Source organism: Globicephala melas, chromosome 2 (genome assembly GCF_963455315.2).
Source record: "Globicephala melas chromosome 2, mGloMel1.2, whole genome shotgun sequence".
Classification (NCBI taxonomy): Eukaryota; Metazoa; Chordata; class Mammalia; order Artiodactyla; family Delphinidae; genus Globicephala; species Globicephala melas.
This window is the reverse complement of record NC_083315.2, coordinates 173331603-173392857: the sequence shown is the minus strand read 5'-3', so window position 1 is coordinate 173392857 and position 61255 is coordinate 173331603. Positions and strand designations below refer to the sequence as shown.

Here is a 61255-nt window from a genome sequence, read left to right as displayed (position 1 = left end):
CCCACCAGTATTCAGAATTGAAATACCATTTCATTCAACTGCTGACATGCTTTGTCCAAAGTAAAATAAGGCTAGATTTCTTTTCTTTCATCTAAAATGGTGTAATCATTATCTTTGTTTCATGACGCCTGCTCCTCACTGACCCACGTACTACCTTCTTTTAAATAATTGAGCAAATGTGAACTCATTCATTTATTCACTTTTAACAACACATCCGAAATGAATGCAAGCCAAGACCCTGAACGAGAATACTGACAAATACTAGTTTCTGTCCATACACTCATTGTCCACAGATATAACTTGTTAGATCCTTTCTTGTTTTTTAAAATAATAGTCAGTGAATAGAATTGATTTCATCACATATACTGTCATATTCCCAATATTAGTCCATGCTTGGCCTTCTTTCAATTAGGCACTTATTTAAACAATTATTTTTAATGTAAATGACTTGTTCCTTTTCTAAATAAACTAACAACCAGCTACCCAACACCAACCCCAAAACAACATGGACTCCTGGAATAGAATATATCCCATATGTAGAACAGTTAAGAGAGACTTGATCTATTTAGGTTATGAAACTCAGTGCTTCAGGAAATAATATATTTAAATAACAATCCTTGTTTCATTGCAGACTTGAATCATTGGTCATCATTCATTTACACTTCTTCATTTATTCTTGCATTGCTTCACTTACAATACATTTCACAGGCATTAAGAACTAAACCTCAAGAACCACATCTTTGCCTACTCCTGACTTTCGCTGTAAGCCCCTGTTCCACAAAGGAAATAAACAAGGTTTCTTTTTTCTAATAAATCTCAAAGTTACAGAGCTTAATCAAAATCTTCGATTGATACATCTCAGAATACTCATCGTTGGTCTATATCGGGCATCTTTTTCTTCCTTTTTTATGCATTGTTTATTCCTTTATTCATTGATTCACTAATAATAATATAATCAATTCTCATGAATCAAAAAGCCCAAGAACAACATCCTTGAATATCACTAATAACTGTCTATATGCCTACTTCCCACAGTGCTAACAGACATTTTTTGCAATATATATATGTGCTTTTTGCACATATAAATTAATCAGCATCCTTGCTTCATATCAGTCCCATTGGTCCACGCTTGGCCCTTTTCATTTAAAGATGACGCAGTGAATAACTAAGGGACCCATAATCTCACTCCACAACTAGAACAATTTTTTCCATCTTCTTATGTGCTCCTCCCTCAAAAAATTAATAGCTTAAATCTTTATCAATGGAACCATACTTAAATGAATTGCACTACAAAAATAAAACACAATGTGAAGCAGCCCTGAAAGTGAAGGAAACACCTGCATCTTTTTTTATTGGACTTTAAGAGTACTAAATCGGGGTTTCCGTGTGGCACAGTGCTTAAGAATCCACCTGCCAATGCAGGGCACACGGGTTTGAGCCCTGGTCCGGGAAGATGCCACATGCCGCGGAGCAACTAAGCCCGTGCGCCACAACTACTGAGCCTGTGCTCTAGACGTCGCAAGCCACAACTTCTGAGCCTGCGTGCCTAGAGTCCGTGCTCTGCAACAAGCCCGTGCTCCACAACAAGAGAAGCCACCGCAATGAGAAGCCTGCGCACCGCAAGGAAGAGTAGCCCCCGCTCGCCGCAGCTAGAGAAAGCCCGCGCACAGCAACGAAGACCCCAACGCAGCCAAAAATAAATAAATAAATAAATTTATTTTTTAAAAAGAGTACTAAATCAGATTAATCAATCATAAATCCCAGTTCTGGTCTAAGTTGGTGCTATTTGGTTTTATTTATTAATATACCCAATTATTACTTCGAAAACTTTAAGCAACACCCATAAACCAACCGCCCAACCCAAGAACATAAACTCTGTTACTTACATCACTCTCTTCCGTCCTTACCCACCAAATTTGTAAAAGCCAAGATCTTTAGCATTAGATAATGATTAAATCATCTGTAGTACGTTCACTTGGTGAAAACACAGACTTTCCAAAAAAAGAAAGAGCCTATAGTTAGATTTTCTTTAATGGGAGTTAGTTTTTCAGTATTTGATTAATTAGAAACTTGGGTCATTTAATAATCTCATCATTGCCCAAGAATGGCACTCTTTACTCGTTGATTCATTTAATTTTTATTTTTAAATAATACAGTGAATACCAATATGAGAATAAGAAGCTTCATCTGTCATAAATTGTCTACACACTCCCTATTCATAAAGGTAACAGCTTGGTGAGTGCTTTTAATGTATCTCACTTGTGCAAAATTGGATACGTGTAAATCTTTGTTTTGTGGTATAGTCTCACCAATTCACACAATTTTTTCTGATTTATATATCTAGTAATTCATTTATTGATTCACGTATATAATTAGGCATGAAATAAATTACCCATTTTTCTAAAGAATTTCTCCATGTGAATTTCTATATCAGTCCCATTGGTCCGTGCTTGACCACTTTTAGCCAAAGTGGGGAGAAACCCAGAATTCTCGTTCTTTATCTGGACAACATTTGGGTATAACTGGAGTAATCATTACCTCTGGTTCATAACACATGTTCCTCACTGGCCCTTCCTTGGCCTTCTTTTGAGTAACTATATATAAAATACATTCCTTCATTCTCTTATAACAACATATCAATATCAGTGAAAAGCAAGGCACTGCATAAGACCACTGAATATCCTGCTTAGTGCTCCATGGACATAACTGACTAAATCCTCTTGATTTTTTTAAAAATAAGACTCAGCGAATAGAGTTAGATTAATCCTAACTCTGATCATATGACACAGTCTCAGTATTGGTTCATGTTTGGCCCTCTCTCAATAAGACAATTATTTAAGCAACTCTTTACGTAAACTTTTTTTTTCTCCTTTTCTAATTAAAACAACCAAACCAGCAATGAAAGCAGCAACCTGGACTCTGAGGTATCTCTGTCTATACTGTCCCTACGGAAGGGTTCAGAGCTTTGATCTCTTCATCTATGGAACCCCGTGTTTCAAACAGGCGCTAATAATAACCTTTATTACATAATTTCATAATTGGTCTCTGTGTGGCCCTCCTTATCTTCGTTCATTTACATATTTCTTTATCCGTTCATGAGTTCATTTCCCAGGGAGTTTACCTTCTGCTTTTTACTCAATAGACCACAGATTTTGAGATAGGAATTAATTACAATTTTGGATTCAGACCTAACCCCCACTCTAGGAGTCATCATTGGTCCAAGCTCAGCACTCTTTTTCTTCAATCCTTTATCCCTTTGTTTATTGTTTCATTCACTAGTCCAATAATAACACAATCACTACATATAAATTACAGAATCTTGAGAATAAGATCCTTGAATGTTACTATGATCTATCTATATGCTCATTTCCTATAGAGCCAATAACACTAGATCTCTTTGCAATGACCCTCAATGTAGGGCATATGTCCTTCCTCTCACTGAGATCTTTTGAAGGGAAAAATGTTGATATCAACTGGCATGTAAATATAAAAGAGAATAGCAAACATCTCTGAAAATGTGTGAAACACTTCCATCTTTTTGTAGGAGTCATTAGTTGTGCAGAAGTGAATTAAACATCATTACCTATGGTTCATAAGCTATTCTTGTCATTGGTAATGTACAGCCTTCTTTAATTTTATACTTTTATCTAGCCACGTATTTTTTTTAATATTTCAGTGAGCACAAATGAACAACTTCCCCTAACCAAGAGCATAAACTTTGAATGTTACCCACCTTGGTATGTATGCTTCTTAAACAGAGAAGTATTAGCCAAATGCTTCTTCATTAGATATGATTAAATCAATTACGGTGTGTTAATTCTGAGGTGAAAAGCAGGCTTTAATGAAAAATCATGAATTTCGGTGTGTTTAGAGGATACTAACTGTAGAGTTCTAGATTAGACCTAAAACTTGTTTCATTTCTTTGACCCAAGAATATCACTATTTTTTATTTACTCAATTATTTAATTTTCATTTTAAGCAATATAATGAACACCACTGAATCCACAATCTAACCCACAAGTCAGAACTTTAACTCAGATTTCCTTTTTAATGAATCTTTCTTGTGCAAATTGGACAAATTTTAATCCTTGTTTTTCATGGCCCAAGCTTGACTCTTCTTTATGTATTCATTCACTCACTCACTCATTCATTCATTCAGTTAATTACTCATGGAGTAAGTTCACCAGCTGCTCATTATATAAAGAAAACAGAAAATGCTAAATTGGGCAGCAACCCAGAAACAAAATACTATTATGTGCATCTGTCTATGTGCACATTATGCAAAATAGGAAAAGCCTAGAGTTTTTTTAAAGTATGGAAATCAACTGTGTAAAACAGGATAATCACTATGCTTATTTCATAATAGAGCTCCTCATTGGTGTGTGATTTGCATCTTTTAAGGAAAATATGAATCCATTCATTCAGAAACAGCAATATGTAATTATAATATGTCACTATTATAATTATAACCCACCGGACAAAAACTTTCCAATAATATTAACATGTGATCATATACTCACAGTCAACCATCTTAAATTAATCATAACTCTCGTTATAGGACATATTCTCATCACTGGTCCATGATTTTTTTCCATTAGATATTTAATTATTTGTGCAAACAGTTTGCCCTTTTCTTAACAAAATAAACGATCAGTAACCCACCATCAATCTGTAATAACAACATTCAATCTTGGGCAGGCTTGTCTGTTTGCTCCCTGCTGAAAGAGGTAAAACCTTGATATATTTATTTTCCTAGACCTCAGTGCTTCAGAAATATTTGAAAACATACTCTCGTAATTGAACAGTGTATGGCTTTCCTTGTCTTTCTTCATTCCTTCATGTCTTTCTTTATTCATGCATTGTTTCATTTATAATAAAAAAAAATCCATAGGGAAGGTGGGAGGGAGACGCAAGAGGGAGGAGAAATGGGGATGTATGTATATGTATAGCTGATGCACTTTGTTATACAGCAGAAACTAACACACCATTGTAAAGCAATTATACTCCAAAAGAGATGTTAAAAAAAAAAATCCATACCCAAGGAACACGTAGCCCAAGAACAGGATCCTGAATATTCCTTTCTTATGCCACAAGCACCCTTACCATAGAGTGAATAACTAGATCTCTTTTTATAACGACCTCAGAGCTATAGAGTTTAATCAGAATCCTTAATTCCGACACCCCAAGATACTCATCATGGACCCAGACTTTGCATTTTTTGTCTTCTTCATTCATATCTTCCTTTCTGGATCATTTTTACATGCATAAATTATAATACAATCAATATCCATGAATTATAAATGCCAAGAACAAGATGAGTGATTGTTACTAAGGAAGGTCTGTTCACACTTGTCCCACAGAACTAATACATTTAATGTCTTCTTTCAATGCACCTCTGTGTTGCATGTACAGATTGATCAACAGTTGTGCTTCATAGCAATGCCATATTGATAAAAGGTTTTTGCTTGTCTCTTTACCTAATTTGTCCGTATTGTAAAGATGGTAGAATAAAAACTATGAACCACCATCTTCCCTCACAACTAAAACAATGTAATTTTCTTCCTATGTTCTCCGTCCTCAACAGGTAAATGACCTTGATCTTGATCAAGGAATGGATTTCTAAATATATTTGGGGGTCAAACTAAAATGGGATATAATGTGGCCCTAAAAATGATTAATCATGAACCTTGGTTCATAACATTCCCATTCTTGGTCGATGTTTGGTGTTCTTTAATTTTATTTATATATGTAAAACCAGTTTTTAAAAAATAACTCCTTAAAAATCCATGAACAAACTCCCCAAATTAAGAACATGAACTTTAACAGTTATTTATATTGGTCTCTGTGCTCTTTACTGACAAAGGCAACAGCTAAAATATTCGCCATTAGAAAATGATTGAGTTGGCTGTGGTATATTCATTCAGTGAAGGAAAAAGCCAATTCTAAATAGTCTATATTAGATGTTTTTAAATGGATGTGAGCTCTGCACTGCCAGATTAATCATCAACTTGGATCATATCACATTCTCATTATTGGTGCAAAAGCTGCAATCCTTTTTAATTTATCAACTTATTCTATTTTTAATTTTAAGCTATGTAGCAACAAGCATCATTGAATCCAACACCTAACTCAAGAATAAGGCTTTTAAACATTACGGTGCATGGCTGTATACTCCCTGCTCTTAGTTAATAGCCTACTAATTATTTTCACGAACTTTGTGCAGAATTGGATAAATTTTAAATCTAGCATCATGGCACATTCTCACAAATAATCCTAGCTTTATCTTACTTTATGACTGTACAAATCCTTTCATTTATTTATTTAATTTTCAATGGAATAATCTGACCAGGATTAGTCATTAACCTTACTTCACATCACATGCTCCATATTTGTTCATAGTCTGCCCTTTTTTAAATAATCATTTGAGATACAATCATATTAATTCAATAACTTATAACCATAAATAATTACCTGAGAATCTATACTTGAACACCAAAAATGCTAACAATTGCCCACAGGCTGATTACCCACAGAAATACATGACTAGATCATCCTCCCACCAACCCAGAATGCCAACATGGACACTCATGTGTAACCTGTTTTGTCTTCATTCACTTACACATTTATTCATTTATTCATTCATGCACTCACTGATTCATTTACATCAATACACGCCATAACCAGGAACAACTAAGACCTAAGAACAGATCCCCAATTGGCTCTGAACTCTATTCCCCTAGAGGGAAAAACTAAGTCTTTTTCTAATGGACCTCAGAGTTAGGGTTTAATCAAAATTCTTGATTCATATACCCCAGAACTCTCATCATTGATCCAAGCTCTTGTTTATGGATTGTTTATGCATTCATTATTTACTGATTATTTCATTCATGGTTTCATTGAGTTAAAAAAAAATGATTCCCGTGAATCACAAAAACCCAAGAGCAAGATCTTTGAATATTGCAGAGAGCTGTTACAGCTATTTATTCCCCACAGAGCTAGCAAATGAGGTCTATTTTCAATTGGCTCTCAGTGTTTCACATATAGATTAATCAATAACCTTGCATCATGCCCATCCCATGGGCATGTAGTTTTACTACTCCCTGTTTACTCATCTTTCATCTAATTTCTTCATATTTTAAAAGTACTACAATGAACCTACTATCTTACCCCACAACTAGAGCACTGACAATACTTTCTATCTTTCTAGGTGCCCCCTCCTCCATGATTTAACAATCTAGACTGTTATCAGCTGAAAAATATTCTTTAAATGTTGTGCAAAAATAAAACGGAGTATTAAGCAACTGTGAAAATGAATGCAAAATCCCCCAACTTTATTTTTAAAGGATCTCAGTTTCACTAAAATGGATCAGTCTTAACCCATGGTTCATTACACTTTCTCAGCAGTGGTCCATATGTGACATCTTTTGATTTTATGTCTGCAGTGGCCACTCATTCCTTTGAAACAATTCCATGGACCACATGAATTACCTTCAAACCAAGAACACAAACTTTTTTACTTACATGAGTCCCTTTGCTTTTCATCCACAGAAGTGACAGCCAAGATCTTCATCATTGGTAATGAATAAATCAGATTGGGGTATATTGAATCTGTGCAGTAAAAAACAGATTTTAGAAAACTGAAGAGGCAGTGTCGATTTTTTTTAAGAGACCTTAGTCTTACTGTAACAGATGTATCATAAAACCCTGTTTTCATCACACTCAATTAGCCCAAAAATGGCCCTCTTTTTATTTATTTTTTAATTATTAATGTACATAATATGACGACAACTGCTAAATTTACATCCTAGTAAAATAATTAAGAACTATGCCTGTTCCAAATTCTTTCTATTAAACCTTACTCACATAGGTAAGAGCCCATATTACCTTCTTTACAGGTCTTCCTTGATGAGAATGAGGTGAATTTACAACATTGTTTCTTGATATATTCTCACCATGTTTGACCCTACTTTATGACTTTATTCATATATTTGTTTATTTTTTATTTATTTACTCATGGAATAACTTGTTCATTTTTTCAAAGCAAATGCAAAATGGTCTAAAATACTATTATAGGTAACTATCTCTATGGCTCTTTACCCAAAGTGGGCATAGCTCAGTCCCCTTTTATTTATACGCATGGCAGAAGAGTACAGTGAGATTAATAAACCATTTTTAATGACACAATATACTCATTGGTCCATGTTTGCCTTCTTTTAAATAACCTCTTCCTTCATTCACTAACAATAATATCACTTACATACCCCAGGTAAGGATCCTAAATAACACTAACATCTGCCCATAAACTCAATACCCACGGACTTCCCCGGTGGCGCAGTGGTTAAAAATCCACCTGCCAATGCAGGGGGCACAGGTTCGAGCCCTGGTCCGGGAAGATCCCACATGCTGCAGAGCAACTAAGCCCGTGCACCACAAATACTGAGCTCACGTGCCACAACTACTGAAGCTCACGCACCTAGAGTCCATGTTCCACAACAAGAGAAGCCAACGCAATGAGAAGCGCACGCACTGCAACGAAGAGTAGCCCCGCTCGCCACAACTAGAGAAAGCCGGCACGCAGCAATGAAGACCCAATGCAGTCATAAATAAATAAGTTTATAAAAACTCAATACCCACAGAATAACAACTAGATGTGTTTTTCAAAAATGATACTGGTTGAGACAAACTGATTTAATCATAACTCCTCTCATGTCATGAATTCTTAATATTGGCCCATGCTTGATCTTCTTTAATTAAGTAGTTCTGTAATCGATTATTACATTTCCCTTTTCCCCCCTTTCTTAATAAAATTAACAACCACCAACCCAGAAACAACACTGACTCTTACATAGAGTTGCCCATAGGTTCCTGATCAACATGTTAAATGCCTTGGACCCTTCATTTATTAGAACTCAACTCCTCACAAATGTTTTAAGAATAATCTGTTTTTCATCAGATACTCTCATTGTTGGTGGTTATCTTGCCCTCTTTGCCTTCATTAAATAATACATTTATGTATTTACTCATTACTGATACACTAATAAAAGGATCTATACCTAAGATCTATCAAAGCTAAGAGCAAGATGCCTGCATTCCTAACTTCAGCTACAAGTTCATGTCCCGCCACGGCAGGAAATTAGGTTTGTTTTTATAATGGACCTCAGAGTTATGGGGTTTAATCAAAATCCTTGGTTTGGACACCTCAGAGTACTCATCAGTTATCTAGGCTTGGGCCTTTTTTCTTTATTCATTTATACATTTGTGTATTAATTCATTCATTGATTGACTAATCATTAATCAATATCCATTAATCACCACAAGGCAAGAATAAGATCTAAGAACATTACCACCTTCTGGTTTTTGCTCATTTCTCTCAGAATTAATACACTCTTTCTACAATGGACCCCATTATAGCACATATGGATCAATCAACCGTCTTCATGCAAACCCAAACTCATCAGGGCCATTCTTGGTCCTTTAATCTTTCTTTAATTTGTTCAAATTTTAAATGTGCAACAAAACAAGCCAGGAACATCTCATTTTACTTCACTAACAATTTTCCACCTTTCCTTGTGTTTTGCCTCTCGATAGATTAGAAACCTAAATCTTTATCCCTGATGGAATGTGTAAATCAACAGTGGTAAATAAATAAATAAAGCAAAATAGTAAACAACTGTAAAATGAATGAAGCAACCTCTTTTATCTTTTTTTTTTTTTAAGTGGACCTCACTTGTTCAATCTTAGGTTAATCTGGGACTTCCCTGGCGGGCCAGTGGTTAAGACTCCGAGCTTCCAACGCAGGGGGCATGGGTTCGATCCCCGGTCAGATAACTAAGATGCCACATGCCACAGGGCATGGCCAATTAATTAATTAATTAATTTTAAAAATTGAAGAAGAAACAAAGTTGGGTTAATCTAAAATTTTGTTTCATGGCACATTTTGCCAGTGCTCATTTTTGACCCTTATTATGTATTTATCTATTTGCTTATCTATCATTTAATTTGATTAGTCATGGATTAATTTAATCATATGGCTATCATTAATTAACAAGAGTAAATCCAAGCTCATATAACTCAATATCATAAAAACAAACAACCCAATCAAAAAATGGGCAGAAGGGGCTTCCCTGGTGGCGCAGTGGTTGAGAGTCCGCCTGCCGATGCAGGGGACACGGGTTCGTGCCCCGGTCCGGGAAGATCCCCTATGCTGCGGAGCAGCTGGGCCCGTGAGCCATGGCCGCTGAGCCTGTGTGTCCGGAGCCTGTGCTCCTCAACGGGAGAGGCCACAACAGTAAGAGGCCCGCGTGCCGCAAAAAAAAAAAAAAAAAATTGGGCAGAAGACATCAATAGACATGTTTCCAATGAAAACATACAGATGGCCAACAGGCATATGAAAAGATGCTCATAACGCTATTAGAGAAATGCAAATCAAAACCACAATGAGGTATCACCTGTCAGAATAGCTATTATCAAAAAGTCTACAAAAACAAATGTTAGAGAGGAGGTGATGAGAATGCAAACTGGTGCAGCCACTATGGAAAACAGTATGAAGATTCCTTAAAAAACTAAAAATAGAACTACCATATCATCCAACAATTCCACTCCTGAGATATATCTGGAAAAAATGAAAACACTAACTGAAAAAGATATATGCACCCCAATGTTCATAGCGGCCCTATTTACAATGGCCAAGACATGGAAGCAACCCAGAATGAATTTCTGCCATTTGTAGCAACGTGGATGGACCTAGAGAATATTATGCTTAGTGAAATATGTCAGACATAGAAAGACAAATACTATATAACTTACGTGTGGAATCTAAAAAATAATACAAATGAATGCATATGCAAAACAGAAACAGATAATAGAAAACAAACTTGTGGATATATTGTATAGCACAGGGAATTATACCCATTATCTTGTAATAATTTATAATGGAGTATAATCTGCAAAAAATACTGAATCACTACGCTGTAGAGCTGAAAATAATATAGTAAATCAACTATACTTAACTTAAAAAATAGTAAGCCCACAAGCAGCCCAAACTGAAACATTATAACATGAATTTATCTGTGAACCTTAAACAAACAGGTTGGAGCCTAGACTTCATATTCTTTACATGGACACCAGCAGCGAAGGATGTACTTGCTTTATAACTTAAAAGTGTTCATCACTGGTCCATGATTTGCCCCCTTTTAAATAACTGACTGTGACATAAATGTATTCATTCATTCCCTTACAATCCATAGCTTGGAATCCAAGGAAACTGATCAAAAACTCTGAAAAAAAAAAAAAAAAGAAAAAAAAAAACCACTCTGAAAAAAAGAAACGAAATTGAGTTATTTGTAGTGAGGTGGATGGACCTAGAGTCTGTCATACAGAGTGAAGTAAGTCAGAAAGAGAAAAACAAATACCATATGCTAACACATGTATATGTAATTTAAGAAAAAAAAAAAAAAGGTCATGAAGAACCTAGGGGTAAGACGGGAATAAAGACACAGACCAAAAACAAAAAAACAAAGACACAGACCTACTAGAGAATGGACTTGAGGATATGGGGAGGGGGAAGGGTAAGCTGTGACAAAGTGAGAGAGTAGCATGGACATATATACACTACCAAAGATAAAATAGATAGCTAGTGGGAAGCAGCCGCATAGCACAGGGAGATCAGCTCGGTGCTTTGTGACCACCTAGAGGGGTGGGATAGGGAGGGTGGGAGGGAGGGAGACGCAAGAGGGAAGAGATATGGGAACATATGTATATGTACAACTGATTCACTTTGTTATAAAGCAGAAACTAACACACCATTGTAGAGCAATTATACTCCAATAAAGATGTTAAAAAAAAAAAACTAATATCTGTCAACCTGTTCATTTCCTACAGAGATAACAAACTAGATCTTTGTTGTTGTTTAATGAACTCAATGAATAAACTGGATTAATCATAATTCTTATCATCTGACACAATCTCAACACTGGCCCTCTTTAATTTTCTTATTTATGTAAATATCTTCCCTTTTTTAAAAAAGGAATGTCGGTGCCTTTTTTAATGGACTTTAGTGCTTCACAAACATATTAGTAATAGTTCTTGCATCATTGGTCCATGCTTTGCCCTCTTTTTTCATTCATTTATACACTTGTTTAATTTATGCATTGATTCACTTAAACAGTAATAACATAATCAATACTCGGGAGACTCAAAGTCTAAGATTAAGACCTGGCGAACTTCCTAATCACTGACTAGAGGCTCATTTCCCACAGAGCTGAGACTGCATTTTTTTTGCCGTGGATATCAGTGGTGCCAAAAGGATTGACCAATACCATTATCACTATGCTGCCTTCATTTGACACTTGCCATGCTCGACCCTCTTCTGTTTAGTTGGTTATTTAATCAGCTATTTGTCCATGTCATTTTCTTTAAAAAAAATAATAAATTAATTTAAAAATTTAAGACTAGCAACACACCACCAATCCAATCCAACAGCACTGATTACTACACACATCTGTTCATATGTTCATTACCCAGACGGATTAACCACTTTACATTGTTTTTATGGGCTTTAGTGCTTTATTTAAAATAATCCTTGTGTCAATATACACTTTAATATTTAGTGTGTGCTTTTTCCCATTTTTCTCATTCATTTATCCACTTTTCATTAATTGGTCCATTACTTGACTAATAATAATACAATCAATACCCATGGGTCAGAAAAACATAAAGGAAAAGATCCTTGAGTATCCCTCTCATTAGTCTATAGCAGTGCTGGCCAATAAAAATATAATGCAAGCCTCCCATATATTTTAAGTTTTCTAGAATCTGTATTTTTAAAAAGAAACAGGTGAAATCAATTATAACTGTATATTTTATTTAACCCAATAGATCTAAAATACTATCATTTCAACAAGTAATCAGTATAAATAACTTATTAAAGAAATATTTTATGGGCTTCCCTGGTGGCACAGTGGTTAAGAATCCACCTGCCAATGCAGGGGACACGGGTTTGTGCCCTGGTCCGGGAAGATCCCCCATGCCGCGGAGCGGCTAAGCCCGTGCACCACAACTACTGAGCTTGAGCTGTAGAGCCCGCGAGCCACAACTACTGAAGCCCACACGCCTAGACAACTAGACAAAGCCCACACACAGCAACAAAGACCCAACACAGCCAAAAATAATAAATAAATATATTTTTAAAATATTTAAAAAAAAGAAGTATTTTACACTTTTTGGTACTGACTTTTCTGAATTTGGTGTGTATTTTCCACATAGGTCACATCTCAGTTCAGCCTAGCCATGTGCTCAGTACCCAACTGTGGCTAGTGGTCATTGTATTGAACAGCACTTGTCCATAGGCTAACTTCCCACAGAAACAGTACACTAGATGTCTTTCTATAATGATCAAGAACATGAATCAATCAACATTCTTGCTACATAGCAATCCCCCACTCATCACTGGCCTGTTCTTAGCCCTCTTACTATTAATTTGTCTATATTTCAAAGATGACACAGTGAACTCTTCTGAGCCTACCATCTTCTTCCACAATAGAACACTGATAATATCTCTCCACCTTCCTACGTGCTACCGTCTCAACCAGTTATCAGCATAGATCTTTGTCAGTGGGGAATGTCTAAGTCAAAGTCACAGTGGATATAACATGAGTATGGAATAGTCAAATGCCAATAACATAAATTAAATGGCCTTGGTGTGTTTTTAATGGAATTAAGCTGTGTTGAATTAGATTCATCACAATTCTTGGTTCATATCACACTCTAAACACTGGTTCATGCGTGGTCTACCATTATATTAACAAGTGATGAATGAAGCCATTTGTTTCTTTTAAGTAATACAGTCAACGTCCATGAGCAAACCATCCAAACCAAGAACAAGGACTCTGACTGTCACTTACATCGGCCTCCATGCTCCTTACCCACAGAGGTAAGCCCTTCATCAGCTAAGGATGGGTGATCAGCTCTAGTGCGTTCATTCTGTAGAACAGAAATCAGGCATTAAAAAAAAGTGAACAGTATTTGATGTAAACTTTTTAAATGAATGTTAGTTGTGAAATACTGAATTAACCATAATCCTTGCCTCGTGCTTGGCCCTCCTTCTCCCCTTTGACCACAAACAACACTCCATTTTTTAACTTAATTAATGACTCTCAACGTTTATATCAATGAACATCATTGAACTGATCGCCTACAAGAAGGATACGAATGGTGGCCATTACCAACATCCACCTTTGTTCTCCCTCCTATACAGGTGACAGCTGCAGGTAGGAAAGCTCATATCTTCGGCCCAGCAGAGTTGGAATGAACTGCTTTGTGCCTCCCATTTTCTCCCTTTGCAAGTGGGGCTGTTTCCAACACAGTGTGTTTACCACGTGGGGACAGATAACCCATCTCTTATTTATAAGTCTCTGAATAAAGAAGAGTCACATCCAAACCAGAAGTGAATCAAGATGCTCTGGATTACAAATTAAAGCACTGGTTTCATGGACTCCTGGGATGTTTTGAAGAGAGAATGATTGTATTTCATGTAGGAACATGAAGTAAACATTTCTCACCAGTTGGGAGAAATGGGGTAAGTTATGTCATCTTTCAGCAAATATTCCCTCTCCCTTCCCTATCCTCTATAGGAAGACTGTCCTTCCCCACACCATTGATGCTGTGCCGTATGACTTGCATTGCCCAATGGAGTATGAGTGGATATGACTTAAACCATGTCAAAGCAAAGTCTTTAAATGTGCGGGGGTGGTTTTGCTTGTGCTCTGGAGCTTCCAGCTTTCAATGTGAGAAGAGCATGGCCCAGACACTACAACTCCTTTATCTAAGAACCTTGAAAAAGAAGGCAAGTTGGGCAGATGTGAACCCAACCCACAGCCTGGAGCACAACTGCTGCAAGATACCCACAGATCCATATGTGAGAAATAAATATTGTAATGGTTGTAATAATTGCTGTTTTTTAAGTCAATGAAATTGTGGGTTACTTGTTATGCAGCACTGCCACAACAATGACTAACTCATACATTTCCTTCCTCTTATTTTTAAGAATTTATTCATGTATTGGTTTTCTTATAATATAGTCAATGAAATCACCATGAATGTACCATCAAACCTAAGAAAAACTATAATTTGTATCCATATCTATAATATATGTATATATAATATGTATGGATATAAAGGATAGGTAGATAAATCTTTGTAATTCTTACCCATAAATGGAGAGAAACAAAGACCTTTATAAAATGAGTTTCAGTTGTTCAGAAATGTATTAATATAAAAATTTGGTTCGTGATATACTTTCTTCATTGGTCCTTGCTTAGTCCTATATGTATATTGACAATTAGGTACATGTGTCTCTATGTTCTTCACCAAAAAATGTAAAAGAGATGTTTTATTTATGGACCACAGTTATTATTTATGTATTAATCACAAATGTTGGTACATGTCATACTGTCTTCCTTGCACCACACATGAACTCTCTATTATTTATTATTCATTTTTTGAAATAAATAGTAATATAATGAGTATCTGCAAAACCACTATTCAACTCACCAGCTATAACTTTGACAATAAATTTTTGATCGTCTCTCACCAAAATACATAGATCTTCAATATTAGAGAAATGTTCACATAAACTATGGGGCACACATTCAAAGTAATACTTCATAGTTGATAAAATAAATGAATAAGCCTATGTCTATTTTTCATGAACCAAAGACTTTTTGCCAGTGAATCTCAGTTGTGCAGAACTGGATTAATTATAATCTTTTTCTCATGGTATATTCTCATCTCTGGCCCATAATCAACCCTCTTTATTAATTTATATATTTAATTATTCATACCTCATAGTCAAGAAACTCTCATTAACCAACCATCCAATGCAACTAATAGAGTAGCCATTATCCACAAATGACTATTTAAATTCAAGTTAATAAAAATAAAGTAAAATTAAAAATTCAGGTCCCACGGACACTGGCCACATCTTAAGTGCTCAGTAGTCGCGTGTAACTAATGGCTACCATATTGAACAGAACAAATTACAGACCATGTCCATCAGTGCAGAAATTTCTATTGGACAGCACTAACGTACATTCTTTACCCTTAGGTAACAGTCTAGAACTGTTTCTAATGAAGCTAGAGGGAATTAATTATAATTCCTAATCATTGGTCTATGCTGATTCTCTCTGGTTTGAGTCGATCATTTCTAAAGGAGTTTTAATTAGCAACCATAAACCCAGTCTCATACTCCACAGGTAGAACACTGATGTTATCTTTCATCTCCTTTTGTGCTCCTTGCTCAGTGAGTTAATAAGCTAGATCTTTCTCCATGGAAGGATGTTTAAATAAACTAGGTACATATACACCGTGAAATACAAGATATCTGGTAAAAGGAATGAAACATACTATTTTTATGGCAGTCAAGAGCACAGAACTAAATTAACTGTAATCCTCTAATCTTTGGGTCATTCTCATCACCAGTCTCCCTTGTGGCTTCTTTGTACTTTATACATTTACTGATTTTTTTTAGCACTGAAATTAACATGCAACACACCACCATGCAAAAACAGGAATAATGAATATCTGCTCCTTAACCAACACATACTTTAAATGGACCTGGAATGTACACAATTAGAATAATTTTAATTCTGGAATAATGAATCATTATCGGCCCATGTATGCCCTCTTGTTTTATTCATTAATTTGTTCATTCGTTCATTTACTTACTTATCAACACCCTTAAACCACTTTCCAGCTGAAGATTTAAGAATGTCAACTATTACTTACATTTTCTTTACCTTATCCACCCAAATAAGAATCAAAATTCTCATAAATGTTGTATGATTATATAAACTATGGTGTGTCCATTTCATGCAACAGAAAGGAACCGTTTAAAAGAATGAACAGCCTGGATCATTTTTAATGAGTCTCACTTGTGTAGAATTGAATTAATCAGCCTTAGTGTATGAAACATGATCCTCATTGGTCTGTGCTTTGCCTTTTTTAATTTTATTTATCCCTTTTAAAAAAATCCTAAAAGAACACCCATGAATCTTCCCCAAAATATAATAAACTACCAATTCTCTTCATTTCTATGTGCATCTCTCACTGAGTTAACAGTCTAAACTTCACCAACAGGAAAGTGTTTCTATAAACCGTAGTGTATAAATTAATAGTAGAATGCTATTAAAATACATGAAATAGTATAGAATTTTTTTTGTTTTAACGTCCCTCAAATTTGCAGAATTGTGTAATCATAAGTCTTGGGTCGTGATACATTGTCTTCATTAGTCCATGCTTGACCTCTTTGATTTTATTTATGCATGCATCCTTTACTTTTTAATAAATCAGTAAAGGTACATGGGCATACCATTCACCCCAAGAATAAGAAAAAGTAACAATTATATTTATATAAACATACATTATTAATGTATAACGTAATTATACATATACATATATAAATTTAACATAATGATTCATATATAATCATTTGTTTTTATCTGCTCATTTACTACACAGAGAACAGCCCAGTTATATTATTTTTTAATTTGCTGACAGTTATGCCAAAGGAGATTCATCACCCGGGTTCATGACAGAGTCTCGTCGTTGGTCTATGCTTGGACACCTTTGATTTTACTTGTGTCCATTCATGTTTAATAGCGCATACACACCCATCAACCAACCACCCAACCGTAAAACAACACTAACCATCACTCACGTCGGTTGGTCCATGGCTCATTTCCCACAGAAGTCACAGCCAAGATCTTCATCGACAGAGGGTCATTAGACCCACTCTGGGGCCTCCATTCTGTGGAACACAAGGCAGATATTCAAAAGGATGAAACAACCTAGATATTTTCTAACGGCCGTCAGGTGAGCAGCATAGTATAATCACATGACACAGTCTCATCATTGGCCCAAGCATAGCTCTCATTGTACATATTTCTCCATTTAATAACTGCATTTATTACAATAAACATGTATGAATTCACCACCCTAATCGAAAACAAGAATAATGGCTATTACAAGCACCTGTCTCTATGCTTCTAACTCAGAAGAACCAGCCCAGATCTTCTTCCTAATGGACTCGGCTATGCAGAATTGAAGTAATAATCATCTTTGATTCCAGATATAATCTCATCCTTGTTTCCTACTTGTCCTTTTTATTGTTTTTACTTATTTTTTTGAAACACAATAACCACACAGGAGCTCAGCACTAACCCACAACAAAAACATCGATTAGTCCTTATAGACCAATGCTTCTTATCCAGAGAGGTAAGAGCTTTGGTTTTGTTGTTTTAAGTCGTCCACCATTGTCCATAAATGGATTAACCTTAAGCCATAAGCCATAAAACATGATCTTTGGTGGTCTGCTCTTGGCTGTCTTTCATTTCCTCATGTATTTTATTGTCATCTAATTCATTCCTAACAATATATCAAGAACACCTGAAGCCACCATTCAGCCCAAGACCAATGACTGTTCTATCTACCTGTTAATATGCTTCCTACCCACAGTTCCAACAGCCTAGAACCTACTGGGTGTTCGTACTATTATTTTTAATAACTACTGTTGGGTAGAACTAGCTTACTCATAACACTTGTCTGAAAACACATTCTCATCAGTGGTGTAAGCTTGGCTCTCTTTAATTGGATCTGTGCATTCATTCATTTGTAACTATGCAGCGAACACCCATGAATCCCCGCTTATACCCGTCTAGAGTGTCTTTCCCCAGAGCCAAGATCCTGTCGCGCGGAGAAACCCCAGTGCGCCCATTCTATGGAACACAAATCCCATGAAAAGGAAGAAAATCGCCCAGACCTTCTTTGCTCGTCAATGTCAGGTTAGCAGACCTGGATTCATCATCACCTTCTATGCAGAACACATTTTCACCCTTGAGCTCCTCAAGGCCATTATGACAGTATTTCTTGATTCTTTTATACTTTTTAATAATAAAATGAAGGACCACAAACCACTCTGATCTCTTTTTTCACAGCCCTCGGGTGTGGAGAATTAATCTCAATCCTTGGTTCGCAGCCCACTCTCATTCCTGCTCCTGACATGCCTCTCTTATTTTACTGATTATTAAAAGCCGTACAATAGCCATGCACTGCCCCCACCTCCTGTTCTCCACCCCGTGGTCCCCTGCTGCCCTCTACCTTAAATAATCCCTCTCAAATCTCCTGTGTACCCTCCCCTTCCCCTTTCATATATGTAAAATTTTATCACATATGTATTCTTAAAAAATATTTTCCATGGTTCAGTGGCTGGCTGGGCCTCTGCAGGGCCTTGTCAAGAGGGAGGATTAAATACATATGATTGACTTACAAGCACACCCAGCAGGGGGGTGGTAGAAGGACTCGAACCCAGATCCTTGAACTCCACGTGCCCTCTTAATCTGTGCTCACTGCCATGAGGCACTGTGGGCCAATGGTTAAAGCACATATGTTGGCATCACACTGCCTGCCTCAAATCCAGCCTCAGATCCTGACTAGCTGGGCCACATCAGGAAAGTTAACCAATCTCTCTGTGCCTGTTTTCCCACCTGCAGTCACAGCCCTAGTCCTTAAGCAGAATCAGCTATTATTTTCATGCCAAAGTCAGCCAGGTGACACCCCCCCACCCACTCCCAGCCCAGGCTCTGAGCCCATCCCCCAAATCTTTCTTTCCTCTGCAGCAGCTGTGGTGCTAGACAGACAGACAGACCAGGTTCCACCCCAGCAGGCACTCGTGAGCTGTGTAACTGCAGAGACGTGACCTGGCTTCTCTGCCTTGTGCCCCGACTTGTGCGACTGGTCGACTGAGGACAGCGACAGCCTCGAGGGTCCAACGTGAGGGTGCGTACCGACCGTTCCTCAAGCAGCTCCCACCCTCACTCACCCTGCCCTTCCCCCGCCCCACGCCGCCCACTCTGCGGTCCCAACAGCCCCCCATCTGATTAGAGAAACGAATGATCTCGATGCTCAGGCCAAGCTGAGTGTTTCGGAAAGGATGGGCCTCGGGCAGGAAATTGTTGGGATCTGTTCTTTTTGGACCCGGCATCAAAGCTTAAATAAGTGCCCTGGAAAACAGAAATCCAACTAAGGGATGCGCTTTGGAAAACTAAAATTCATTTCATGAAATGGGGCTGCCTTCGGAGGAGTCCATGCCATGAGATTCTTGATGTTCACGTTGCTTCCCAGAAACCAAAAAACTGTGACCCTTACTGACAAGACACAGCCAGCTTCCCTCCTACCCTCCCAGAATGTCCTGGTGGGTGCCCAGCATGCTGGCCTCAGAGCAACTCTGAGGCACGAAAAATAAAAAATAAATGACAAGTTAAAACATCCTTCCATTATGTAGATGTATATATAATGTAATATGTACTTAAATATACCCACGTGGGGACTTAACATAAGGGAGACGTAGAAAGACCCCTAGGCTGGGGAGCCCAACGCAGGCTCCTGCCTCTGCCTTGAACCCACTGTGGGCCTCCAGCAGGGCCCTTCCCCGTGCTGAGCCTCAGGGGGCAGTGATCTCTCGGGCTTCCCTCCTTCCCAGGTGGTGTGAAAATGAAAAGCATAAAGTTGAAGTGTAAGTCCCCTCAAAGTAACAGAGCATCATTAATGCTGTACCTCCTGCCCTGGGCACGCAGAATTCACAGCATGCCTTCGCATACATTATCTCGTTTGATCCCCACAACAGTCCTGTGAAGAAGACATAATAATCAAAATTAGCCAATATTCACTGAATGAACACTCCACCGGGCACCATGCTGCCTGCTTTGCAGGCACTGACAATACTCTGGGATGGAAACAATTCAACAGCATCTCTTTCTTTTTTATCCCCCAAAAAGTTTTGAGCATGCATTTTGTGCCAGGTACAGGCCAGGGGAGACAGCAATGAATGAAAAAGACAAAATCTGAGAGCTAACTTCCTTGTGGGTGGAGACAGGAACAGACAATATTCAAATTAAACAAGTACTATATACAGGATATAAGATGGTGATGAGAACTATGGAGAAAAAGAACGCGGAAAAAAGGAGTGATAGAAAGCAACAAGAAGGCGAAAGTGTCACTGAGAAGGTGATATTTGAGCAAAGACATGGTTAGCCCCATTTTACACATGAGGAAATGGAGCCTCAGAGAAGTTAAGCGACTTACAAGTGGTCACACAGCTAGGAAGATGCTGAGCAAGGTAGCCAGTGTGGGAAGTCTGGCCCCAGGGTCTCTTCCCCAGTTTGCCCCAATGCCTCATTTTTGGGGCATTTCTTGCTCTCTGATACCTGACTCTCAGCCTACAAGGTGAGCGTGTGAATGCACGTGTGGGCAAACAGGAGGGCTTGTCTCACCTCCCACACAGGTACCCCCAGGAGCACAGGGCATCTCCAGGATGTACCGATAATCCTGAATGAATAAGTAAACTTTCTCGGAGGAGATGCAGTGGTGTCAGTTCCCACAGGACTTGCACGGATTCTGGGATCAGATCATGCTGGGATCATCCGCCCAACGTGGCCCAGCAAGTCAGCAGAGATGCTAAACCCATCTCCTGTCACCGGGCTGTTAGGGCGTCCAAATGCCCTCACCCCCCACCCCCGGTGCCACCCTTACGCACAGTCACACGCCACCTAGGCTTAAGTTGCAAATGTTCTGCCCAGGAATGGGAGCGGGTCACCCAATCCTCGTGCCCCACATGGTGTGAGACTCAACTAGAACTATGCTTTGTTCCAACTGGCCACCCTCAAAAGACCAAACAAGAAACATGTCTGATGTGGCTATTTTCTACCCCCCACCCCCATCCTCCCCAAAAATGTAGGGAAACAAGTTTGGTCAGAGCACATATGGGAAACTTGCCCACTGCTTCTAGAAGCCATGAAGTTGAACCAAGAGAATTGTAATTCTTCATCTTGCCCTTCACCTACTCAGCTTCTTCTCAACTCCCATCCAACCTCATTAAAGCTCTCAACACCCTCAAGTAAATCCCTTCAGAGGAGTTTCACCTATTCCAGGGCTTAATCTTTTATAAGACGGATCATGTCCAATTGGTGCGTATAGCTATTGTTTCTACAACGAGAACTGAAACTGTCTAGTCTTAAATTTATATTTCTACTTCACTGACTCCCCTCTCCAAAGGCAAAGGCTCATACGCCTCTACGGGCACCTACTCAGCTGTCTGTAAAAAGTGAGTAATGATTCTTACCAGTCAGAGATATTAAATACCATCTCAAGGAAAACAGTGATAACAATTATAATTTTAATTATAATGAAATATTTATTGCATCTCACCAAATGGGAAACATTGTTTCAAGCACTTTAAATGTTTGACTCATTTAATCTTCAAGTACCCATTAATAAGGTACTATTGGTATTTCCATATTACAACTGAGGAAACTGAGGCAGAGATTAAACACTTTGTCCAAACTCACGAAACTAGTAAATGGCAGAGCTGGGATTGAAATCTGAGCATCTTGGATGTGTGTAACATGGCTCAGCCCATAAGCAGATTATCGAAACATATCTGCTGAATTTAAGCCAGGTCTTTGGGGACACTAGCTGAATTGCCCTTCAGCCCTCTGTCTGACTCCCTCTCTCCTTGCCTTGCAGCCTTCCGGGCTCTAGAGTCTATATCTGCTTCTCTGAGCATTCAGTCCTAATCTGAGCTACCAGAAATTTAAGTTGTAACTTGATCATTGTACTGCAGGAGGTCAGTGATACGTTTGATCGCTGCGTGTGTGATGTAGCAGCTACACGTAGGATAAACTAGAGAAGGGGTTACTTGAGAAATAAATTTAAAGTCTGGGGGGTAGAAGGCCAGCTCCCTGACAGGCCAGGAAGGTGAGTCTGACGTGGGTGAACCCCAAGGAGTGCAGACTTTTTCAGGTACGGTCACAGAGAAAAGCAAATGGGAAAAGGGTATGAGTTTGTTAGAAGAGTAGACTAGGGTTCAAATCCTGGTTCTGCACTTGGTCCCTACACGATGTGCAGCAAGGCACTCACCACTTCTAAACCTCAGTTTCCTTTTATTTTGATTGAGGATGGTAACTGCGATCATGGAGGGTGGTTCTGATGATTTAGAGGTCAGAAACCTATGCCGAGGAACTAGAGAAAGACTGAGCATGGGGTTGGGCTTAGGGCTTAGTCACCCAGGAGAGTCAGTGGAAAGGAGGCTGTCTTCTATTTCTCAGTGAGCGTGAAAGCAGCTGGGACTGAGAGCTGCAACTGAGCTGCTCTAGCACCAGAACTGGAACTGGGTCCCTATCAGCTGGCAGCCCACCTGTTGTCCCAGAGCCCCCTGAGCCAGTGCGTATGCTCAGAGGCAGCACAGCTCCACCAGCAAGCTCCACTCGGAGGAAACCTCTCTCCACACATCAAGTGAGCCTTCGATCTTGGTGAGAAACTGACTATTCTCTCCCATCCATCCATCCATCCACCGTCTGCACTTTCATTCATTCACCCATCTCACCAGTCTTCATCAGCCAGCCAGCCATCTCTCTACTGCATCCTGATGCAGGGTTCCATCCATCCGACAGACCTAACATCCGTCCTCTGCCTTTCCATTATGCGGAGGAAACAGACAAACCTGGATTGGAATCCTGGGTCCTGCTTCCTAACTGACCTTGGACAAGTCACTAACCTCTCAAAGTCCTCTCATCTGTAAAATAAAGGGAAATCAGACGTAGCTGGGGCGAGGATTTAAAGAGAGGGTGGATATACCAGTGCCTGACCTGAGCAAATATGATCATGAAATGTTCATTCCCTCTGCGTGTACAATCAGGCTGGGATTTACGCAGAGAGAAAACGGCTGTATCTTGCATGACATATTGAGAAATGCTTTTCAGAAATTATCTGCAGTGTTTCAGTGGCAGGCCACCCCCTGCGGCACCCAGAGCAGGTTGGGGTAGGGGTCCCTCCCGGACTCACAGCAGACAGTGCCATCTAGTGGATTGGCAACCTGTGGGATCCCCAGTGGGTCCCCAGTTGCAGCAGCTGGTGTCTGCTGTTGGGCAGCTGAGTTGCGAGCCAGCTGGGAGGTCCCAGCCCCCTGGGCTGCAGGCTGCCATGTTGGGATGTGGTGCACGTACTGTCTTAATCACTCGGGGGGCCTGGCCTGCCAGGAGCCTTTTGTTTTGTGGACGATTGCCAACTCTGATTCGTCTACCCCGGCCCAAGTGCCCTTTAGAAGTCTCCAGAAAAAAAAGGATAATCCTAGCGGCTACAGCTTGCTGAGTGTCTGTTATGTATTAGACACAGGGCTGGGGGCTTAATATGCATTATCTCTAATCCTCTAAAGGACCCTAGCAGAGACCCAGAATTTGCCCCATGTTCTGTGAGAAAACTGAAGTTTGCCGAGGTTGAGTTACTCACTTAAGGAGAGAGACTAGATAGTCAAACCCCTGGATCTGTAACTGCATTTACCTTCTATAATCCCAGTGCCCGCTGAAAGTGCAGGAAAGAACTTGGACACTGATTTGAACAAGCCAACTGTAAAGGAAATTTATGAGTCCACTGGGGCCTATTTGAATATGCTGAATAGCTATTGGATGACATTAAGAAAATGCTGTTAATTCTTTAACTGTGATAATGGCATTGTGGTTATGTTTTCAAAACAGAAAAGAGTCCTTCTTTTTTAGAGATACACACTGGAGAATGCTGGAGGAAAGGGTACGGTGTCTGGAATTTGCTTCAGAGCGGTCTGGGGGCAGGTGGGGGTAGTAGAAGGACAGTATGAGGTTTGGATAGAATGAGAGGGGCTGAGAGTTGACGGCGGCAGCAGTATGAAAAGTGTGTTAATTGCGATGAAAATAGATACCGTTTTCTCTACTTTTGTGCTGTTTGAAATTTCTCATAATTAAAGGTTTCTGAAATCATCGTGTAAAACTAAAGTGCAGGAGCTGAGGAGGTCGGAGAGGGGAAGCCTTTTCAAAGAGCAAAGGGGCCCAGGGTCTCAGCTAAATCCTGGAGGCTGTTAGGGAGCCGATCCAAAGGCAATAAAAATGCCTCAAAGTGGAAAGGGCGCGAGAAAGGGGCCTGGGTCAGTGGAAGGAAACCATTCTAAGTTGGGGAGATGAGGGAGAAAGTGCAAGGCACTGCAGAGCAAGGCCCCCAACTGCTACCCCAGCCCCCACCTTCCAGACGGTCCTGCCCCCCCAGACCCTCCAGACCCTTCCCAGGCCCTCCTGTCTCCCCCGGGGCCTGCTGGTCGCGTTCCTCGGCCCTGCTGCCCCTCCCCGGCCCCTCTACCCCGCTCCACAGGTCCTCCTGGCCCCATGCAACCCCTTCTGGCTCTGAAAGGGCCTGCAGAAGCCTCCCTTCTCCAAGGCGGAGCTGGCCACCTAAGACTCCTTCCCTGGGAGCAGCTCAGCCAGGCTGGGAAGGATTCAGCTGTCTAGCTTGTCAGATGCTTTTATTTACTTATTTATTTATTTTTTGGCTCGTTCTGGGAGGACAAGAGGTGGCGGTTTTTGTCCTAAAACTGTGTGCCAAGCTGGCCTTACCATCCTCGGTCCCTCTCTGCCCCACCTAAGCCTCCCTCTTTTCTGTCAGTCACATCACTGGAAACTGACTCACGCTCCAGCCCAGGTCCACACCAATCTCCCCAAACCCCCGGGGCCCCTCACCCCTGCCCCCCGCCTCTTCCCTCTCCAGCCCTCCTGCAGCTGCCAGACTCTCTGCGCAGTCTGCTTCCTGGGCGCCACTCCACCCTCTGCCCCTCCAGGAAATGCTCCCTCCCGCAGCCTTCCTTTCCCACTTTGGAAAGCCGGCCACCGGACAGCTCCCCGGACCCTCCCGGCAGCCTGCTGCATTGCAGCTCGGCCCTCGGTGAGGGAGGGGCGCAGCCTGCAGTCACCCCCAAGGTAGGGTGGGCCACCCCCTCCTGGCTGCCCCCAGCCCAGGGCAGGGCCCGGCCCCCGCACGCATGCACGCATCGGGGCTGCAGTGGAAATCAAAATCGCCGCTGCAAAAGCAAAAAGCGCCGATCCCCACTGTCTGTCTCCCCCTCCTCACTTTCCGGGCTTAAAAATGTGGCCCAGGCAGCCCCCTTGTGGCACTTGGGGGCTCCACAGACGCTTGGCTGGTGTCTGAAGAATTCAGACTGTCTGATTCCACTGCATCGTGAGTTGGCACAAATCTGAAGTAGCCCAACTCCTGCCCAACGCAGAGCAGCCTCTCTGAGTTGGGGACATCAGCCCCCTCTCCTTTCTCCCTTCCACGTCTCTCCCTGTGGCTCCCTCCCTGCCCCCCGGATCTGGAACTCTCCTGTTGAGTACTTCTAAGACAGGCAGACAGGTGTCCGGGGACTGTCACCATGGTAGGGGGCTGGAGGGAAGGTGTGGGACCGGAGCTCTCCCTGCAGTGACGATGGTTTTCATCTCCATCTCACACGGATGGGGAAACTGAGGTGCAAGGGGGCCCATCGTCCTAGCCTGTGTCGGAGAAGGGGCAGGGGATCCTGCCCTGGAGAGGGGGCTCCAGCTCGGGCATTATCCTGAGTGAGAGGGCTGCCCCTCTCAGCCAGCAGGCCCTCATCCTCGCCAAAGCTAGTCCTCCCCAGGAGGCAGCCCTGGTGGGCCCCCCCGATGTGCTCCCTCCCCTCCAACTCCCTGTCCACACAAACAAGCCCCAGCCCCCTCTATCTGCAAGCTGCCTGGAGGTGGGCAGGGCCCCCCCTGCATCACGTTAATAATGCCATTTTCATAAGCCTCTGCCCGTAGGTGCTACCACCTAATTTTGAATCTGCCCTTCAAACGGATTGGGCCACAGAGGAGCTGGGAGCTCAAGCACCGCTGGGAGGTGCTTGTAACTAATCAATCCATCCCCTGCCCACCCACACCCCCCAGCACTCAGCACAGCCTCGCTGAGCTGTCTTCAGCAGCAGGGTGTGGTGGGGAGCCTCGGAGGGACTGGGGTTCCATCCCAGCCCGGCCTCACACCAGTTGAGAGACAGTGAGTATGGGCCTCTGTCTTTCCCTGCCTCAGTTTCTTCATCAATCAAATGGGGATTTTGAGGTTGGTGCTCAGAGCTCCTGCTGGGGTAAGTCCTAGGTAGACAGCCCGGCTCAGGGCTTGTCCCCTAGAACCCAGGACTCCGTGATCTCAGCTGCTTCATCCCCCCTTCATCCCTTGATTTACAGTGACTTATTCCCTGTCTCTTTCCCCCCACCCCAGACTGAGCTTCGAGGACAAGAAGCCGGCCGATCGGCACTGCTCCGTGTCCAGCCTTCCAGTCGGGTCTGGGCCCAGGAAGGTAGGTGCTCTGCGTTGGTTTGGAGAATGAGTGCCCAGAAGGATGACTGCACCCCACAGTCTGTGGGGTGCCTGGACCCCACTGGGCTTCTCATCCCCAGACGCTGCCGTCTAAGCTGACCCTTCTAGGGAGCAGCCGGGAAAAATGTGCCTTTCTGCCTTACCCCAGGGTCCCCTCGTGCTGCTGCAGAAGTGCGAATTCTTGCTCTATTAAAGGCAGATGTGGGCTCGCACGTCTTTGCTGCCGCCTTCTGCATCTACTGTGAGCTCACAGGCCAGAGGCTTCCTCTGGCTGACGTGATGTGTGCGGTGGAGCCGGCAGAGGGGTCTCTGCCTGGTGAGGTTCCTGTTTGTATTCGGAGAGGGGTCTCCAAAGGCCAGACTGTCTTCTTTCCTGCGACACTTTACACGCGTGCATCCTCTCCGGGTCTACGCCACGAGCACTGATGAACTCTCTGATGTGTGTTGGGCTACTCTTATCTCATTTAGCCTCCCTTCGAGCCGGTGTGGGGGCCCCTCTCATCTCCACTTCACAGAGGAAAAACCCAGGCTCTGAAAAGAAAGGGGAATTGTGTGGTCTCCCAGCTAGAGAGCGGGGAGCGGAGCCTGGGAGCCCCCAACCCCGCCGCGGGTGCCTGCCGCCACTGTTGCCGCCGCTGCGGGCTGACCAGGGCCGGCCCGGCCGCCAGTGGCTCCTGCGGAAAAGGCAGGGGGTTTGCATAGAGAGCGTTCTCCCTGGCAACTGGCAAAGGGGCCATAAAACACCGAGAGGGCTCAGAAGCCACTTAACAGATAGCTACAGAGCAGCTGGACCCGGGAGGGGAGACCCGCGCCCTCCCCTGGGCTCTGTGCAGAACAGCAGGGCAAAGGGCTCCGTCCCCGGATGCGGGCGGGCAGGGGCAGAGGCGCCCCGGGACAGGTGTGGACGGGGCCAGGGGACCCCAAGCCTGATCCCACGGTGGATGGAGGGCTCGCTACCGAGCACGGAAAAGAGAGGACTGACAAGGAGCTTACTGCCCGCAAAGAGACGAGGGCAGAGGGGGCGAGGGGGCTGCGTCGGAGCCGCGGAGGCAGATGCAGAAAGCAGGAGGGCTCGGCAAAGCGAGCCCCACGCGGGCTGCTTGGGGAGAGAGGGAGCTCCCTGTTACGGGAGGCATCCGAGCAGAGAGAGGCAGGCCGGTACTTGGCCAGGAGGCTGCAGCACGGCTCCCTGCCCGGGCTGGCAGCCCGCACGTCTAGGCCTTCGAGACGTTCCTGCAGCAGTAGGTCCCGAGCAGGGCTCTGGCCACGGAGAAGGCAGGCTGGGGTCAGAGCAAGGATGGGCAGACACTCCCATGCCCCTTGCCCCGAGCTCAGTGGCAAAGGCACCGAGATGGCCGGTGGAGTGCTTCTGTGTGGATGAGGCAGTGAGGGGAGAGGAGCGGAGAATGGGGGTGAGTGCGGGGCGGACGGGGGAGGGGGGAGCTGTCCTGCGGCCAACTCCCTGTCTCAAGGGCCAGCCCACCTGGAGTGGCCAAGCCCCCTCCCCGCTCCCAGGTCCGGAAAGGCTGGCCCGGGTCCTCTCTGGGGCAACAGACTGGTGCACAGGGCTGGGGGGAGCCTTTCTGGCTGGGGTGGGGAGGACAGAAGTAATGGGGGTCTGGTGAGTAGAGGGGCTGGCCCGGTCATGGGAAATCCAGGGCCCTTTTCTGGAGGCTGGGCCGCAGCCCCGGACTCGGCCGGCTGCTGGACCGTAACTTAGATGCTCTGGGGACTCGTGAAAGCCCCCTCACCCGGCGCCGGGGCCGAGGGGCCTGCATGTTGATGAATGCGGCCCACGCTGATGTCGGGCGCTGGCCCTCCAGGGCCATTCATGGGGGCTCAGTTCCCAGGAACTCTGGGTGGATGGGGCCTTTATCAGGGGACCCGCACTAGACGAGGCTCTGTTCTGCAGTTTCTAAAGGAGTTTTCTTGTCTTTGTTCCCAGCGCAGGCACTGAGCGCGCGCGCACACACACACGTGTGTGTGTGTGTGTGGTGTGTGTGTGAGAGAGAGAGAGAGAGAGAGAGGCTGGCTGAGGGACCAGCCCGGGTTCCTTGTCTGAAATGACCGGGCTGCCCTCGCTCAGCCTTGGGGGCAGGGATGCACCTCCACAGGGCAGAAAGATTCGGGTAAGACGACAAAGGCACCCAGGTACCCAGGGATGGCAACCTTGCCACAACTGCCTAACTGTCCCAGTCCTGCCAGCCTCGGGGTCCCGACAGCTGCTCTGACCCGCCGAGGGGGGGCAGCATCGTGCTGCAGGTGGAGAGTGCGGGCTGGCTCCACAGACAGACAGACAGACAGACTGCCCCGCCGTGCCGGCTCAGGAGCTGGGAGCAGCCCTGGGAGAAACTGTTTGCTTTCTCAGAGCCTGGGGTGGGGGTGTGTCGGGGGGGGGTGTCGGCTGTTTTCCGTCGTTGCTGTTGTTTCAATCAATTAAAAGATGGCTTTGAAACTGTCGATGTGACAATGTTTGGTAAAGTATTTACAAGTGCGTCACAGCCTCTGCGGCATCACATGGAGGTGGGGTGGGGGAGGGGGGATGCGGCGGAAGAAATCACGCACGTGCGAAATTTTGCAAATACCGGATCCTGATCCGGGTAGCAGCAAAGGGTTCCAAAGAGCTTTGGTGTGGATTGGAAAAGTCACCTGCCCAAATCTCTAACGGGGCAGAGGCCATGGGGCAGCCTGGCTAGAGAGGGGATTCCCACTAATGGTTCCTTTTGCCCCAGACACAAACAGAGCCTCACCCAGGCACGAGGACATTAGGGATGGACGGGGCTCCATGCTAGAGGCACGGACAGCTCCACTACCAGCACAGAGAAACACCCCGGTGTGAGACGTGTGTCTGACCAAGCCCACGCTCCAGAGTAAATAAACTGAAAATACAGGAGAGAGGGGTCTTTGTGCTTGGCGGCCGAGGAAGTTCACTTTTGTGTAGAAGGCAAGTCATGCTCCCACTAGGTAAGGCTGCACAAAAACCTCATTTAGGCTGGGCCTGGCCCAGGGAGCAGTTTCTGTGAAATTTAGGAGAAGTCAGGTTTAGCTAGAAGTTTTTCCAGGAATTATAAACCTCTCTAGACTGTAACCACTGTTTCTTCCGAACTGCCCTTGCCAAAGTCTATAAAATACAAGCCTAAAAAACCTGCCTGAAGGGCAGTCTGACATTTTATATATATTTATAAAAAAATAAAATAAACCATCGCCAAACTTTTTAGGAGAACCCAATTAAAGCCGGCGGGGGGCAGCCCCTTCCCCAGCCCCCCAGGGTTCGAGGAAAGGCCCGCGTCTCCCTAGGGAGGATGTCTGCACTGGGGCGACAGGAGCAGAGCCGTTCCCCCCTGGTCACTCGCCCTCTTGGCCTTTGTGTCTTCCCCTGTGGGTCTCTCTGCCCTGAAAAGGAGCTGCCTGTGTCTCTGGACGGAGGGTTAAGGACTTCGGACGGGATGAGATGGGAAGGGCTGCTGAGTTTTGCTGGGTACTGCATACCGGCTACTGTGCGGCGTGATTTAATTGTGCTGTTGTCTCACTCAGCCGCTCAATACGCTGTGTGGGCGATTATGATTCCTTCTTTTAATATCAGGAAACCGAGGCATGGAAATTCTTGGGAGATTTGCCAAAGACACACAGCTCTATGTCTGCCCTGTAGCCAGGTTTGTGCTCGAGATGGCCGCCCTCCTGGGGTGCTTCCTACCCGTCCCCAACCCCAGGGAAACAGAGGGGACCAAAACCCTGAACACGCTGGCGCGCCTGTGCTTCCCAATAAGCAGGTTAAGTCCTCTGCCCCAAGGGCGACGCAGACTTGGCATCGCGGCCCCTCTACCCGAAAGCCTGTGCTCTCTCTAGAACATGACCATGTCTCAAAGGTAGAGGCACCACTCTTAACCTTGTCCCCTCCCCAGGGCATCACCATCACCCCAGCTGGTGGCCCTGCTGTCACATGCTACGTCACGGCTCCCTCTCATGTTCCAGAACCCCCTTTTCTCTCTGGCAAGGAGCAGGTCACAGAAGATGCAATCAACCGTTTCCAGGATATAATTATGTTCTGAAAACCCATCGCTGGCACTCCACCCCTGAGACGTAGCACCCCAGCCCATGCACCCCAGGACACAGGGTTCCAGAGCCTGGGGGAGCCTGGCGTGCGCACCCAGGAGGGTGGGCCAGAGCAGCCCGGGGCGGTGGGGATGCCAGCCTGGCCTCCCGGCTATGCATCTGCAGTGTGACGGTGTTCTGTGGACTCACCCAGCGCCACAGAGCATACGGCTCAGTCCTCTGAAGCTGCCATGGGCCCGGGGGAGTATGAGGCGGTTTTCAGTTAGGGGAAGTTGGATCCAGGCGACATGGGAGCCAAGGGCACTGGAAAGGGACAAAGGAAAGGGGGTGATTAACATGTGGCCAGTTTCACGGATTCGAGAAAAATGTAAAACGTTCTCCTAGACGAGGCAAATGTGTCAATGAGTCATCACGATTCCACAGACTATGCTTTGCTGAACTGTAGCATGAGGTGTTGGGGGGCAGCGGTGCCTCTAAATTTGGGTTGACCCTAGCGAACATTTCAAGCCTTGTCTTAAGCTCCGAGGGGAAGCTGGCTGGGATGGCTTGGCCGGAGCCCTGAAGGGTAAAAGGCAGGGCACACACAGAGAGGAGAGGGTAGCTGGTAGGGGCTGCCGTGTGCCTAGCACACATATGTGTGTGTGTGTGTGTGCGCGCGCATGGGGAGGGGGCACGAGGCTGGGGAGCTTCCAGCCAGACCCTGAAGGGTCTTACATGCCAGGCTAAGGCTCTTGGACCACGTCCCAGACACTCCGGGAAGTCAGATGGAGGATTTAAAGCAAGACAGCGACAAGGTCAAAACGGCATGTTACAAAGATCACTCAGTGAAAATAAACTTTGCTGCAAACCATTTAATCTAGCTATCCCACCTCTAAGAAGCTGGACTAAAAGAACAGTCAGGGACGTGTTTACAGATTCAGCTACAAGAATGCTCCCTGCAGGGTCGTTAGCAATAACAACAACAAAAATAAAACAGGACGGCTTAGATCTCTTTTAGCAGGCGTCAGTTCAGCAAAATCATATTAATTAAAACCTCGGTTCGTGACATGCTCTCCTCATTTATCTATGCCAGGACCTCTTTTATTTTATGTTATCTTTCTTATTTATTTTCTTAAATAATATAACGAGCACACAGGGACCCGTGACCCACCCCGATGACTAGGACTTTGACCAAAGCATCTATAGGCTCACACTGGCCTACCCCAGCAGACTTACAGCTGGGATTTTCAACAATAGAGGAAGCTCTAATCAACAATGGTGCAAACACACCCCGGAATATTAAACAGCTCTTAAAAAGAATGAGACAGCCGAGACCTATTGTCTTTTAATGGACCTCAGTATTCTGCGCAGAACTGGATTAATCATGATCCTTTGTTCACAAACACTTTCTCATCATTGGTCCAGGCATGTCCCGCTTTTATTCTGCTAATTTATGCATTCATATATTCATCTGTAATAACGTCATAAACACTTGTGAGCCCAAATCCAGACCTTGGCAATTACTTACACCTGCTTCCACAAGCCAGCCCCGCCGGAGCTTTAGTGACAGCAACAAGGTGGTGAACTCAACTTCAGTGTGTACAGATTACAGGCGACTAAGGTGTTGTGATAAGGAATGGTGTTTATCTTTTATGATCTCCAAGCACATTCTTGAGTGAAGAGAAACAGGCTGTGCAAAAAGAAATGTACGTGGTGATATAGTTTACGTTAAAAAAAAGAATCATATATTGGAGAGGTCAATTTTGATACATATGCAAATACACAGAGAAAAAAAAAAGTCTGGAACCAGACACCTGACTCTGACAACAGGAGTTAAAATGGTGATGATGGGGGGGCGGGGGCTACTGGGATGGAGGAAGGAGTTGACGATGGCTTTAGCTTTTATCCGCAGTGTTTGATTTTCCGTAATGAGTGTATTAATTATCAATGCATTTCTTGCATAATTAAAATAAACATTTTGTGTGTGGGTTTTGTTTTGCTTTGCTGTGTTTGTGTGTGGGGTTTCTGTTAGCTTTTAGCTTTTTTTTTTTTAACAAATACAAAAGGAAGAGCATTTTAACTGTTGGATCAGGAGTGAGCATATCTCCCCCAGACAAGGTCTGCAGACATGAGGGATTTATTGTATCTCCCAGATCATTCTTTTCAGAATTTTCTATGTTCTAAAACTGGAGCCCTGGGCCTCCGAGTGGCGTGTCAGTGACATGAGGCCAGCAGGTGTGTGCCTGCTGGCTGTGACTGCGCCACCCACAGGCCCCAGATCCCTCCAGAGCCACGGGGCGGGTGTCTGCAAGGCACCCATCGGGGAGGACTTTCCCTTCTGGTCTTTAACAGGCCCTAAAGCTAATGCCCTGGTCCATGTTCTCAGGGATTAGCTAATTAGAATGAGGACTCGGGAGAATGTGACACGAGACAGTCCTGGGCGAAGGGTACATGGGATCCTCTGGGGAGCAGCAGCCCTGTAGCCCACGTGCACCGGCAGCCTCCCAGCCGGGCAGAACCCACAGCTGTCACATTGCCCACGCTCCAGTTCTAACCAACAGGGGGTGTGGCTAACATGTCAGCTCCCTGAGAATGGGGTGCAAACTTGCAGGTCCTTGACTGCCCCCCTTCACGTCCTGGGTAGCACACCGCACCCCGACTTCCCATCAGAACCCCTTCTCTCCCCCAGGCACCCCAACCCCTGCTTGCACAGTAAGCTTCAGACCCGGCTCCACAGGTCCCCTCCAGCTGTCGCAGGCACAAACTAAGTGTGCGACTGGGAAGACCCTTTATCCGCAGATAAAGACATCAAGGCTCGGCGAGCCCAAGGACACGAAACTAAGCCAACCTGAAACCCAAAGCAGCCTGAAATCAGGTTTTGTCCTGGCCTCCCTGTGCACAGACGGACTGATTAGTTAGCCGGTTAATGTCTCCCCCTCCCTAAGCTAACACAGGCAGGACCTTCTGAGTTCTCGCCCCTCTGCCAGGCAGACACTTATTTTCAACCACGACTTTGGGCGGAAGAAATGCGAGTACAGGTTAGCCAGCCCTCTGCCGGGTTAGCCAGCCCTCTGCCGGCGCTTAATCACCCTTCCCGCACGTGAGCCTCCGCTATTTATTACATGGTGGTTTATCTTGGACAGGGTTTGGTCCTGGTGAATGCTTTGAGACGCTTGTCATAGTTTTGCAGCTACAAAAGATTTTTATGATAAATAAAAATAAAATACAGCAGTACCCAGGTTACCTGTATCTGCCTCCGGACCGAGGTAATTCCACCTGAAGACGTTCGTTCCTCAGAAAGGCTACATAAATCCCACAATGCCAATAAAGTTACAGGGTTGACTAAGAAAAGGCCCTCTGTACCCAACGCTGACCTGTCTAACCCTCCCTGTTCCCCTCTGGACTCTACAAAAATGAGAAGGGCTTTCAAAGGGACAGTTAGGGGACAGATCCACCTGAAAGAAGAACCATTTTTGCTGAGCACCTACTGTGTGCCAGGCAGTTTATATTTGACGTCATTAAAAGCATCAAGGTGACACTTGAAGATGGCTGTCCCCATCCTACCAGAGCAGGCGAGGGGAATTATAGTCCAAGGCCACCCACCTCCTCCCAGGGCAGCCCACCCTCTGTGCCCCCCGAGCAGACCCCTTAAGCCCCCATCACAGACACCCCAGCTGTAGGCATCCCTCTGTATTACGGTGAGAGCGTTTAACACCTCCCTGGGGGGATGTATAACGGACAGACAAGAGTAACAGTGTCGTCCTGGATTTTTAATTATATTACTATCTTATTATAGGGCCCCCAGTCTTTGAGGGCCCTACCTCCCAAAGAGGCTGTCAGTGTGACAGAGCAGGGCATACGTACCTGGCCTGCTTCAAGGTCAGCCTAGGAGGGCCTCACACTCCCCTGGCACTCCTCTGGGGGCCAGGGCTGGGCCACACCCTGGCCTCAGGAACGCACCGACTCACTGCCCACCGGGGGCAGCGAGCCTCAGCTGCAGAACAAGAGGCTTGAGTTAGTTCCCTCCTGAGGACTCGACACGTTTACAAATTGTTCAAATGCACAAATCAGGGATTAAAAAATATCATTTTTCAGACCTTTCTATTCGATCCTGGGCCAGGCATCTACTCCCTTCCTGGAGAAAGCCGCCATCTCACCTCTCCGCCACCTGGGAGGGGGGAAGAGAAAATGCCCACCAGGTCCCCTGGCAGAGGCGCTGCCCCGGGCCTCACCTGCTGCCGGCGGCCCTACTCTACTGTGTGCTGAGGGGGAGGGGTGAAGCAAGGAGCAGCCAGTGCAGACTGACATCAGGGGCAGAGCAAAACACTACAGGGGTCCAGCAAGAACAGGGGGCTTGCCGAGAGCTGAGGTGTCACAGAGCAAAGGCAGGACCCAAGCGCCGCCAGTGTGGACCTTAGCTGGGTTGACATGCGGGCCCTGAGACCGACGAGATGTGCGGCCTGGGTCAGTCCCAGTTACAGAAGTGAGATCGACCCATCGGCTCCGAGGTTTGTCTCTGGGCCTCAGGCTCCTCTTCTGCAAAATGGGGATAATAACTAACACCTTGACAGGGTATTCTGAGGATTAAAGGAATGAAAACAGTGCCTGGCACATAGTAAGTACTCAAGAAATATCACGGAGGGACCCAAGCGTAGCGATGGGGGGACTGTATCACATGACGTGATACAGTCCCATGAAAAGAGCAGGACAGAGGCTGTGAGTGGACTGCGGTTGCTACCGTGGAGAGTGCATGCACCTCCCAAACCTAGGCTTTCGTACTTAAAGAAACCCATTTATCCAATAACTTTCTAGAAAGAAGCGAAGTTCCAGTTGACGGGACAGGAGCAGAGCCACTGATCGCTTGCATCAAAGGTAAGACTTGGGGTGGGGACCTCATGCTGACCTCCCCCTGGGGGGCCTGGGCAATGAACGGGGCCTGGGCCAGCGCTCAGGAAGAGAGGTTAAAGGGTTTGCTTGCCTGCAAGAAAAAACCATGACATGGAGGACTCAATAGCTCTGCTCAAATACTTGAGCGGCTATAATTAGCAGGTCCTGGGCCAGCTGTCCTGTCCCTCTGCCCACGACCAAATCAGCCAAAATGAGTCGGGGATGACCGCGTGAGTGAGATTTTCGAGGAGACGGAGGGGAGACACCGAGGTCCCCATTCCTTTGGTCTGGGCTCCTGTCGGGCCATGAAACGCAAGTGGCCCCTCCAGTCCTCAGGGGCCCCAAATGGCCACTGCCCACTGCACCCAGGGCATCGGCTCCTGCCCCTCAGCTGCCCCTCAGCTCTTCCCAGTGCAGGGAAGAAAGCCTAAGCCTGGCTTTGAACACTGCCTCTGCCTCTTCCTTCCTAATCCGAGCTCTCTGAATCCCAGTTAAAGCTGTGAGACCAGAACACGCCCACCCGATAAGGAACAAAGTCAGTATTAGGGGCCCCGTGCCCAGGGTCGTGCCTGACACAGAGCAGACACTCGGGAAACACCCATTTTAATAAATGAGCGCTAATTACCCCCATCTGGAGGACACATGCCTCTGCGCCCTACACCGCCCCCCCGCCCCCCCCTCCCTCAGTAGCTCCAGTCACGGGCGGCTTATTGCTGGGGCCGTTCAATGACCTGGATCCGAGCGCCTTCGTCCCCGCTAATTACGGCTCCTGGACAAGCCATTCCACCCTCTGGACTCTGGTTCACGCACTTGCGAGGCAGGGCGTCACCGCCTCTCAGGGTTAATGGGAAAATTAAAGTTGACACCATGCGTGAAAACACTGTCTGAGTCTGTCTGACCATTCCAATTATAGCGGGTGTTCTAAAAGTAATAATCATAAGCGTCCTAATGAAAATAACAGGCCCTGACTCGTTGGTAGCATTTCACAGTTTACAAAGGGCTTGCTGCGCCCACCTCCCCCGGGAAGGCCGTGCTCCTTCCATTATGTAAATGGGGAGACTGAGGCCAGCCTCGGCCTTCCACTCCAGCCCAAGATGCCCTGCAGGCCCCCAGACCCCACGCTCCTAGGCCTGAAGCCACAGCACACCAGGCACAGAGGGAGCCCACCAGAGATGCGGAAAAGTCCACCGAGACCCCTCCCAGCCCAGCTGTCAAACCTGGACCAACACTGAAAGAAGCCACCCAGCCTGTGTTCCCAACTGTGGACCTAGTACGAGAGCCCCCAGTTTGTAAGAGTGGCTGGTGGAACTACCTTCCGCCTGCCAGGGTCACCCCTCGAGCCCCTCTCAGGACCCCAGAACTACAGGAGCCAAGTGAGAAGACCACAGCCCAAGCCTCCCTGCCGATGTGGGGACACTGAGGGCCCAGAGGGAGAAGGGCAGGCTGCAAGTCAGCATGGGCCCCAGGCTGGCAGCTGGTACGGGCTCCTTCCCCTGCCCACTTGCCTTGAAAGGCAAGAGCAGCCTCAGGACCAACTGATTGGCCCGGCCGATTGGGGCAGCCCAGAGAAGGAGGCCCCTCTCCCCGTGAGCCTCTCCCGGCCCCGCCCGCAGGTGGCACTCTCCCCCTCCCCGGGTTATTCTGGGCAGAGGGATCCAGCTGCCCCCGGAGCTGTCAGTCAAGCGGTGGCAGGACAGGCACTCTGCATCGGAGGGAACACTGCTGGGTCAGGGGCACTGCCCTTCACCTCGACGGCCTGGGGAGGTGAGGGGCTGCAGGAGCCCTCTCCAGGAGACCTCCCCCTAGCCCAGGATGGAGGTGGAGGTGAAGCCCAGGGGACAGCCCCAGCTCTGCCATAACTCGCTGTCTTCCTGAGTCACCGTTTCCGCCTTCTAGTGTCCCCAGTTATGTCTGAGGCCCGGGGGGGGCCTGACAGTCAAGGACCTCTGTCCAGGCCCCAGGGGAAGAAAGGGGAGTAACAGAGACTAGCTGTTCTGGGCCAAGGTGAGAAGGGTCTCCTATCTGTAAGGCCCAAGGGGTCTTTAGCACAAGTCAGGGAGTTGAGTGCCAAGGCAGGGTCTCGGAAGGGAGGGACCCCCAACTTGAGCTCTGCCAGGCCAGCAGCCCCTGAAGGTCCCATGGTCCACTGGGACCCGGGACCCAACCCCAGCTACTCTTGGGACCCTCAGGGAGCCACCGTCAGAAGTGCCACCACCCTTCTCCTCTGCTCCCAACTAGCAAGCTGAATGCAGAGAGGGACCACGCCACTGGTCCACACCAGGGGAGTCAAGAAGGACCCCCAGCCTCAGCCTGCTAAGGGCACAACTTGACCTTGCATTAGTTTAACAGAATAACTAACAACAGCCTGTGGCCCTCCCAGCGCCCCTGTGCGCCCACCGCATCGTGATGCCCCATTCCATCCACGCCACCAGCAAGACTGGGGCAGTGCAGGGCGCAGCACATGAAAGACACTCATTTCCAGACGACCGAGCCCCCAAGACCCGGCGGCTGTGTCCCTCGAACCCAACTGGTTCTGAGCACAGCCTTGAGGCGGTGCAAGGCAGAGAGGGGTCTTCACCTGACAACAGCCTGGTGCCCACCTGACGGCCTCGAAAGCCAGGGGGCTCCAGGTGTGACAGCCAGCGTCTGGGAGGCCGGAAAAGGGGAACACGAGAAGCCCTCCTTCCCCTTCCCCCCTCACCCCTCCTCTTTCTCGCTGTCCTACCTTCTCCCCAGCAACTTGGGCCTCCGCCCCCCTCCCCTGTCCTAACCTCTCCCCTAATTCCTCCACCTCCGCCCCCCGCCCCAGGCTCAACCCCGCTCCTAAACATCCTCTCAGCTCCTCTTCCAAGCTCTATTTTTAAAATCAGATTTCCTTTACTGTGCAAGTGAGCTGACGGGGAGAGGTATTCGCTGAGGGATTGGCGCCCCCCCGGCTCCCCACACCCAACCCTTCATAGACGCACGTTGGCAGCCTTGACCCAATGGGCCACTTGCTCAGAGGCGAGCGAGGAGCTGACCTGACCGAGAAGGCTCCAGGCACTGAAGGTGGTGAGGCTGGGCTGTCTGTGTATGAGGGTCGGGAGGGCAAGAAAGAGGGTCCAACCCAAAGAACCCAAACCAGGTGCACTAAATCATACTGGATTTGGGAGGGTTTTTTTTTTTTTTTTTTTTTTTTTTGGTAAGGTTAAGAATTTCCAAATCAGTAGACATTTCTGAAAGAAATTTTTGTGAGGTTTGAGACTTCAACCTGTATCCAGCTTCATCCGTAGGACTGAGAATGCTACTTCCAGAGAGCCCAGAGGAGAGGCAGGGGCAGCCCCTGGGCTGCATGGGGCTGCGGTGGGTGGGCCCGTGGAGGACAGGAGTCAGAAGGAAGCCCACAGTGGTTGTCCAAAGCGGTGCGTGGGTCTCCGACGACGCCCAAAGCCCTTGCAAAGGGGCAGACAGCTGAGCCCAGTGGAGCTTCAAGGGGGCGCTCGCAGGAGTACAGGGAAACCCCCGCCCTGCCCCTCCAGGACCCCGAGCTCACCTCCGGCACAGTATTGAACACAAGGGTGTGGTTCTCATCTCTTTGCTGGTGACGTTCTGCAAGGTTGCCTCCATTCCTTTATCTTGGAGATCTAGCGTAATGCCTGGTCCGGAAAAAAAGAATCAGGACATGCTGCATGAATTAATGAATCATAGGTAGAGAGATGAGTTTTAAAAAATAAAAGGACCTGGGACAATGAAATCAAGACGTGTTTGGGGGGCAAGAAGTAAGAAACCCAGTCTTTGAGGAGTGAAGGGTGAAAGGAATAAGAAACTGAAGCTAAGAATCGTAGATGGTGCAAAATGTTGGTTTTGTGCAAATTTAGGCTTTATACCCTAAGTAATAAAGAGCAACGTGAAGACTTTTCAGTATAACCAACACTTGGTCCAATTTGCATTTCATGCTCGGCAATTGGATTGTATGTTATGGACATGCATGTGGAGGGTTTTAAACTGAGGAAACCATGATTAAATTTGGGAGCCATGCTAAGACAGGGAGACATTTTGTTAGTGATGAAAATTCATTAAAAAGATTTTAAGTGGGGGGTTTCATGAATAGATTTGGGGTTTGGGGGGAAGAAATCTGGACTTTATTTTGAGAAGTGACAGGATCAAACCTTTATAATCATGCTAAGGAGTCTGGATTCTTGCCAGTGGGTTTAAAGAAATGTGATGGGGAGATTTTTGCTTGTGGGAGGTAAGTCTGCAGAAAAACATCAAATATATTTTAAGGCTTTGGACTTTATATTACAGGCAATGAGGGAACATTGGAAAATTGTACAGAGAAAAGTGAAAGCCACACATTTAAGTATCATGCTAAAACATCTGGACTTTCCATGTTGAAGGGTGCCAAAGTCTGACTTTAAGAGCACACCAAGGAGATCTGATGGGTGCTGACAGTAAGGCTGAAAGACTTTGATCAGAGGAGTTACATGATCGACATTGGGAATAGGCACAGAAATGTGGAATTTATTTTGAGGCTCTGACATGATGAGATTTTTGCACGTGCCTAGAAATTTGATTTTAGGCAATAAAAAGTTCTAAGAGCGTGACATGCTGAGTTTTGTTGTATTAGATAAAGAGTATGCAGTGACATTACAAAATAAAATTCACATATGATACTAAGATTTTGGATTTTTTTCCCATAATTCCACAATCAAGAGACACTGTGAGATTTTAAGTGCAGTGGCAAGATCAAACTTTATTGACCGTGGCAGAAAGCATGAATTTTATTTTAAGGGATGACAAGATCAAATTTTTATATCATGCTAATAAGTTTGGATTTAAGCCAATAAAGCGTTTCAAAGAATGACGGGGTGAGATGTGGGGATGTTTTTATAGACCAGTCCGAAGATAAATTACACGGTAAAACGCTGTATTTTACGATGAGTAGTTGGGACTTTATGTTACAGGCTATGAAGGAACCTTGAAAAGTTTTAACTGGGGAGTTACACGATCAAACGTACACATTTCAGCAGAGCTACGAGAGTGGATTTTTATGGTAAAGATAATATGATCAGATTTTTATAACATGCCAAGGAGATGTGATTTTATGTGAGAGTTGAAGGCATTCAAGCGTCTCATTCGGGGGAGGGATATGATCTCATTTTTGAACCCTCATGCAGAGGCATTTGGATTTTAGCCAGTGAAGGGTCTTAAGGAGTGACTGATGAGAGTTTTGTCTCCAGGGGAATTAGCTGGTAAGATATATTTTATGCTAAGGTGTCTGGATTTGATGAACCAGATAATGAAGGCACATCGACAGCTCAGGGGAGGCACCCCTTGGTACAAGCGCACGCTGTCTGTACTTTATGCTGAGGGATTGGAGCATTTATGGCAAGTAATATAGAGGCAGGGCAGAACTTTACGCTTATACAGAGGTTATATGATGGAATTTGCACAGGATGCTGAGAAGTTTGGACACTATTTTGAGGAACGACGGGATCACTTTTTTGTGTCGGGCTAAGGAATCTGGATGTCAGCCATTAAAGAGATTTTAAGAAAAGCTTCTGTGTTTGGTAAGAGCAGTGTGCAGAGAAATTGTACAGTAAAATGCGTATTTTCTGCTAAGGAGTTTAGATCCTATCTCACAGGTGACTAGAGACATTGTGAGATTTGAAGCAGAAGTTACAAGACCAAACTCACGCATCTGGCAAGGAAACGTGACCTTTCATGACATGGTCAAATTTTGATATGATGCCTAATTTAGAGGTTTGGAATGAAGCCAATAATAAGTTTAAGGAGTGACCTGGTGAGGTGTGGAGTTTTAGATCCATGAGTTTGCAGATAAATTACATGATAAAAATGTTTATTTTATGCTAAGTGATTGGAACTTCATATGATAGGCAATGAAAAGAAAGTTTTGTAAGCTTTAAATAGAGAAGTTATGGATAACTTTTATGCCTCTTGCTAGAAGTTTAAACGTTGATGTGAAAGAGTAGCAAAAGCAAGTTTTCACAACACGCCAAGGATATCAGATTGTAGGGTGAAGTCGAGGAAGCTGAAGGATTTAGTCAGGTGCCTCATCAAAGTTATAAATATGTTGAGAGTCTCGGCTTTTCATTTATTTATTTATTTATTTATCTAGTTATTTATTTAAACTGAGCACCAGGTCTTCGTTGTAGCACGCAGGATCTTTAGTTGGGGCGTGCGGAATCTTTCAGTTGTGACATGCGGGCCCCTAGCTGCAGCATATGCAGGATCCAGTTCCCTGACCAGCGATCAAACCCCGGGCCCCCGGCATTGGGAGCGCAGAGCCTTAACCGTTGGACCGCCAGAGAAGTCCCAAGAGTGTAAACTTTATATTAAGAAGGGGATAATCTAGTTTTGAAATCATCTTGCTAAGGTGTTCAGATTTTAGCTAATTAAGGGTTTTAAGAGACATAACGGAGATGTGTATTTTACATTTTAGCCAATTTCAATTTTTCAGTTGTAAATTTTAGCCAATAAAGGATTTGAAGGGTAGTAAGAGACCTACTGAGATTTTATATTTCAAATTTTAGTCAATTTAAAATTTTAGCCAATAAAGGGTTTTAAGGGTTGTAGGTGACATACTGAGATTTTATGCTCTAAATTTTAAATGTTAGCCGATTTAAATTTTTATTTTAAAATTCAAATTTTAGCCAATTTAAATTTTTAAATTTTAGCCACTAAAGTGTTTTAAGGGTTTTAAGAGACATACTGAGATTTTTATTTCCAATAGATGAGTCTGCAGATGAATTACTGTGTCAAATTTTGTATTTCAATTAGAGACTTGGAATTTTATAATAATACACAGTTAACAGGACTTTTATGAAGAGGAAATGAGTTAATTTATGCAATGTGCTATATACGTATTCTCATAACAGAGATGACGGTGATGGTGATGATTTCACCTAAAAAAATGTAATCTCTGCCTTGAGGGAATGACATGATCAGAATTTTCTATTATTCTAAGGCCTTAAATTTTAGCCAGAGAAAGATTTCGGTGAGTTTATGTGTCAGGAATGTTTATGCTAACAGGTTTGGATTTAATATCGTAGACAGCAAATAAACAGCGAAAGGTTTTAATCAGAGGGACTGCAGGATCAAATTTAACTGTCATGCTAACAAGAATGTATTTAATTTTGAGAAACAGCAGATCAGAATTTCGTATCGTGTTGGAAAGTCTGGATTTTAGCCAATGAGGAGTTTTACACAAGGGAATGCATTTTTTTCCTAATAGATTGGCCCGGTGGCTAAAAAGAAAACTGGGAAGCAACAAAAAGTGTTAAATGCATAAAGAGCAGTAACCGTAGAGCTAATTGATTGGAGAGCCAGAACTCCATCTGCTCTGCCCCAACACAGAAGGGTACAAATAACCCCAACCAAAACATCTCTGTAAATTCTGCCTTGGCCCGCTAAAACCACCCATGATCAGATTTTCAAAAATCCATCCTAAGTCACTCAGATGTCAAAGTTATCTGATGCCCTCCGCACACCCCAACCCCTTACTGAACATCCCAGCTCTACTAGATATACCCTGATGCTGGCGGGGAAACCAACCAGCAACAGAGAAGGGGCATCTGCTAGAGCAAAGAGATTGCAGGGGCATACGAAGATTTTTGCGCAAGCGGAACGGAGGCCAAATGTTTGACGTTCCTGAGCCCCCACAGACAGCGAGGGCGATCTTGGGAGACTGCAGGTTTTAGGAGGGGTGGGCAAATGATTTGCAGGTCTGCTCGACAGCTCAGAGCTAGGGAGAATGCTGCATTGGAAGTGGGTGAAAGACAGGAAATCAGCAAAAACTCCGAGTCAGAATCAAGTCACAAATGCACAAGTCTCTGGCACACAGTAGGTGTTTTATAAACATTTCTGGAGAAAAAAGAAAAGCCAGAATCCAGATCACTACTTCTGCCTGCCCCCGATGTCTGCTTCGAAGCTGGGAGAGGAAAGAAGGGCTATTTTGGGCGTCTGAGCCAACCGACGGGATAGCAGCCAAGTGCCCATGTTCTCCTCTTGCCCTGGACTTGTTAAACAGTAGGCATCTCTGCTGGAGATCCGCACCTCAGAAGCGAGGAGGCCCAGCCTGCCAGAGGTGGCTGTGGACGGCACTGAGATGTGACCTCTGTGACTCTCTGGTGACCAAGGAAGGGAAGGGAGGCTGACCAGGCCTGTGTGCCAGGGTTGAGATGAAGCAGTTAACGCACCCTGCCAGGTGCCTGCCTGCCACGGCGGCCACTCCGGGCCCATCAACTCCACAGAATTTATGGGCTGTGAATTTCTTACAGCCATGGGGGAGTAGTCAGGCCAGACAGGCAGAGTAAACCTGGGAGAGCAGGCGGGAAGGTCAGGGGGTTGCAGATTTTTCTCTCCATGGGATGCCCCAAGTTGGACCCAGGGAGGCTTTCCCCAGCTTCTCTCTGCTCTGCCAGGTTGGGCATCTGATTTGTCCTGGAGACCCTGACCTCGCGAGACCCTAAACCACTGCCTTTCCTCGCACCCCCTCCCCACCCCCAGGTTCTGACCTCCGCCATCGCAGTCACTGACCGGACGCGTCACAACCTTACCCGTCTTCAGAGAACACTCCTTCCCATCCGACGAAATGATAGAACCCTCTGAAGACTCATTTGAGACGATGATGGAGCGTAAGAATCCATCATCAAAACAAATGGAGTCCTCCGAGGGCTCATCCAACACCACCGTGGAGACACCAGGCAGCAGAGTGGAGGCGGCGGCAGCGGCGGCAGGGCTGGCCGGTGGCCCGGCCCGGGAAATGGGAGAGCTGCCCATTGATCTCCTCCAAGACATGGAGGAGCCATCCAGTGGCCCACATAGGGAAATAAAGGATCCACCCAATGACCTACTCCAAGACCTGGAGGAGTCACGCGATGGTTCGCATCTGCAAGTGGGGGGTCCCTTTGGTGGGGCACCTGGCAGAATGGAAGAGGCATCAGTCAACCCACGGGGAGCCCAGGAAGAGCAAGACGACTACACTGACCTGGCTGGGTGGAAAGAGGTGCGTCCCGAGGAGCCGGCGGACAGCGTGACCGCGGAAATCACGGGCATGGTGACGTCCATCATCTCTCTGTACTTCCGTGTGCAGGACCTCAGAGAGCAGCAGAGGGTGGCGGAGGAGATCCTGACGAAGGGGATCAGCGCCGGCCAGCTGCCGGTCCCAGGCAAGTTCTCGGGCGATCGCAGAGAGTACCACGAGTTCATCGTGCTCTGCCAGCTGGTCCTACAGAGCTGCCCCAGAATGCTCTACAGCGACCGCCTGCGGGTGGGGTACGTCATCGGCCACCTCTCGGGCCTGGCCTTGGAGTGGGCCGAAGATCTGGTGCAGAGAGAAAGCCCCCTGATGGACGACTTCCCAGCCTTCCTGGAGGCCATGTCCGATACGTTCCAGTACCGCCAGGCCCTGCGGGTGGCGGAAGAGGCCATGTTCAGCCTCAGGCAGGGGGATCGCGCCGCCATCGAATACATCAACGAGTTCCAGGGCCTGGTGCCCACCCTGGGCTGGCCAGACGACGTCCTGCAGGCCCACCTGTGCCAGGGGCTCAAGGAGGAGATCAGGCACTATCTGTTCCGCATCCCTCAGCCGGATTCGCTGGACAGTCTGATCCTGCTGGTCCTGCAGATAGAAGAGAAGCTGGCAGAGAGAAGGGCGATGCTCCGGCTGCCCCCGGAGGCCCGCCCGCGGAACCTGACCTGGATCGACTCGCCCGCTCCGGAGAGGTGGGTGGTGAGCAGCTGGCTGCCCTGCGAGGCCCGCCCCGCCATCGACCGCGACCACCTGTTCCTGCTGCTCACGGTGAGGGTGAACCCCTACCACAGCGTGGCGGTTCAGGCCCTGGTCGACTCGGGGGCGGGCGGCAACTTCATGGATGAGAGGTTCGCCCAAGAGCACTACGTCGAGCTCTACGAGAAGCCCTGCCCGCGGTCGGTCCCGTCCGTGGACGGCTCGCTGGTCGGCCACGAGCCCGTCTGGCTCTACACCGAACCCCTGATGTGCATTCACCAGAGCCACCACGAGTCCCTGCAATTCGACATCATCCCGTCTCCCAACTTCTCCGTGATACTAGGCATCGACTGGCTCCGAGTCCACGCCCCGGAGGTCGACTGGGTCAAAGGCCGCTGCACCTTCCACTCTCCCTACTGCCTGAAGAACTGCTTCCGCCCGCCCCCACCATGCATCGCTCTGGAACGACATGCCATAAGCTTGCTGCCGGGACTGCCGCCCCTGTACTCCGACCTGGCCGACGTGTTTAACCCGAAGGAAGCAGGTGAGGAGACTTCCGACCAGCCAAGCTCAGACGGATCCGATGATCTTTCTGAATCAGAGCCCTCTGAGCTTCAGCAGGCTGGAGACAGTGATCACAGCGAGACCTATCACGAGTGTCCCTCCACCGCGCCGTGGGAACCTGTGGGGGCCGGGATGCAAGAAAGGGCCAGGCGGGAGGAATACTGGGACCCGCAGGACGTGCTGACCAGCACGCACGACTACGTACAGATGATTCCAGAACTGTTCGACCAGTTACACGGAGCCACGTGGTTCACAAAGCTGGAGCTGCGTGGCACCGTCGTGGAGGAAAGCATGAACATACGCCAAACGGAAGACGTGTGGAAAGCAGCGTTCGGTTTGGAGCTTCCAGAGATGACGAGCTACTGGCCCTTCCCGATCTGCGCAGACCCTATCATCCCTCAGGGCGTGATTCACTTTATTCTAAAGGACATGCTCGGTTTCTTTGTCCTCTCGTACGGGCAGCACGTCCTGGTCTACTCAATGAGCCAGGAGGAGCACCTCCACCACGTCCGCCAGGTGCTGACCCGCTTCCGCTACCACCACGTCTACTGCTCCCTGGACAGGAGCCAGTTCCACCGACACACCGCCGAGTTCCTGGGGTTCGTCATGACCCCCAAAGGGGTGAGACTCAACAAGAGCATCGTGAGCACCGTAACAGGGCACCCCACCCCTGGCTCTAAGAAGTCCCTGCGGAACCTCATCGAATTCGCCTTCCCGTACCGGCATTTTGTGGAGCGCTTCGCCGTCATCACGGAGCCCCTGGTGCGGCAGCTACTGAGCGACCGGCCCTTCTACTGGGGGCACGAGGAACAGGAGGCCTTCGAGCGCCTGAAGTGGGCTTTCCGCCAGGCGCCCCTCCTCCACCACCCCAAGCCCCAGAACCCGTTCTACTTGGAAACGGGCGTCACCAAGACGGCCCTGCATGCCTCCCTGATCCAAGTCGACGAGCAAACCGGCCAGCGAGTCTGCTGCGCTTTCTATTCTCGAAACATCTCCCCGATCGAGGTGGAGGCCTCGCCGGCAGAGATGAAGACCCTTCCGGTACGGGCTGCCTTCGTGGCGTGGTGCCGCTACCTGGAGAACACCGAGGAGCCTATCATGATCCTTCTCAACACAGAGGATCTGGCCTCTCTGAATAATGACAGGCTCACCGTACTTCTCCCCGGGCATTGGGTCTTCTTCTTCTCCCACTTCCACTTTGACGTCATGGAGCGGCCAGAACAAAAGGGTGGCCAGCCCCCGCCGCCCACGCGGAAACGCCTCCGGAGAAGGGCCTTCCAGCAGCGCGCTGCCGCTCGGCCAAGGATGCTCTTCGCTACGGGAGGGTCCCCCAGGGCTCAGTCCCCAGAATCGGGGGACGAAGAGGAGAATGAAGACGCCCTTCATCAGGACGAGCCACACGGGCAGCACCTCCAGCAGGAGCTCCTGGCTCTGATACCAGCAGACCAAATACTCAACAGCCTCCTTGCCCATCTCAGCATGGCCCAGATCAGGGCAGTCATCCTGCACTTCTTCCGAGGCCTCCTGTTCTGGAAGAACCTCCTGGCCGTGGCCGCCCTCCTCGTGCTGCTGAGGTTCAGGACGCGCCTCGCCCTGCCGCCCGCACCCACCTCGGACACGGCCCGGCCGCCGCCGCGGCGCTCTCTGTGCCTGCTGCTGGACTCGTCCCTCATCGCCCCCGCCGTCGCCCAGCTGTTCACCCAGATGCCCCCGCTCACGGGCGCCAACGCCACCCCGGCCGAGGCACCGGCCGAGCTGTTCCTGGGCCCTGGCCAGTGGCGGCGCGACGCCCTGCTTGGCCTGCGACTCACGCCCGAGTTCTGGCAGGTGCTGTGCGAGCTCTTCGCCGTCAGAGTCGCCCCCCGTGAGGGGACCCACCCCCACCCGCGCCCGGACCGCTACCTGGAGCTGCACGTCGTGGACGATGAGGATGTCGTCTTGCGAGAAGCCCTGCAAGACGACCTGCAACGTTACCGTCAGTGTGGCCTGCATGACGGCCTGCAAGACACCTCGCAGGACGAGCAGGAGAGCGACGTGCAGGACAGCCTGAGCCCCGGTGCCTCGGGCGCCCGCGGGCCCCGCCAGCACCTCCCCGGCGACACCGGCGTCCGCCGCCTGCTCTGCATCCGCAGCGCCCGACGGGGGTCCGTCGCGATCAACCGGCAGCTGGCGGCCAGGGCCCTGACCCACTTCCTGACCGCCGTCTACACCCAGTCTACATCCACCCTCGTCGGGGTGAGCCCCCCCGGGGAAGGAGCAACGCTGGAGGAGCTGCCCGGAGAAGAGCAGGACGCGGACCTCGACTGAAAACGCCTCCTCTCCTCCGCCCCGCCGCCCCACAGACCCTCCCTCCAGCCTCCCCGTGCCTCAGCCGGCTTCGCTCGGACCCCAGGCCCCCTTCCTGCCGCTCCTGACCCAAGGGGGAAACACTTGAGAAGGGCAAACAATCGACTCATCGACCAGCAACAGCATCCGTGCCAACAGGCTACCCAGTGGACCGTCCAACCGTCAGAGACCCAGAGTCGGCTCAGGGCTACCCAACTCCATCTTAATTCTCCAGGTCCCAGGCCTGCAACTGGGCATGAGATCCATGAGGGGAGAGAGCAGCGATGAGCAGGAGATGACCCCGTGACCCCAGGCCGGGTGAGGAACCAGCACAGCAGACGCAGACAAGCAAGCAGGTGCCGGGGACGCCCCCCCGGAGCGACGAGTGGCCACCTCGGGCCACCCTGGGACACTGACCTCGGCTGCTCCACTGACATCGTCTACCTCCACCAGCGGTGCCCCCGCACCCCCGGGCCCCGCCCCGACCTCCCACGCCTCGTGGGGTGCTGGGGGGCCTCCCCCGCCCCACCTCCCTGCCAAGCTGCACCCGCCCCCCGTCCGGTCCAGCGCCCTCGACACCGACTGTCTGACCCTGAGCTCTGGCTCTCACCTGGACGGTCCTGCTACAGAGGGGCCCGCCGTGCCAGTACTCACCGGACTCGCAGCCTCAGGCGTCCCTGTGACCGTCCGGGACACTGACGGGGTGACCTCGCCCGGGGGGGCTCCCTCCCCCACCCCAACACTGACAGCACAGGGGCCTGAGGCCCGAGACAAGGGGAGGGGCTCCAAGAGAGACTGAGAGAGGCCCGAGACAGCCAAGCAGCGGAGAACGCTCCTACCAGGCCGCCGCTCTCTGCCACGGGGAGGAGACCCTCCCCGCCTGCGCGCCTCACCGCTTCCCACCCCCAAATAAAGTAGAGTTAAAAGATGATCTGACTCTGTGGCTTGTTCTGAAGGTGGAGGGTGGGGACAGGCGGGGTGGAGGGCGGGCAGGTGGAGTGGGGGAGGGGCGGGGTGGGGCTCCCCTGGACCACGCCCACCAGGCCCCAGGCACGAAAGCTGGGGGGGTGGGGGGGTGGGGGGGTGGGGGGTACAGGGGAGGAGGGCAACACGGGGAGCTGCCTCTTCTGGAGGGTCCGGATCAGGGACCCCAGAAATCCAAGTCCCAATTCGTCCCACACGAGAAATGGGGGTGGGCGGGCTGTGCCCTGCCCCCCTAACTCGGAGGGTCTTTGAACCAAGGAACCTTGGCTTCAGCAATTCCCCCACCACCACCCCTAGTGGAGAAGGCCAAGGTCCCACCGTCCTAAAAGTGGCAGAAAAGCTGTTCTGAGGGTGCACTGCCCTGGGAAGGCAGAGGGCGTCCCAGGGAGGGAGGACAGCGGTGACCGGGCACTCAGGGCTCACTCAGCCCACAGCCCATGCTGACCGAGGGTCCCTCTGCCTGGCCTCAGGGCCCACCCATCCGGCAGCGGCCTTGGACGTCCCAGATCCGCCACCCCTCCACATGGGACCACTCCTTGTGGGGGACCTAGAACCTCCACTTGGGGAGGGGCTCCAACACGGATGTCCATGCACGTGGGCCCTCACACACCATGGCAGGGGCCTTAAGTCTGCCCTCTGGGGCACAGAATCTGCCCCTGACAGTGGCACCATGAGACCACCAAGCAGATCTCAGGTTCAAAGGTCAGGGGCTCTGCAGGGGCCTGACTCCCTACCCCCTCACAGGCCTGCCCCTCCCCACCCCTAAGGAAAGTCGTGTCCCTCACGGATCCCCCAGAGTTCCGTGTCCTCTCCAGCCCCACCCGGCGTTATGCCCGGTGCCCTCACTGGTCCCCAGGAGCGACCGACCGTCGCTCACCACCCACCCGTCTGTCTGAGGCATCTACCCCCGACGGCAGCACCGCGAGATCATGGTCAGGATCCCCAGGTTCAAAGCCGGGGGCTCGGCTACACCTCCAGGCTTCTCACCACCCCCCGGTCCCCTGCTGACCGGCTGCACCCCCTTTCCCAGCCTCCTCTCCTCCGTCGCTCCGAGCCATCGGAGCTCCTGTCACAAAGGAAGTCACACTCGGAGTCCCTGCCCTCCACCGCCCCCCATGCGTGGACTTCTCAGGCAGCTTATTCAGGAGAAACTTGGGAAACCGAGGCCCAGAGAGGGCAGTTGACCTGATGCTGGCTGAGAAGGGGTCCAGAACAGAGCCGAGACTGGGGTCCTCCCCGGTGGCCTCCACCCTCTCACCCTGGGCCCCTCCATCCCCGCCACGCCCTGCACACCTGCAGTCACGGACCCAGGAATGACGCCCACAAACAGCCACCATCCCCGAGGCCCCAGGAGCCACGGGCACGCTGCCCGTCTGTCTGTCCACCCCCTGGCAGCAACCCCAAGAAGCCATGGGCAAGCTGCGTGGGTCGAGGTCAGGGGCTCATCTCCAAGCACCCCAAGACCCCCTTAGCGGCCCTGACTCCAGCTTGCTGGGTGACCCTGCCTAGCAGCTGTCTGGTCTTCAGGGCTGTTCTCCTATCATCAAATGGGGGGTGTGGTTAGAGGGGAGGGGAGTTTCAGGGGCAATGAGACACAATCTCCAACGGCCTCTGATTCCTAAAATCCCCTCTGTTCCCAGATGACACTCCTGGGGGTTCCCAAATCCCTTGGCATGAGCTCCCCTGGAGCAGAGCCTTGGGGTTATGGTGGGGAGGCCACGCGCAGCACTGGCCCCTCGCCCAGCCCACCCGCGGGGGGTCCTACAGGCTGAACCTCCAGGGCAAACCTGCCTGGTAGGGGCTGCCCTGGGCGATGGGGTGGATGGTGACCCCTCCCATCCCTGCAGCCCAGGACCTGCCAGGAGAGCCACTCTTTCCAGCCAGGCCTGTGCAGGTGGAGGGGCAACGGGACGACCTCTCGGCTAAGGTCGAACAGAATTCGCCACCAAACAACCAGCCCTACAGCGGGGGGTCCAGACGCCCAGTAAGGTGCGCATGCTCACCCACGGTGACACGCCTGCACTCACACACACATAGAGCGTCCACGGTGACACGCCTGCACTCACACACACGGAGAGCGGTGGGGCTGCCGGCACAATAGCGCTGGCGCAGCAGTCGGGACACAGTGGACGGCGGGGTACTGGTCTAACTGGGTCCCCTGCCCCAGTCCAGCCAGAAGGGGCTTTATCCCCATTTACAGACAAGAGAGGCAGCTCCCAGGCCAAGGAGGACAAACTACTGACAGGGCAAAAAAACACTGGGTGATGGTGTCCCCACCTTCCTAGAAAAAGAGTTTAGAGAACACAATACAAACCTTTTTTCTCCTGAAAGCAAGAAAAAAGTCAGTACTTTTTCTGACTGCTGGGTTATGACATCATGCCACCACAACAAAGGTGGAAACTCAAGACAAAAGACAGGTTACACAACCGCCTGTGCCCAGGTCGCCCCTCCCTCCCCAAGACCACCGCCACCCAGTGAGCTCTGACAGCATCCAGGGACACAGGGGAGCCCCGGATTCCAACCAGGTGAGGCTGCCAGCCTCTCTGCCACCCCCCTGCCCTTCCCAGCCCCCCCAGCCCCCCCAGCCCACCCATGGCCAAGAGCTCCAGCCTCCAGGTCTGGTACACGTGGGCCTGTTTCTGGAAACATGTAACAATACGCAGTCCCCGGCAGCTGGTGGCTACTCACCACTCGGGTCCTGATATGCCCAGCCCTCCTGCAGGCAGCCGCACATCCAGCCTCTGTCAGGCCCCCCGACACAGGAGCTTGAAATCCCCTCCCTGCCCACCAGGGCGGTGCCCGCCTGTGCCCAAAGTGAGCAAGAAGCCAGCATCACACAGAGCCCATCCCCACAGCCCGGCCCCCACTCCACCCAGCCACCAAGCAGCACATGCTGTCCACTCCTCGGAGCTCTGGTTTCTATCCAAGGTCCTGAGCGGGAGGAGGCCTTTCCTTGGCCAACATCGAGGCCTCTCGCGATGGGACCTCGATCCTCCCTGTGCCAGTGCCACAGCTCGCTCCAACACACTGCACCTGACAGAGGCAACCATGACACTCCCACCACCACCTGAAGGCCCCGCCTTTGCTCAGGCGGTGCCCTGGCCAGGAGGGCCCTCCTGACCTCAACAAGGACGTCCTGAAGCTGCCAGGTGGGGGAACGTGCAAAGCCGGGCGGAGGCGGGGAGGATGGCGGAAGGCCCTCCTGTCCTGGCTGGGGGCCTTGGCTGCCTCGTGGGCAAATGACTCTAGTCGCACAGGGGCTTGGTGTGGTCTCCTCCCGCCACGCGTGGGACCTGAGTTAGCGGGACAGCCAAGGTCAGCGGCCAGGGCCCAGGGGGATATGAGTCTAGCGCCCTTGGGCACCAAGCTCGGACAAGGAGAAGGGGGCACCTGCTGACAGCTTCCAGCCGAGAGACACGGAACCCAGGGTTAGGAATAGCTGGGGAGCCAGGGATGTCTCCAGACAGGCTTTAAGGAGAGAGTAGGAAGCAGCCGCCTGTGAGGGGCCTCAGCCTCCTGGTCATGAAAGAGTCCTGGGCAGAGGCTAAGGCCCCTCGAGGAGACCCTCCTCCAGGGGCAGTAAGAAGGGGCAGGCCTAGGAAAAAAGGGCACTGTCTCTCCGACGTCCACCTGTCTGTCCTAGGAGCTGGGTCCTCTCAGAGGGCTCCCTACAGGAGCACAGCCGCTGCCCCATCAGTGGGAGAAGCCCCAGGGCAGGCCCTGTCTCCACCTCTGGCCTGGGCCCACCCCTGGGGAGTGTCCCACCGGGGGCATAACCTTCCCCTCCAAGGAGGGGATCTCAGAGATGGCCCAGCCATAGGCCCTCCCCTCCAGGAACTCGAGGACTGCAGACCAGAAAGAAGACCACGCCAGGAAGAGGCTGGCGGGGCAGCAACGAGCTTGAGGACACGCCCCCGTGCAGCCAGGGGCTCAGAGGATGGCTGGGGAATGGACTCCACGAAATACATGAACAATGAGGGGCTTAGCATGACACATGGGGGAGGGGCTCCATGTCACACACGAGTGGGTGAGGAACTCAATCTGACACATGAAAGAAGGGGCTCAGGGGGACACATGAGAGGGGGAGGGGCTCAGGGGGACACACGTATGTTGCAGGCTCTCAGTGTAACGTACAGGTAGGGGAGGGACTGGTGTGACACATGAGCAAGGGAGTTTAGTGTGACACACAGATGGAACAGAGCTCTCCTGGCACGGGAGTGGAGAAGGGGCCTAGGTGACTCATACGTAGCAGGAAAAGCTCAGTGTCCAGTGTCATACCTGAGGCAGGAAGGGACTCGGTGTCACACATGAGCAGCAAATGATCCGTGTGACTCAATTATAGGGGAAGGACTCAGTGTGACAATGAGTGGGGAGATTCAGTGTGACGTGTGGAGGAGGGGCTCCATGTGACAAATGGGCAGGGGAGGGGCTCAGTGTACACATGAAAGGGTTGCGGGGCACAAAGCGACACAGTGACTGGAGGAGCAATGTGACACAGCGCATTAAGGGTCTAGACGTGACACCTGAGTGGAGGAGGGGGTCTGTGTGACACATGAGTGCATGAGGTGTTCTCTGTGACACATGAGTGCAGGAGGGGGTCTATTTGACAATGAGTGGATGAGGGGCTCTGTGTGACACGTGAGTGGAGGAGTGGTTCTGTGTGACACCTGAGTGGAGGCGAGGTTCTGTGTGACACCTGAGTGGAAGAGGGGTTTTGTGTGACACCTGAGTGGAGGAGGGGGCCTCTGTGACACCTGAGTGGAGGAGGGGGTCCGTGTGACACCTGAGTGGAGGAGGGGGTCTCTGTGACACCTCAGTGGAGGAGAGGGTCTGTGTGACACAAAAGTGGAGGAGGGGTTCTGTGTGACACATGAGTGCATGAGGTGTTCTCTGTGACACATGAGTGCAGGAGGGGGTCTATTTGACAATGAGTGGATGAGGGGCTCTGTGTGACACGTGAGTGGAGGAGTGGTTCTGTGTGACACCTGAGTGGAGGCGAGGTTCTGTGTGACACCTGAGTGGAAGAGGGGTTTTGTGTGACACCTGAGTGGAGGAGGGGGCCTCTGTGACACCTGAGTGGAGGAGGGGGTCTCTGTGACACCTCAGTGGAGGAGAGGGTCTGTGTGACACAAAAGTGGAGGAGGGGGTCTGTGTGACACCTGAGTGGAGGAGGGGGTCTGTGTGACACCTAAGTGACGGAGGAGGTCTGAGTGACACATGAGAGGACGAGGGGGTCTGTGTGATACCTCAGTGGAGGAGGGGGTCTGTGTGACACCTGAATGGAGGAGGGGGTCCGTGTGACACCTGAGTGGTGGAGGGGGTCTCTGTGATACATGAGTGCAGGAGGGCTTCTTTGTGACACATGAGTGGAGGAGGGGGTCTGTGTGACACTTGAGTGTAGGAGAATGTCTGTGGGACACGAGTGCAGGAGGGAATCTGTGTGACACATGAGTGGAGGAGAGGGTCTGTGTCACATATGAGAGGAAGAGGGCATCTTTGGGACACATGAGTGGAGGAGGGGGGTCTGTGTGAAACCTGAGGGGAGGAGGGGTTCTGTGTGACACATCAGTGGAGGAGGAGGTCTCTGTGACACCTTAGTGGAGGAGGGGGTCTGTTTCACACATGATGCAGGAGGGGGTCTGTTTGACACCTGAGTGGACATGGGGTATGTGTGACACCTGAGTGGAGGACAGGGTCTCGGTGACACCTGAGAGGAAGTGGGGTTCTGTGTGACACCGGAGTGGAGGAGTGGGTTCTGTGTGACACCTGAGTGGAGGAGGGGTTCTCGGTGACACCTGAGAGGAGGAGGGGGTCTGTGTGACAACTGAGTGGAGGAAGGGTTCTGGGTGACACCTTAGTGGAGGAGGGGGTCTGTGTGACACCTGTGTGGAGGAGGGGTTCTGGGTGAAACCTGAGTGTAGGAGGGTGTCTGCATGACACCTAAGGTGAGGAGGGGGAATGTGTGACACCTGAGTGGAGGAAGGGGTCTGCATGACACCTGAGATGAACTGGGGGTCTCGTGACACCTGAGTGGAAGAGGGGCTCTGTGTGACACGTGAGTGGAGGAGGGGCTCTGTGTGACACATGAGTGCAGGACGGGTTTTGTGTGACACATGAGTACAGAAGTGGGTCAGTGTGACACATGACTGCATGAGGAGGTCTGTGTGACACATGAGTGCAGGAGGGCGTCTGTGTGACACTGAATGGAAGAGGGGCTCTGTGTGACACGTGAGTGGAGGAGGGGGTCTGTGTCACACATGGGCGCATGAGATGTTCTGTGTGACACATGAGTGCATGAGGTGTTCTCTTTGACACATGAGTGCAGGAGGGGGTCTATTTGACACTGAGTGGAGGAGGGGCTCTGTGTGACACCTGAGTGGAGGAGGGTGTTCGGTGTGACACCTGAGTGGAAGAGGGGTTCTGTGTGACACATGAGTGCAGGAGGGAGTCTGTGTGACACATGAGTGAGGAGTGGTCTGTGTGACACCTGAGTGGAGGAGCGTGTCTGCGTGACACATGAGTGTAGGCGGGGTTCTGTATGACACCTGAGTGTAGGAGGGGGTCTGTGTGACACCTGAGTGGAGGAGAAGGTCTGTGAGACACATGAGTGCAGGACGTGGTCTGTGTGACACATGAGTGCACAAGGGGTTCTGTGTGACACATGAGTGCCAGAGGGGGTCTGTGTGACAATGAGTGTAAGATGGGGTCTCTGTGACACCTTAGGGGAGGAGGGGGTTCTGTGTGACATCTCAGTTGTGGAGGCGGTCTGTGTGAAACATGAGTGCAGGAGGGGGTCTGTGTGACACTGAGTGGAGGACGGGGTCTGTATGACACCTGAGTCGATGAGGGGGTGTGTGTGACACTTTAGAGGGGGAGGGTGTCTGTGTGACACCTGAGAGGAGAAGGGGGTCTGTATGACACCCCACTGGAGGAGGGGGTTCTTAGTGACACCTGAGTGGAGGAGGGGGTCTGTGTGACAGCTGAGAGGACGTGGGGGTCTGTGTGACACCTGAGTGGACGTGGGGGGTCTGTGTGACACCTAATTGGAGGAGGGTGTCTGCATGACAACTGAGTGTAGGAGGGGGTCTGCATGACACATGAGTATAAAATGGGGTCTGCGTGACACCTGAGTAGAGGAGGGGTTCTGCGTGACACATGAGAGGAGGAGGGGTTCTTTGTGATACCTACATGGAGGAGGGGGTTCTGTGTGACACCTGAGTGAAGGACAGGGTCTGCATGACACCTGAGTTGAGGAGGGGGAATGTGAAACCTGAGGGGAGAAGGGTGTTCTGTGTGACAAATGAGTGGAGGAGTGGGTCTGTGTGACACCTGATAAAAGGAGGGGGTCTACGTGACACATGAGAGGAGGAGGGGTTCTGCATGACAGCTGAGTGGAGGAGGGGTGTGTGACACTTGAGTGGAGGATGGGGTCTTTGCAACACATGAGTGGAGGAGGTGGTCTGTGTGACACATCAGGGGAGGACGGCGCCTGTTGGACACCTGAGTGGCGGAGGTGGTCTGTGTCACACCTGAGAAGAAGTTGGGGTCTGTGCGACACATGAGTGGAGGAGTGGGTCTGTGTGACACCTGAGTGGAAGAGGGGGTCTGTGTGACACACGAGTGTAGGTGGTGGTGTGTGTGGCATATGAGTGGAGGACGGCGTCTGTTGGACACCTGAGTGGAGGATGGGGTCTGTGTCACACCTGAGAGGAAGTTAGGGTCTGCATGACACCTGAGAGTAGTAGGGGGTCTGTGTGACACCTGAGTGGAAGATGGGGTCTGCGTGACACCTGAGAGGAGGAGGGGGTTCTGTGTTACACATGAGTGGAGGAGGGGGTCTGTGTGACACCTGAGTGGATGAGGGGGTCTGTGTGACACCTGAGTGGAGTACAGGGTCTGCATGACACCTGAGAGGAGGATGGGGTCTGCGTGTTACATGAGAGGAGGAGGGGGTCTGTGTGACACCTGAGAGGAAGTGGGGGTCAGTGTGACACCTGAGTGAAGGAGGGGGTCTGTGTGACTCATGAGTGCACAAGGGGATCTGTGTCACTGAGTGGAGGAGGGTGTCTGTGTGACACCTGAATGGAGGAGGGTGTCTGTGTGACATATCAGTGGAGGAGAGGGTCTGCGTGACACCTGATTGGAGGATGGGGTCTACGTGACACGTGAGTGGAGGAGGGGGTCTGTGTGACACATGAGTGGAGAAGGGGTTCTCTGTGACACATGAGTGCAGAAGGGGGTCTGTGTCACTGAGTTCAGGAGGGTGTCTGTGTGACGTCTGAGTGGAGGAGGGGGTCTGTGTGACACGTGAGTGGAGGAAGGGGTCTGTGTGACACGTGAGTGGAGGAGGGGGTCTGTGTGACACATGAGTGCACGAGGGGGTCTGTGTTACACATAAGTGTAGGAGGGAATCTGTGTAACACCTGAGGGAAGGAGGGGGTCTGTGTGACACATGAGTGCAGGAGGGTGTCTCTGTGACAACTGAGTGAAGGAGTGGGTCTTTGTGACATCTGAGTGCAGGAGCAGATGTGTGTGAGAAATGAGTGCAGGAGGGTATCTGTGTGACTCCTGAGTGCAGGAGGGTATATGTGTGACAAATGAGTGCAGGAGGGTGTGTGTGTGACACATGAGTGCAGGAGGGGGTCTATGTGACACCTGAGTGGAGAAGGGTGTCTGTGTGACATCTCAGTGGAGGAGTGGGTCTCGTGACACCTGATTGGAGGATGGGGTCTGCGTGACACCTGAGTGGAGGAGAGGGTCTGTGTGACACCTGAGGGAAGGAGGGCGTCTGTGTAACACCTGAGGGAAGGAGGGGTCTGTTTGACACCTGAATGCAGCAGGGTGTCTGTGTGACACCTGAGTGCAGAAGGTGGTCTGTGTACACATGAGTGAAGGCGGTCTGTGTACACGTGAGTGAAGGAGCGGTTCTGTGTGACACCTGAGTTAAGGAAGGGTTCTGTTTGACACATGAGTGGAGGAGGTGATCTGTGTGACACCTGAGTGCAGGAGGGGGTCTGTGTGACACCTGACAGGAGGAGGGGGTTCTGTGACACATGTGTGGAGTAGGGGGACTGTGTGACACATGAGGTTAGGAAGCGGTCTGTGTGACACCAGAGAGTAGGAGTGGGTCTATGTGAAAACTGAGTAAAGGAAGGGGTCTGTGTGACACCTGAGTGGAGGAAGGGGTCTGTGTGACTCATGAGTGGAGGAGAGGGTCTGTGTGACACGTGAGTGAATGAGGGGTTCTGTGTGACACCTGAGTGGAGGACGGGGTCTGTTTGACACCTGAGTGCAGAAGGGAGTCTGTGTGACACCTGAGTGCAGGAGTGGGTCTGTGTCACACCTGAGTGGAGGAGGAGTTCTGTGTGACACATGAGTGGAGGACGGCGTCTGTTTGACACCTGAGTGGAGGAGGGGTGTCTGTGTGACACATGAGTATAGGAAGGGGTCTGTGTCACACATGAGTGGAGAAGGGGTTCTGTGTGACACCTGAGTTGAGGAGGGGGTCTGTGTGACACATGAGTGGAGCAGTGGGTCTGTGTGACACCTGAGTAGAGGAGGGGGTCTGTGTGACACCTGAGTGGACGAGGGGCTCTGAGGGACACATGAGTGAAGGAGAGGGTCTGTGTGACATGTGAGTGGAGAAAGGGGTCTGTGTGACACCTGAGGGAAGGAGGGGTCTGTGTGACACATGAGTGCAGGACGGGGTCTGTCTAACACCATAGTGGAGGAGGGGGTCTATGTGACACGTTAGTGGAGGAGGGCGTTCTGTGTGACACGTGAGTGGAGAAGGGGGTCTATGTGACACTTGAGTTCACAAGGGGGTCTGTGTGACACATGAGTGGAGCAGGGCGTCTGTGTGACACCTGAGTAGAGTGGGGGGTCTCTCTGACACCTGAGTGGAGGAGGGGGTCTTTGTGACACATGAGTGGAGTAGGAGGTTGTCTGTGTGACACCTGAGTTCAGGAATAGGTCTGTGTGACACATGGGTACAGGAGGGGGTCTGTGTGACACCTCAGTGGAAGAGGTGGTCTGTGTGACACCTGAGTGCAGGAGGGGTCTGTGTAACACCTGAGTGGAGGAGTGGGTCTGTGTGACACCAGAGTGTAGGAGGGCCTCTGTGTGACAACTGAGTGGAGGAGGGCATATGTGTGACACGAGTGGAGGAGGTGATCTGTGTGACAACTGAGTGTGGGAGGGGATCTATTTGACACCTGAGTGGAGAAGGGGGTCTGTGTGACACCTGAGTGAAGGAGGGGGTCAGTGTGACACCTGAGTGCAGGAGTGGGTTTGTGTGACACCTGAGTGAAGTAGGGGGTCTGTGTGACACCTGAGGGGAGGTGGTGGTCTATGTGACACATGAGTGGAGGAGGGGGTCTGTGTGACACCTGAGTGGAGGTGGGGATCTCTGTGACATCTGAGTGGAGGAGTGTGTCTGTGTAACACCTGAGTGAAGGAGGGGGTCTGTGTGACACCTGAGTGCAGGTGAGGTTCAGTGTGACAACTGAGTGGAGTGAGGGTCTGTGCGACACCTGAGTGTAGGAAGGGGTCTGTGTGACACCTAAGTGAAGGAGAGGGTCTGTGTGACATCTGAGTCTAGGAGGGTGTCTGTGTGACACCTGAGTGTACAAGGCGGTCTGTGTGACACCTGAGTGTAAGAGCAGGTCAGTGTGACACCTGAGTGGAGGAGGGGGTCTGTGTGACACCGGAGGGCAGGAAGGTGTCTGTGTGACACCTGAGTGGAGGAAGGGGTCTGTGTGACATCTGAGTGTAGGAGCGTGCCTGTGTGACACCTGAGTGAAGGAGGGGGTCAGTGTGACACCTGAGTGGAAGAGGGGGTCTGTGTGACCCCTGAGTGAAGTAGGGGGTCTGTGTGACACCTGAGTGGAGGTGGTGGTCTGTTTGACACATGAGTGGAGGAGGGGGTCTGTATGACATCTGAGTGGAAGAGGGGGTCTGTGTGACCCCTGAGTGTAGGAGGGGGTCTGTGTGACACCTGAGTGTAAGAAGGGGTCTGTGTGACACCTGAGTGAAGGAGGGGGTCAGTGTGACACCTGAATGGAGGAGTGGGTTTGTGTGACACCTGAGTGAAGGAGGGGGTCTTTGTGACACCTGAGTGGAGGGGGTCTGTGTGACACCTGAGTCGAGGTGGTGGTGTGTGTGACACTTGAGTGGAGGAGGGGGTTGTGTGACTCATGAGTGGGGACAGGCATAACTGTTGCATGAACCCAGCAGTGCTTTTCAGCCTCCAACTGCCATGAAGTGCAGCCCCACCCTGCGAGATGATGGACGTTCTCAGGTCAAAGCGGAAACCTCATACCTACAGACTCCCAGGCAGCATGCACACGCCACACCAATTCTCATTCAGATTCAGAGTCTAACAGGCAATTTAAGGATCGTCAACGTTACAGAAGTTCCTCCTCCAAGGGGAGAACTCCAAATAACCAGACCTACAACATGGGGTGACCCAAGGTCCCCTAAAACCGAGTCCACTCC

At 49.2% G+C, this 61255-nt stretch overlaps 1 protein-coding gene, 1 non-coding gene and 1 pseudogene across 2 annotated transcripts; 1 reads left to right on the top strand and 2 right to left on the bottom strand.

Annotated features, from left to right (window-relative positions):
• Positions 1-6764: 6764 nt before the first annotated feature.
• Positions 6765-6834, bottom strand: LOC115867383 (small nucleolar RNA SNORD113/SNORD114 family; annotated as a pseudogene).
• A 25782-nt stretch (positions 6835-32616) lies between these two features.
• On the bottom strand, positions 32617-32693 carry LOC115867406 (small nucleolar RNA SNORD112). The gene has a single exon (XR_004045115.1). It is a non-coding gene; the product is annotated as a small nucleolar RNA SNORD112 (small nucleolar RNA).
• A 12056-nt stretch (positions 32694-44749) lies between these two features.
• Positions 44750-48757, top strand: RTL1 (retrotransposon Gag like 1). Its single transcript, XM_030883099.2, has one exon. The coding sequence runs from the start codon at positions 44750-44752 to the stop codon at positions 48755-48757; it is 4008 nt and encodes a 1335-aa protein (XP_030738959.2).
• Positions 48758-61255: the final 12498 nt, after the last annotated feature.

Bases quoted from the DNA above. Each gene is read 5' to 3' on its own strand.
- RTL1 (XM_030883099.2), top strand. From the start codon at position 44,750: ATGATAGAACCCTCTGAAGACTCATTTGAGACGATGATGGAGCGTAAG.